This window comes from Telopea speciosissima, chromosome 10 (assembly GCF_018873765.1).
Source record: "Telopea speciosissima isolate NSW1024214 ecotype Mountain lineage chromosome 10, Tspe_v1, whole genome shotgun sequence".
In the NCBI taxonomy this organism is placed as follows: Eukaryota; Viridiplantae; Streptophyta; class Magnoliopsida; order Proteales; family Proteaceae; genus Telopea; species Telopea speciosissima.
This window is the reverse complement of record NC_057925.1, coordinates 13,392,835-13,461,175: the sequence shown is the minus strand read 5'-3', so window position 1 is coordinate 13,461,175 and position 68,341 is coordinate 13,392,835. Positions and strand designations below refer to the sequence as shown.

The 68,341-nt window shown below is 40.3% G+C and overlaps 7 protein-coding genes across 9 annotated transcripts in view; all 7 read left to right on the top strand.

Annotated features, from left to right (window-relative positions):
* The first annotated feature begins 8,610 nt into the window (after positions 1-8,610).
* LOC122643297 (secreted RxLR effector protein 78-like) lies at positions 8,611-9,087 on the top strand. The gene has a single exon (XM_043836933.1). The coding sequence runs from the start codon at positions 8,611-8,613 to the stop codon at positions 9,085-9,087; it is 477 nt and encodes a 158-aa protein (XP_043692868.1).
* Positions 9,088-9,375: 288 nt separating this feature from the next.
* Positions 9,376-10,041, top strand: LOC122643296 (uncharacterized mitochondrial protein AtMg00310-like). The gene has a single exon (XM_043836932.1). It carries the CDS (start codon positions 9,376-9,378, stop codon positions 10,039-10,041), a length of 666 nt encoding a protein of 221 aa, XP_043692867.1.
* Positions 10,042-10,093: 52 nt separating this feature from the next.
* Positions 10,094-10,963, top strand: LOC122643295. The gene has a single exon (XM_043836931.1). The coding sequence runs from the start codon at positions 10,094-10,096 to the stop codon at positions 10,961-10,963; it is 870 nt and encodes a 289-aa protein (XP_043692866.1).
* Positions 10,964-11,185: 222 nt separating this feature from the next.
* On the top strand, positions 11,186-12,584 carry LOC122641503 (non-functional pseudokinase ZED1-like). Its single transcript, XM_043834760.1, has one exon. It carries the CDS (start codon positions 11,425-11,427, stop codon positions 12,562-12,564), a length of 1,140 nt encoding a protein of 379 aa, XP_043690695.1. The 5' UTR covers positions 11,186-11,424; the 3' UTR covers positions 12,565-12,584.
* Positions 12,585-29,522: 16,938 nt separating this feature from the next.
* LOC122641926 (protein SMG7) lies at positions 29,523-45,446 on the top strand. 3 transcript variants are annotated; one of them, XM_043835265.1, is made up of 8 exons: positions 29,523-29,693; positions 31,596-31,698; positions 34,275-34,880; positions 35,024-35,146; positions 42,277-42,503; positions 42,637-44,567; positions 44,695-44,833; positions 45,022-45,446. In XM_043835265.1, exons 2-6 carry the CDS (start codon positions 31,627-31,629, stop codon positions 44,543-44,545), a joined length of 2,937 nt encoding a protein of 978 aa, XP_043691200.1. In that variant the 5' UTR covers positions 29,523-29,693; positions 31,596-31,626; the 3' UTR covers positions 44,546-44,567; positions 44,695-44,833; positions 45,022-45,446. The 3 variants fall into 3 exon arrangements, with proteins under 3 accessions (XP_043691200.1, XP_043691198.1, XP_043691199.1); XM_043835263.1 differs by having other exon boundaries at positions 44,686-44,833; XM_043835264.1 differs by having other exon boundaries at positions 29,523-29,698; positions 31,603-31,698; positions 44,686-44,833.
* Positions 45,447-51,093: 5,647 nt separating this feature from the next.
* On the top strand, positions 51,094-57,091 carry LOC122643293 (trans-resveratrol di-O-methyltransferase-like). Its single transcript, XM_043836930.1, has 2 exons — positions 51,094-51,870; positions 56,786-57,091. Exons 1-2 carry the CDS (start codon positions 51,094-51,096, stop codon positions 57,089-57,091), a joined length of 1,083 nt encoding a protein of 360 aa, XP_043692865.1.
* A 10,629-nt stretch (positions 57,092-67,720) lies between these two features.
* LOC122643292 (trans-resveratrol di-O-methyltransferase-like) overlaps positions 67,721-68,341 on the top strand; it is a 6,461-nt gene continuing 5,840 nt past the window's right edge. The window contains exon 1 of the mRNA XM_043836929.1: positions 67,721-68,266. Coding sequence (XP_043692864.1) covers positions 67,721-68,266 — 546 coding nt within the window. The remainder of the gene's footprint in view (positions 68,267-68,341) is intronic.

The following is a 68,341-nucleotide window of genomic DNA, read 5'->3' as shown; positions in this document are numbered from 1 at the left end:
TACCGTGAGTGTTCTCCATTCCTTCTCCTCTCTTTCCTCTCTTGCTGTTACTCTGTTTCTGGGCATTATTTGTAGCCATGGATATTGTGTTCGAACTCTCTGAATACTTACCCAATCAACCTAGGGTTTTGGGAATTAACTCACCCCCTTTGGGCAACCCAAACACCAGGTGTATGTTCCTTAAATCCTCCCCTCCACTGATATCAAAACCTGTAATAAAACTTAGTTTGATCTTCCTACCAGCCATGGTTTTAGTCGATTACCGTGGGTCCTTATGTTGCTGAATCGCTAAATGGTGTGATGCAGTTATTAGCTTAGAGAATGAAACAATCTACCTCTGATTTTTCAGGTCCATCCAAGCCTATTTGGTTGAATTAAATTTCAGGCTACAAATAATGCCCAGACCCACAGTAATCGATTGAAAAAAATTTCAGATTAACAAGATCAGAATCTCAATGATTTCCAGATGGGTTCAAACCCTAAGGAAAAAATTTACAGTTTCAACCTTGAACGATTTGGGGAAGATGAGGGCATTTTGGTCATTTTTTTTATTTTGGTGGGTTATTATCATAAGGGCATTTTGGCCATTAGATTCCTTAAAACTAACGTTCAACATCCAAAATTAACAGCAAGGACCAAATTGCTACAATGTTTTGAAAGTAGGGGGGAGTTTACAATTAAAAAAGTTGTAAGGGGGCATTTGGACAAATGGGCATTTGACAAAAACCCAAAAGAAATGGATCCCACCTTGGTATATTGAAACAGGGAGAAACAACGCCATTCGATCACGCCAAACACACGCCATCCTTGCACCTGACACTGGGGCGCAAAATGCTTGCTACCCTTGGAATCCCGAAAATGACTAGGGGTGCAGTGATCATTTCACGCGCCCCTGTGTCAGGCCAGGCGGCATGCACTGCTCAATTGGGTGGCGTTCTCTTTCTCAATAAAAAAACCATGACAGTGGGAACAACGTATGTGAAGAGGTTACTTACTTCACGTGAGTGAAGATTCATCAGACTCGCCCATTGGATTTTTATTTGCTCCATTTCTGTCCATTTCCCCCTTAGATTATCGACACATGACATGCTTAAATCCTACAGCCAGATTTGAATTATGGGATTCATCCATCCAACCCTAAACTAACTTGAGTTACCCACTCACTCACTCTCTCTCTATTTCAATTCTTGGAGACGGCAACTTGCTGGATTGAGATCCTCTCCAGCGCACTTGTGCGCCGGACGGTGTCCAGGGCACATCGTGCCGCTGGGGGGCTTTGATCCACACCACCGCACACATCCCGATGTAGTGGCATGTGGATCGAGGCCTCCCCAGCTGGACGATGTGCGCCGTGCGGGAGAGGATCTCAATCCCGACTTGCCGTGGTTCTTCATTTTCCCATCTTCTTCTTCTTCACAGAATAACACCTTGATGTTCGAATCTACAAGTTCTGGGGTTCTGTTTTTCTTTTATTTTCTTTAACAATGAACATGAATCTATTTTCTCTCGTAAAAAGAGAATGAAAGAAACAAAAAGTAAAACTAAGAGAAGAAGAGGACGAATTTGCAGATGCATTTGAAGATGTAAATGATATAGAAATAATAGACTACATCATTGTCCATAGCATAGATTTATTAATCACCATTAATTAATTTTAGTAGCCTCCACTGCTCTAACTTCTTTCCTCTCCTCAACTCTCACTGGAATCGTACCAAAACAAAAAAAAAAAAAACACTCACTGGAAAACCTCCTTTCATTTTGGCTGACAGGTAAGAAGTGAAAAACGGATCAAAGCCTCCGTCGGCACCACCCGGTACTTCTGCATTACCCTGCAACGACTCTCTGCATCTGCAAGAAAGCCATGTCCTTCCCTAAGCAAATCCTTGGCCCCGCTTGGAAAACCGGGTATGTATAGGGATCCCTCGCCTAGAATTTCCACTTTCCAGAAATCTCCTCCTACTCCAACTATCTCTCCGGCGGAAACACCGGCCAATCTTTGCCCCAAAGCGCCTTTGTTCTCCCCATTGCATAAGGTTTATATGTAACTCCCGTTTCTTTCTTTACAAAAGTCCCATCTGGTTTTACGTTGTCTGCAACTATAATTTGGTATCATGTGGGACTGGTGGGTAAAACCTCATACTGCAACTATAATGCTTATCCGTGTAGCATCTTCAAATGCCTCTACAAATTCTGATACAGGTTGTGTGAAGGAAGGCGGCAAGCATTCCAGATCTTCATTTTCCCATCTTCTTTTTGGGGGCATCTCTTTGCTGAGAAGAGATTCGATGTCAACATTGTTTTCAATGGCAAGAGTTGCCATCATTCCGCCGTTTCTGAGAGTTAAAGAGAGAGGAGAGAGAATGGGTAACTTGGGTTAAGTTAGTGTTGGATGGGTGAATGTCATAACTCAAATCTTAGAATTTAAACATGTCATATGCCAACAATCTAACGGGGAAATTGATAGATTTGGAGCAGATAAAAATTCCTCGTCTATAACTATAGGGTTTTTTTTTTTTTGAGGGAGACAAAATAGGGCCCGAAGACCCAAATCAATTGAAAAGACGAGACGTTCCTACCGATGAAGTCAGGATTTACAATGAACGCTGGAGGTTTAATCCACCAAACCATTGAAAGACCTAACATAGAGGCTCCTTGAGCTAGAATGTGGACATCCACATTCAAAATTCTAGGAACGTACAAAAACTCTAGGAAAACAAAAGAATCTAACAAAGAGAAACAATCTACAACAATCTGTTCAGTAGACCAGTCCAAAGATACAACTTCTTTGTTAAGAAAAGAAACCAACGGTTTTGAGTCTGAGAAGACAATGTTATGCCAAAGTTGCATGCTCTGAGCTAAAAGAAGACCGTCTCTAACAGCTTCTGCCTCCATGGATGCAGCTGATAAGCTTCTTCCCGTCTTGCATTTCGCTGCCACAAATCTGCCTCTATGGTTCCTAATGAGCACACCGCTGCCACTCAAAGAGGAATTAGCTTTCCATGCTCCATCAACAAAAATAGTAAATTTCTCTATATTGGTAGAAGGATAAAAACTATTTAAAGCCACAAGAGGGGCTTGATACTTATTCATGTCCCTACACAAACCCTTACGAGTTAACGACCATCTTCCGGATCCACAGCATGATGAAAAGCCTGAATAGTACCAAACATAGAAAGGTTAGAATGGTTAAAAACAAAATTGTTCCTAGCTTTTCAGATCTGCCATGTTAAGGCAATCCATTGAAGAATAGCATCTTTCTTATCATGGAAATTATTAGCCCAGCTAAGGAAGTGAGACAATATACTCTTAAAATCATAACCTTGAAACATATATTTAGTCTAAAAGGAGATCACACTCAGAAGCAAATGGACAGAAAAATAACGCATGTTCTATTGTTTCCTCATTGTTAGAACATACAAGGCATAATGAATCAACAGTAAGATGTTTTTTATAAAGCATTAATTTCACAGCCAGGGCATGCTTACAACACTTCCACACAAAAATGTTTTAAGTTTAGGTAAGATAGGGAGCTTCCAAATATGTTCCCAAATAGAGTCATGTGCATTTCTAGAATATTCAGGGGATTGGGATCTATGAGAATCAGCACAAGCTACATGATATGCAATTTTATCAGAGAATTTACCAATTTTTTAAGGTTCCCATAGCCATGAATCTGAAATGGAAGAAACACTTAAGGGAATACAAAGGATTTCTTTAGCTTCATCTGCAGAAAAAGGTGCAAATATTAGTGATTCATTCCATTGATATTTCAGAAGCTGCTCCATTCACCACATTTCTAGGGAGATTAACAGCGTAGCTGACTCCTTGGCTCGGAGGGCCATGTCTTGTATGTAACTCGGATACCTTGCATTCAACACGCTTCAATAAATGAGTTTTCTTTTCACCAAAAAAAAAAAATTCCATTGAAGATTTCCAGAAGAGAAAAGATCTGAAACCCATTGAATATTCCCTACTCTAGGACTGGTAATTTTGCCAGTTGGAAGGGAGGCGACCCTATACGCATCAATAGTAGTCCCGTTACCAGCCTTTTTGTAAGTCCTTCGATTAAAAGATCTCTTCCTTTAAGAAGACGGGGCCAAGCCCACGAGCAAGAGCTTGTAGCCTTAGCCTCAAGAAAGGAAGAAGATGCAAAATATTTTGCCTTAAAAACTAGGGATGTAAACTGATCGGATTTGGCTCGGATAGTGCTATATCTGCATCCGCATCCGATTAGCTTTCGGACGGATTCGGATAGTGCTAAATGGATACGGATTGGATATTTTATCCGTTTACATGTAAATATAGCTTTTCGGATAGCTATAGCCTATCCGCATCCGTAACTGTTTAGCTTTCGAACGGATTCGGATAGTGCTAAATGGATATGGACACGGATACGGAAACAGCTTTCGACTATTCATTTACACCCTATTAAAAACCTTGGTGAAGCATAGAATGAAGGGATAAAAAAAAGGGTGAATTTCACGGACACCCCCTGTAAGTATATGAAATATCACGGACATACCAAACTTTGGAAAAATATCACAGACTACCCTTACTTTATGTTTTTATTTCAACTTAGTCCACTCCGTTAGGTCTGTGCAGTCAAGTTGCTGTTAATTCTTTTATAATGGTGAAATTACCCTTACCACAAGGTAAACTTACCATAATACCCTTAAGCGTAAAACCCTAAATTACAAACTATTCTCTTCATCTGTCTTCAAATCATGGCTGATTCCCAATTACTAAGCCTCCTGTTCTGACTGAGAGAAGCCATGGAATCAACGCATGCAGCTGCCCCATTTGTAGGGGGAGTCTCTTGACAGAACCCAGCAGGGAATACCACTGATTCCAGCCAATTCGTCCTACCTATCTGATTCCCTTGCCTCTTTGTCGAGATCAGTTGTAACCTCATCGGAATGGGCTCCGCCGGTGTCACTGGCTTCCAGGATCCCTGAATATGGAAATCTTTCCTTTTCTCTTCAAGATCACTGGCTCCCTCTCTCTCTCTCTCTCTCTCTCTCTCTCTCTCTCTCTCTCTCTCTCTCTCTCTCTCTCTCTAATGAACACAACACAAACACACCCCTCGACCCTCGACCTTCGCCCAGTCGTCGGATGTCAAACCCTTAAAACTCCGGTCTCCTCTCTCTCACACATAAGCACAAACACATCACCGACTCTTTCTTCCCTACCCCCAAACGTCCCTTCAAGGTCCCTTTGCAATATTGCAGAGTTATTTCCCCTTCACTTATGCTCTCTTTATTTATTTTGAAAGCTGATTTAGTGTATAATATAGTCTATGTTTACTGTAAATTGAATGAATACTAGAAGACAAAAACTTCTATCAAAGCTTAGAGAGAGACCCACAGCGACCAACCATTCATCCTCTCCATCCGACCACCACCACCACCACTCAGAAAGTCAGAAGTACATTTACACACACAAAGATTACAGTACAGACAGATCCATACAAATAGATGCATACATTATATTAATGTGGGCTTCCCACGATAAACATGGTTTTTTCATTTCTTTCTCTTCCCATGAATATTTTACAAACAAATGCTAAGAACCACCGATCTCGCATATTTGACTTTACCGCCGGTGGGTTAACTAATGCCGGAGTTGCTGTCTGATTTTCTACAGCAAACGGAAATATTTTAAGAATTAAAAAAAGAAAAGAAAATTGAAGATGGGAGGATGGGATTTCATTCTTTAATTTATTTATTTAAATAACTACTTGGGGGTTAAAATGGACATTTCAACTTTGGGTGCTAACTGTGCTTAACGTTAGGGGGAAGGTTGATATTTTTCCAAAGTTTGGTATTTCAACTTTGGGTGCTAACTCCGCTTTTTGGCGTGTTTCCTCTCTCTCTCTCTATTGCTTTTCCTCAAATCCTTCTACTATCTTCTGCATTTTTTCTTCATTAATGGCGTCTCCACCGTCTTCATCACATCATTCCCAGGACCAAACTGGTGAACGCTCTCATACTTTGCCTCTCCATTCTGACTCCCTTCCATCATCTCTTCAACCTACTCATGCACCATCTCATGCATCATTTCCACAACCATCGCTTCCACCACTAATAATTTCCTCTCCTTCAATAACCCTACCAATTTCTTCATCTACAATTCCCACGTACTAATCCTTTGTCTTCTTCTGCCCCATTGCCTAACCCATTACCTCCATCATCGTCTACTGCTGCAGTTAATCTCACTGAAAATGAATCTGTATTATCTGATGATGATACCTTTTCTCTCGCTGATGATTTAGAAGATCGTTTGGTTGTTGCTGACTATGCCTATTGTCTGGTTGGAAAGATCATTGTTGATAAGCCATACCGTAAACAATCTGTTTCGGATGGTTAGTTGCGTGCCTGGAATGCTGTAAAGGATGTTCAAGTGCATCCGTTGGAGGCTGATCATTTTCTAATCAAGTTTGAACATGAAATAGATATGCAAAATGTTCTACTTGATGGCCCATGGAGTGTGAATGGTAACTTGTTAATCCTAGAGAAATGGCATGGCTGCTTGGATAATGCATTCACCCATTGTGATTTTTGGGTTCAATTTCTGGATGTTCCAATTGATCTACGCTCTACTGAGGTGTTGTTAGGTATTGCTCAGAGATTTGGTGAGCCACGACTATTAATGGAAACAACCTATTACATTAATGGTGTGCGATCTATGCTCTACAGATGTAGGATCAATATGGACATTCCTAAGAGTTTACGTTCAATGATTCATGTTAAGCGATGCGGCGTTCAATGACACATGTTGGGTGTAATTCTATCACTCTTCCTATGGATGTTTGTCCAGAGTCGCATAAACGCCCAAGACTGTCTTCTCCTGATGCTTCTTCTCCTAAGGAATGGGATGAGATTCCTACCCCCGTGGTGGCTGATATTCATCAACACCACGGGCAACAATGAAATTCTTAAGTTGGAACTGTCAAGGAATTGGCCGGGAGACCTTCGACAGTTCGGTTTTTATCACAGCTCTCCCGTGTTGATAGGCCAGATGTGGTTTTTCTTATGGAGAATAAATGTAAACGTCCACGCATGGAATATATAAGGCGGCGTTGGATCATTTATTTTGTGTTGACCCAATTGGTTTATCAGGTGGCCTTGCTCTATTGTGGCGTGATCCTATTATTATTATTCAATTAGTATCTTTTTCTCCAAGAATTCTGGATATGAATATTACTAATGAGGCTGGTTGTTCTTTTCTCTTGAGTTGCGTATATGGTGATCCTGTTAAAGCTTTAAGACATCAAGTTTGGGATTCTTTGATAATCAATTGGGGAGCAAAGAAGTTTGCCTTGGCTGTTATTTGGAGATTTCAATTCTCATCTTACTTGGGCAGGAGAAACAAGGAGGGAAGCGGAGTGATCCGGCCTAGAGATATGTCTCTATTTCAAAATATGCTTGATGTATGTGCTTTAATGGATTTGGGTTGTCATGGTCCCACCTTTACTTGGTGTAATAGATGGACAGGAGATGCTAATGTTAAGGTTCGTTTGGACCATGCATTATGTAACCAGGCCTTGAGATTGAAATTTGTAGATGTTTATGTTTATACTAAGTCTCAAATTGGTTTAGATCATGCACCACTTTTGATTAATATGGATGGACGGCGTTTTGGAGGGTAACGGCTCTTTCGTTTTGAATCAATTTGGTTCAAGCACCCTGATTGTAAAACAGTGGCACAACTAGCATGGTCTTCTTCTTCTATGGATTCTCCTTCTTCTATTTTGCATCAAAAGTTGAATGAATGTAGGTCTGATTATATTCGGTGGAATAACGAGGTATTTGGCCATGTTCAAATTGAAATCAAGAATCTTATTGATGAAATTGATAGGTTACAAAGTATGCCATTAACTGATTCCATTAATTCTGAAATTATGCATCTCAAGCGTTCGCTTGATGATGCCCTTGCTAATGAGGAGGAATTATGGAGGCAGAAATCAAGGACATCTTGGTTAAAGGAAGGAGATAGAAATACCAATTTTTTCCATGCCTCTACATTACAAAGAAGGAGTTTTAATAGGGTCGTACAACTTAAATTGCCCAATGGTCAATGGACTCAAACTGATCATGAGTTATATCAGGAGATTCTTGCTCATTTTAATTTGGCTTTTCAATCTGATGGTATTGATTCCACTTCCCTTCATGTTGGCTTGGATTCGGTTGTTCCATGTATATCTCAGCCTACAAATGAAATGCTTTGTGATGTACCTTCTATAGAAGAGATGAAGATGGCTTTATTTGCTATGAGTCCTCTTAAATCATCATAAATATTGGGATATTATTAAGGATGATTTGTATTTGTTTGTTACAAACTTCTTTGAGATGGGAGTCATGTCTTCTGTATTGAATGAAACTTTGGTTTGTCTTGTACCAAAAGTTTTACAACCAGAATTTACAGATCAATTCAGGCCAATAGCTCTTTGTATTGTTGTATGCAAAGTTATCACTAAGATTATTGCTAGCTACAAGATTGAAATCCATATTGGATGATATTATCTCTCCTTTTCAATCTACTTTTATTCCAAATAGAGCAATTTCTGATAATGTTTTAATTGCTCATGAACTTTTCCACTATATTAACAAAATGAAGAAAGGGAAGAAAAAATTGGTGGCGTTAAAGCTTGATATGAAGAAAGCATATGACGGATTGGAGTGGCAATTTATTGAGCATATTCTTCTCAAGATGGGTTTTGCATCACATTGGGTGAAAATGATTATGGCTTGTTTATTACCTGTTTCTTATCAAATTCTTATCAATGATGCACCTAGGGGCACTATTGTTCCTTCACGAGGTATTCGACAAGGAGATCCTTTATCACCAGCCTTGTTTATTCTTTGTTCTCATACTTTGAGTTGTTTATTACAAAAGGCTGAATCTGATGGTGACATTAAAGGTATAAGAGTTCGTAATCGTGCGCCACCAATTACACATCTCTTATTTGCAGATGATAGTCTCCTATTTGCTGAAGGAAAGTTGGAAGAATTATATGTAATTAAGTCATGTTTATCTACTTATTGTAAGGCATCTGGTCAGGAGATTAACTTGAAAAATCTTGTATGACTTTTTCACCAAATACTCATCCAAGGATCAAGAGATGGTTTTCCAGAATTATGAAAGTGCCATATGATTCTGGACCTAAAAAGTATTTGGGGCTTCCTAATGATTTTGGTGTTTCTTAATTCATTTTATCTCTCTGATAGGGTGCGACAGTAAGTACAAGGATGGAAGTCTAAACTTTTATCACATGCTGGTAAGGAGGTGTTGTTAAAGTCTGTGGTTTTTTCTATGTCAAATTATGCATGTATGCATTTTAAATTACCAGCATCATATCATAAATCTTTACGCCAAATGGCTTCAAATTTTTACTGGGGTGACATTGATGGCTGGCCAAAGATGCATTGGATTTCTTGGGAGCGCCTATGTTTATCAAAGGAGAATGGTGGTTTGGGCTTCCGTGATTCTTCTCTTCATAATAGTGCACTTCTTTCAAAGATGGCTTGGCGTTTATGGTCTGATCCCAATAGTCTTTTATTTCATTTTTTAAAGGCTATATACTTCCCACACAATGACTTTTTGGATGCTACTTGTGGACATCGGCCTAGTTGGGGATGGCGAAGTCTTATGGAAGGAAACCGGGTCTTGGCTGAAGGTTTATGTTGGAGAATTGGAACTGGTTTGAATGTCGATATATGGCAAGATGCTTGGGTTCCTACGTTGGCAGATTTTAAGGTTACCACACCTTATACACCGCTAATATGGCCTTCAAAGGTTTCAAACCTTATTGATGAATCAAATAGGACTTGGAGCGATGATGTTCTATCTTCCTATTTTAATGATGCTGATATAGTAGCAATTAAGAAGATTAATTTGTCACTCTTTCCACAACCTGATAAGTTGGAATGGATGGGAAGTAGGAATGGAGTTTTCTCTATTCGAAGTACTTATCATCTTCTTTCTAATAAGGAACAAGCACGTACGTCATTTATCAGCAACGTCTGCCTCAAGGTTAAATGATTGGAGTACAATTCCTACTGATGTTTGGAAAATCATCTGGAATTGTAGCACTATGCCCAAGATTCAACGGTTTCTATGGCGAGCTTGTGCAAGTGGCTTAGCAATAGGAGATGCACTTAATCGGCGTAATATCAATGTTGATCCGTTGTGTGGTCATTGTGGTGAATGTGAAACGACTTCACATATTCTTTTGGGCTGTGCATATGCTAAAGTTGTTTGGTTTGGTTGTCCACTTGGTTCTATCTCTTCAATGAATGGAAATCCATCCATATCAGATTGGATTTATGGTTGGAAGTCATTCTCTAACCAGGGAAAGAAGGAAGCTCGATCGTTGATAACCTTATGCAGCTTTGTTTGTTGGTTTTTGTGGTTATCACGCATTGATCTGGTCTTTGGGCGTAGACTTTGGCATCCAAGTGAAATAATTTCTGCAGCTGTAAAGGCATTTCAGGAGTTTATGGATGTACAATCTATTGCTGCTACTATTTCTCCAACAACTCTAATCTTAACACAACGATGGATAGCACCTTCTGCAGATTTTATCAAGTGCAACTGTGATGCCAGTCTGTCTTTGGATTTATGCAGATCTGGGATTGGTTTCATTTGTAGAGATCACAGGGGAATGCCTTTGATAGTTGTATCCGATCCAATTTCTTTTTCGGATGTTATGGTTGGTGAGGCTCATGCTATTCGTATGGCACTGTTGGAGATGATCAAGACTGGATTTGCGCAAGTTATGGTTGAATCAGATAATATAAATCTCATTACACATATCCAGGATGGTGGTGGGACTTCACCATTGCTGATTCGAGTGATCATTGATGACATTATCCACCTTTCTTCCTTCTTTGTATGTTGTAGCTTCACTTATATTCCACGGGGAGCGTGGTTGACTCCTTGGCTAGGAAAGCTTTGTCGTTAACATGCACAACTTACTGGCCCATTTCCACCCCATGGCTGCGTGCCTGCGTGAGATGTGTCATTCTTCGCTACCGTGAGCTTTGCATGTCTTTTTTTTTTCTTAATAAAGACTTGTTTACCAAAAAAAAACACAAACACAAATTTTCCGCTTGTCAGGGTTTGATTGGCCTGTCGTTTCGACCAGACGTAGTTTTTTGACTTTTTTCCATTCAGTCAACTATCGTTCTTCTTCATCTTCAAAAATAAGATCTAATCTATGAGCATTCAGATCCAGAGCAGTACTCATGTTCTCTCAGTATTGGTTTGTGTTGATTTTCTTCTTTTTATTGTTGTTGATCTTCAAATCTGCCCTGCAAACACGTTTTTGAACATACGACCTTCATTGCTCCATTTTTCTTTCTTCAGTTTAGGAGTATTTTGACAGGGGTTGCAGGTTTACAGTAGTCTCCACCACTAGCAAGCATGTGGTCATGTTTTAAATTACCCAACAATGGAAGAAACCCAACAGAAAAGGAATCCAGATCTCTCGAGAAGAAAAACCCAGAACAGGAGCAATTCAGATTCTTAAAGGGAAGAACAGACGAGGAATCATTCATGTTAGAGAATGGAGGTCGGATATTAGAAGAGCTAATTTCTTCCTTCGGTGGCAAATCAACTCCCTTCCGTAACTTCTCCAAGCAAGAACTCCAGATTGCAACCAACAATTATGCTCAAGATGGAGTTCTTCATAGTGATTTGACCTATAAATTGTATAAAGGAACCCTAGAAAATCGTGAAATTTCGGTCAAGTGGTTTACTAAAAATGATGCTGAGAGTTTTATCCACTGGTACATAAATGAACTCGCAGTCGCATCGCAGATGAATCATCAGAAGCATGTTTTGAAACTTTTGGGTTGTTGCTTAGAGACCCAAGTTCCTACACTGGTGTATGAATTTGCAGAGAACGGAGATCTCTCTGATCATATTTACGAGAAGTTGGAAGCTCCTTCGAAGCACCATCCACTATTAACGTGGGATAACAGGTTAAGGATTGCGACTGAGGTAGCAGATGCAATAACCTATCTCCACAAAGGTACTTCCAAGCCCATCATCCATAGGGAAATCAAACCCAGAAATATTTTCTTAGGTAAAAACTTTGTTGCCAAACTATTCGAGTTTGGGCTTTCCATATCGATTCCTTTGGGTGAAACATATGTAGAATCAGAGGTTGTTGGGTCAATTGGGTTCATTGCTCCTGAAGCCTTCTCCACTGGGAGGTTTACAGAGAAGACCGATGTTTATAGCTTTGGATGTGTATTGCTTGAGATTTTGACAGGTAGGAGGGTTAATCATATATTCGAGGAGGTGTTTGATGGTGAAAACGATACTGAACTGTTGGTTGAGCAGAATGGAAAGGATTGCGATACTGTTATGAAAACTGAAAATGATCTTGAAAGGTACTTAAAAGCAAATATCTTGAGGGAAAGAAACAGAGAGCAGTCAATGGCATGTGCAGAGCTTGCTCTGAAATGTGTCAAAGTGAATCCTGAGGGAAGGCCTACTATGATGAAAGTGGCATATGAGCTCAGAAGAATCAAAGGTATTCAACCCACTTCACAATGATAGCCTGTGAGAACAGATTGCAAAGAAAAATTTGTGGTTTTTCCATTCATGTTCATGTACAAAGCAAGGGAAAAAGATTTTGTAATCTCCGTTCCCTGCAGGAACTTTCTTAGGATACATGTGCTGATGTTTCTTGTTTTACTTGCAGTTAGGTTCTTACCTCTATTGTTAATGGTATGTGTCCCTGTTGATTGTATTGTATAGCGGTATCTGAAAACATATCTTGGGGACACCCTAAAGCGCTCATGGTATCATTATGAATATACAAACCAAAACTATGAAAGCCTAGAAATATTCATGCCCAGTTGAGATGTGATATGATTGCGCCCTTGCGTTTGTGATAGATATTTATCATGTAGAAACTATCTTGGCAAGATAAGTATTTCATGATCGGACATGATAGTTTTCCGATCTCCTTCCTGCTAAGCATTAGTATTGCTTAGAAATAATGTTCTGTTCCTTCTTCACATGTTGAAAGGAGTTATCTATATGATTGGCCACCTTTAATTTGATGCCAAAAATATTTAAATAATTTACAAATGGTAGATCAATCAAAATATGCTTTTACTAAGTAGTTGGTTAACATTAGTGTGGTCTAAAAGTTAACTTCCTAACAAGCTGAACAATGCACCTTCATCATTGCAGACCCATTTGTTAATGGCTGTTGATCCATTGATATGGATAATAAAGGACATAATTTTGTCATTCAAATGTTACATTGTACTTTCTGAAAAAGAAAAAGAAATAATCATTGGTGAAAAGATCCATTTTCTTACTAAAAGCCGTTAGCATCATACTTAATCAGATAGAATCGATATGCATAAGATATTTGTTACTTTCTGAAAAAGAAAAAGAAAAAGCCATTAGCATCATACTTAAACAGATAGAATCAATATGCATAAGATATTTCTAATTCTTATTGCTACATCCAAGTTCTTATGTTGCATAAGATAATAAGTTTGGTATTGATAGCATCCAGCTCTTACAAACGGATTCATATCAAACATTTTCACCATTGTGGTCTACTCAAAGCAAACCAAGATGGGTCCTCCGTACTAATTGTCTACTACAACTAAGATAAAAATGATGATGAAAATAAAATAATCACCAGTTATTAGAAGAATATTCTATTGAGCGGGACAGAGTCAATTTGCTAATCATGTAAGAGAAATGCTCTAGAATGACATATAGCATTTTACAAAGCTGTCATTTCCTAATCTGAGGTGAGATTTGATGAGACCCATCCTTGGTCCTATGTTTTCTTAAAGAAGAATGAACTATGCATGACTTGCTTTTTAGTTTCTTCATGATTACATTCAAATGGACATCACCTTAAGCTTACCTTAAGCAAGAAAAAATGGGAAATGGTAAAAAACTCTTAGTTCATTGTACCGGAATCATCCAAGCACATATTATACTCTGATAGCTTTCTTCTTTATCTTACATCTCCGTGATGTTTTTCAGACTTTGTTCATTTTAGACATCATTGTGGAAAATATTGTGTTCTTGTTCTGACTTCTGAGACCATTTGTTTCATCATCTGTAATAGAAATTATCTTTGAAGGTCTCCTTTCAGCTTTTTCTCTGTTGGTTAAATTGATTTTCCCCCCTTCTTGTAATAAACAAGTTAGTTACTCCAAAACTGGACATATTACATTCTCCCTTCCCCACTCCCACCCGAAAACAAAGAGGATGTCATTTTCAGAAGAATATTATGGTTCATCTCAAAGAAGTGGGATGCCATGAACAGAGATCATGAGCTTGTCAACAAGTTCTTCGTTTGACACTTCATCAGAGAGACCTCAAAGTGGAAGTTGCTATTTGGGCCAGAGTACCACAGGTCAGATGTTTCTGGGTTAAAATTTATGGTGTGCTAAAAAGAAAATTAAAAATAAAAATAAATAAATAAATCAATTTGAGATTTAGGAGGGATGGCAATCTAACAAATTGAACAATGGAACTGGAACTAATTTGTGATTTATTTGATCCTTTTGTTGTTCATAGTACATTGCATATAATTCTCGCCTAATGGATTGAAGTCTTCAAGAAAATTTTATTTGAACAGAAGCATGGAACTGCCCTTTGACTAGATGGTCAATCCATATACTGATGCTTATTGGGGGAGAAATTACAAAGAATGGAATTGCTTTTTCAGTAAGAAGTCCATGTATGATGTATAATTGGGAATAAATTGTCTGCTTCTTAGTCTACTTCAAGCTAACGCATTAGTCAGGCGAGATGTTAGATTTTCTTTTGTTCTTCTATCCTTTCTCACCAAAGCAATCTTGTTTTGGTCTCACTTTTAGTAAGAACTCAGTGGCAAAATCGTTTCATTAAGGTCTGGGTTTTCTTTTTTCTGCACTCCCCATGTAACAAGAAGTATTGTTTTGCATTTTACCTTTCCATAGCAGTTCTGGAAGGCTAAATATGAAAGGACCTTGAAAACATTGAATTGAACAGTCATGGTGATTCAATCGGATAAAGCACAAAAGTGATGAATATACTCCTTCCTCAACTTCCACACATCCAGCTAGTGACCAAGAACAGGCCTCATTCCCCCTTCCTCCCCCACATACCTTGTCCAAGTACTTAATAGATCAATGCAGGTGGGAGAAAATCCACCATCTTGATGCTTGCAGTATTGTTTTGCATGATGAAATGGATCACTTTGTTACTGCTTCAGTTCTGCTTCTTCAGTAACATATTGTTTTGATATTGAGGTCACTGCCTTCAATGAGGGAGTAATATCCCCATAGAAAAGCTTCTTCTACTTCCCAACTTTCAGATTGAAGGAGACACCCTTAAAGGGTCTAGTTACCCAAGAAGGTATTTGAAATTTCAAGGTGATTCTTATGTATGGTGAAGGGGGATTCCTGTACTGCACTGAGGGTTTAGTGAGCTACACTCCAAATGGTGCAAATAAAGCTGTTTATAAGTCTTAAATTTGCACATTAACAGTTATTTAAAAAAACTTTTGCCTTAAATTTGTGAGTCTTAAGAAGTTTCACTTTACTTGTACAAGTCATATGAGCCTTTTCCTTTGTTTCCTCTGAAATTATAACGCAAAGAAAGTCCAAAAGGAAAAAAATTGGAAGGTTACAGTGAAATGCAACATAAAATTTGGGAAAGTTACAATGATCTACCTCATTCTGATGATTCTTCCTATAAACTTCCTTGGAGTTGAAACAATGATGGCTCATATCTGCTTCCATTTTGGAAGTCAAATGTCAAACTTTACTTTTGTTTAAGTAAGCTCCAAATTATGCTCATGTTAATAATAAGGGAAATTTATGAAACACCCCTTGAAAATGGGTCGATACTCAGATCACCCCCTCATATTTGAAAATACTCAGATCACCCCCTACATTAGAGCTCTATACCCAAATTAGACCCTACCGTTAGTTAACTGATGAAGTCAGTTAGTTAAATGTTTTGAAAACCCTAAACTACCCTTGAGAAGAGTATAATTACTATTTTACCCTTAGGTCTAAGAACCCAACATGTACTATTAAATTTACAATACTACCCTTCATCTTCAACCTAAAATACCCCACCCTTTTCTTGCAACTCTGCTCGTAGCACCGTCGCCGCCGCCGTTGTCGACGTACCTCGTCGAGAAAGGTGAAGATTCAATGAACCAGCTTGAAGGAAAAAACCCGTACAGCCAAATCTCTTATTTTTTTTAATCTCGTTTCTTACCTTCTTCTTCCAAGAGACTGGTCCTCGTTAATGGCGACAAGGACCACACCACAGACTGGATAAAATTTCAGTTCCTTCCTTGACCATGATACCCTCCACTCCAAATTCAAATCACACCTCCATTTCTACATTTCTACCACTGTTCTTTGAATCCCTCATTTGTGCAGTTTTGGAAATGCACCTCACCTCAAGCTGTCAATTCTCAAACTTTTCTCATTGCAATGACTCCAAACATCCCTAAACAATGAAGAGTGAAGAAATTACAGCTGCAAAAGGTAACCATCGTTGTCAACATCACTTCCAATGTCTTTAAAGATCAAATATTTCTTATTATCAGTTGCAGAAATAATGGAGACATGGGTCTTGAAGGGAAAGGAATGAAAGAGAGGAGAAGAGGAAGAAGATCAAGTTGCAGACTTGATTCAACTAAGGCTACAGGGACAGGGTTTTATTTTGACAACCTCATGACCTGAAAGTATTCCTGAAAATAAAACCTGCAAGTCCATCCATTTATGTAATGGATTTAAAGAAAAGAAGAACAAAAAGAAGAGTAAAGATATGGAATCTAATAAAAAAGAAGTGGAGAAAGAATAACAGTTGAAAAGAAAAGTTAAACCTGAAAAATTAAAAAAAGGGGAAAAAAAAGAAGAAATTCATGGATTAGAAGGGGTGGGTTGTTCTTTTTCTCTCTCTGCTCAAAACCACATTTATCATCAAAAGACAGAGATCATCTTCATTCCAAGTTTCAGAGAGAGAAGCTCGTACTAATTCAAAATACCCATTTTACATTATCAAAAGAGTAGGTATAAACAAGGGGAAGGGGGAAAAAATAAAGGGTTTTTTATAATTATCATCCCAAAATCTTTCATATTTACTATTATCTCTTCAAAAAATGTAAAACTAACTGTTACCCTCCCCTGTTGCATACTAATAACTAACTGGTCCTTACTATTACAGACCTGTAACGAAGGGGGTTAATCGTGACAGTGTGCCATTGTCACGAATTTTTTAAGACCAAAATGCCCTTTTGGGATGGTAATTATAAAAAACTCTCACCCCATCACCGTCCCTTCTCCTCCTCCTTCTTCTTCTCCTTCTCCTTCTTCCTGCTCACATTAACCGTACCAAATCCCAACGTACCTGTACCTAGAATTTCAAGGGCTGAAGAAACCTAAAGCAAAATTGCTTCCAGTGGAGACAACGATTTGGCAGCATGAAAATAGTCCAGATTCCATGCTGTATAGCATCTCTCAGTGGTTTCTAGTGGCTTCAAAGGGCTTGAAATGATGCTGGTTTCAGCCACATAACTGCGCGCCTGCGAAAAGTAAAAGGGGACGAGTGCAGGCCGAACAGTTTTACGGTGGAGCTTCGAACAGTCTCGAGGACAAACGGGTTTAAAAGCCAGAGCAGGTTATCCAGGCTTAATTATGCTCTGAATGGTTCAACCATCTGTGTCTGCTCTGCATTTTATAGTATATTCCATTAGCTTTTGTTTTCTGTCTACCAACACCTAAGAATTGAGAGAAGTAAATTCTGTTCACATACATTCATGAATGTGAGTATTCACCCACCTCAGTTGCAGGAATGTTCCTGCTGGACTTGCAATCAAAGAAATGGAATAATTCATTTCTTCATACGGTTCACAAATCCCTTCCTAAATTATAATATTTTTTAAAAATATTTTTTTTATTCCATTTCTTTTGCTGTAAAACGGGTCGTATGAATATTTCTGCAACCTAAAATTTCTTCCTCTTTGAATGTCGCCCCGATCAATTTTTTTTTTTAGGGAATCATATACCTACAAGGTTCTACGATACGGAATTGATTTATAAAGTTGTTCTCCGATGATTTCGATTTGATTATGGTTTCGAGCGAATAAAATTGGCTTAGATCAGTTGATTTTGATACAAATTTATCTTTTTCTTCTTTTTCTTCTCCTTCTCAGTTGATTATGATTTCGATTTGATTATGCGTTTTTTTTCTTTCATTGATAAACTGCTTGTGTGATTCAATGATTGTGAATGAGAAGAAAACAACGATCAGATCTCATGTTCTCTCCAACATGGTTATGGTTATGCTTCCTACTCTTCCATTTCAACGCCTCCGCCGTTGTCCCCAACCCTTCTCCTATCGATACCCTAAACCCAACTGAATCAATCACCGATGATGCTGGCCAAATCGTTGTCTCCACTGGAAGCAATTTTGCTTTGGGTTTCTTCAGCCCTTGAAATTCTAGTTACAGGCACGTTGGGATTTGATACGGTTAATGTGAGCAGGAAGAAGATGCAAGAGAAGGAGGAGAAGATGGGGTGGGAGTTTTTTACAATTACCATCCCAAAAGGGCATTTTGGTTTTAAAAAATTCGTGATAACGGCACACTGTCACGACTAACTCCCTCCGTTACAAGTCTGTAACGGTTGGGGCCAGTTAGTTATTACTATGCAACAGGGGAGGGTCACAGTTGTTTCAAAGTTTTTTGGAGGGATAATAGTAAATATGAAAGATTTTGGGATGGCGATTGTAAAAAAACCCATAAAAATAAGGGTGAAATATTTACAAGGGTAAAATAATCCTTTTACACCAATAACTAATAGCAGACTAACACCGTTAGTGTAGAGGGAGTGATCTGAGTATTTTTAAATATGAGGGGGTGATCTGAGTATCGGCCCATTTTCAGGAGATGTTTCATAAATTTCCCTAATAATAATAAAAAAGGCAAATTTCACAGACAACACCCTAAATTTTGCAAAAATATCAAAGATTATCCTTATTTTATGATTATATTTCAACTAAATCCAATCCGTTAGTCTTTTGCAGTTAAGTTGTTGTTAATATTTTTATAATGGCAAAATTACCCTTTCAATAGGGTGAACTCCCCATAATACCCTTAAGGGTAAAACCCTAAATCTCATTATCTCTGTTCATCGTTTTCATCGGGTGGCGTAAGAAACAAGAGCAGCGTCGTCGTCCCAAGCCCAAAACCACGGCCGATAACCTGGTGGAGGTGGAGGGTATGGGTACGCCCCTTGGGTAGGGTGCCGTAGAGAATCACGACCCATTTGGAATGCAAAAACTCAACCCATTTGCAGGCTTCATGGTCTTTTTGATTCAGTTAGTCAGAAAGTTTATAGTGGCTTAGAGCCATACTGGAATGCCATTGTTGAAGCTCTGTTTCGTTATTATTTGAAATTGGGGAGAATAGATTATACAGATCTTTTTTCCCCTCCCTCTTTTAATGTGTGTGAAGGAGCTAACCTGGCAAATCCCATCGATCGTGCTTGCAGATATCGACCTCAGAGATGATTGAAGCGGGCAATGGGGAAGAAAACACCTTACGCTTCAAATCCTGGTGTGCTGAAATTGGTTCACCTGGGTATGTTGAGCTGTATTGGGAACCCATTACTGCCCATGAAGTCTTGGAGAAGTATCCAAATCACAGTGTCACTCGTCCAGATTTTTGGAGGTATCCGTGGATCGTCATCCAGCCTGATTCTGTTCTGAAACCAGGAAGAGTCTTCTACATCATCCCGAACCATGTAATATTTGATTTGGTCAAAGCTTATAGACTTCGAAATTAGCTTTCTTCATTGAAACATCGATATCAGTCTCTTAGATCTCCTAAATCTCCTAAACAATCTCCTCAACAATCTTCACTGATTGGATCAGGGGCTTAGGTGAATCAAATTTACAGGGATTATGGTCACTATGAGGCTTCTTATCCGGCTAGAATGACTACCACCAAACAGGTTGCAGATCGACGAGTTGAGACGAATGTAGAGCAACAACTCCCAATTGGATAAAACCAAATACTCTCTAAATTAAAGATTGCAGACTCACTCACCCACCCTAGAGAACTGGACCTCTCAATTCAGCTCAGTTTGGGCGGTGGAGTCAGTTGATTTCTTACAATTTTAACATAATCAGATTCAGAGAAACACAGAAGCAGAGAGACACACAGAGAGAAGAATAATAAATGATAAGAACAAGAAGAATGTAGAGCAACAACCCCCAATTAGATAAAACCAAATACTCTCTAAGTTAAAGATTGCAGACTCACTCACCCACCCTAGAGAACTGGACCTCTCAATTCAGCTCAGTTTGGGCGGTGGAGTCAGTTGATTTCTTACAATTTTAACATAATCAGATTCAGAGAAACACAGAAGCAGAGAGACACACAGAGAGAAGAATAATAAATGATAAGAACAAGAAGAATGTAGAGCAACAACCCCCAATTAGATAAAACCAAATACTCTCTAAATTAAAGATTGCAGACTCACTCACCCACCCTAGAGAACTGGACCTCTCAATTCAATTCAGTTTGGGCGGTGGAGTCAGTTGATTTCTTACAATCTTAACATAATCAGATTCAGAGAAACACAGAAGCAGAGAGACACACAGAGAGAAGAATAATAAATGATAAGAGCAAGAAGGTGGGGAAAAGGGGAGAGACAGAGAGTGAGAGAAAGAAAGGAGAGGTTGGGTTTAGAAGGAAAAGGGTTGATTAACACCGAATCCATGCTTTTAGGTTCAGTTCGTTTGCTTTCCCCAGATTCTTCAAAACCCGCTTCGTCTCTCACATCACCACAACCCAAATCGTTTTTCCTGGAAACCGATTGTTCACTGCTCGAATCCGACCAAAACTCCCCTGAATTCTTATGCACGAGAGAGAGAAAGAAATCCACGAAAGTTCGCTTGTGAGCTGCCATGGATTCTTCGCTGATGTCCATTTTTGCCTTTTTCCTGCTTCACAGAGAGAGAGAAAGAAACCCACAGAGACAGCAGAGAGACGACGAGCCGAGGAGGGCTGGAAGGGGTGGCGGGGTTGCAGGGGAGCAAGAGAAGGAGGGCTGGAAGGGGTGGCGGTGCTGGTGGTGGCGGTGGCGGAAGAAACAACAGCAGGGGAGCAAGATGAGGAGGGTTGGAGGCGGTGGTAGTGGCGGCGGCGGCGGCGGAAGAAACAGCTGCAAGGGAGCAAGAGATGGAAGGATTTAAATTACTAAGAGGGTAAAATTGACATTTTAATTTTGGGGGTAACTTTACTTAACGTCAGGGGGAAGATTGATATTTTTGCAAAATTTTGAGTGTACTTGTCTTTTCAAATAGTTATAGAGGGTGTCCATGAAATTTGGCCTAATAAAAACAGGGTGTCCTTGAAAAATGTGAGACTTGAGTATACTAATAGATTTAGTAAAGCTATCTTAATATATGGGCAGCTATTAGCCATTTTTATCTTTTGAGGCAGTGCTTAGGAAATTTTAAAAAATTATTAAAGCCCATATAAGATTTCCTTACTGAACCAAGTGGTAATAAATACCATAATTGATAACTTTTTGACCGCCAGTTCCTATCCTCCATGACCCTGTTTTAATTCACAATCTCACAGAGACCTTCGTGCAGACCCTCTTTCCCTCCTCCCAACCCATCAATTGCCGCTGCCTCTCTCAGTTAGTTCTATCCCTCTCTTCAGCCACTTCCACAACCTCAGCATCCATTTCTGAACCTTCTCCCTCCTTTGTAGATTCTCGAATCCTTCAATCATTCTCTTATTTAATGGCTCATTTCAAAAGAAATATGGAAATATCTCATTGGATTAATATAATCCTTCAACCCTTTCTATCTCTGAATCCCCATCCCTTCTGGTTTAGAGTTGATTTGAGAAAGAAGATGAGTGATGGGAGATTTTTTTCACCTATCACTAAAATATATATGGGCTTTAGGCCAATTTCTCTAAAAAAAACGTAATTTCAATATTGGATTTCCATGACTTTGGCCCATTTGTTTAAAAATGTTATAAAAATTATTTACACATAGGTAGTTACCAAACTTATTTTTCATTCTACAATCTATTGTGTTTAGTAGTTACCAAGTAATTTTTATTTTTTGATCAAAAAATAGTTTTCAATAATGATTTTTTTTTTAAAAATAGGCCAAACACAAAATGGAAAATGATACCAAAAAGACCCTTATAAAAATGGGAGCTTAAAGATTAATGAAATCATATAATTTTGTCTCTTATGAATATGGATTAACAAAATTGTTTTATCGTTTGCATTCATAAGTTATTATTATCATTATTATATTAATTAGTTTTTTCTTTTTCTTTTTGGGCAAGAGATCGCTGCCTTGTCACATGGCCCTCGCACCAGCATAGGGGTCAATGAAAACAATGCAAAGGCATCAACATGGATTAAATTTTTTTTATTTCACAGGGGCAGAATAGTAATTTTGCATACTCCTGTCTTCGCAGGAGACACATGACCAATTAACATTCTTTTTTCCCTTTCTTTTTTTATTGATTTGTTTAGTTCTCTTGCAGATGAAACACCGAGTTTATATTTTTTCTACCACTTAAAGAACCATAAGGGCAACAGTTAACACAATATCTAATGACCACTATACACCTGACATATTAAAAGAATGTAAATAAATAAGGTGGTTCCATGCCTTAATCTGAAACCCCTTCCACCATGCTATTGGAAAATGATAAAAGTAAGTAACGACAGAGAGGGATCATTAAAAACACCATGCGACTAATCAGACATTTTTTTTTTCTGGGTACGAACTAATTAGACATTTTGAATCTATGAAATCTGAATTCTATTATTTAATTGGAATCTAAAATCATAAAATTGAAAATCAAAACCATGAAACATGAAAATATATATTGAACCATGAATCTAATTATGTGAGATCAGATTTTCCTCCTCCACGTGAGTTTTCTCTTCTCCTCCAAGTGAGTGTTGTATCATGGACACCATCCAACACCAGTAGCAGCAGAGGATGACGATGATGATGATGAGTTTATGATTGGGGATGACTTTGAGGATAGTGTCGCAATAGCCTAGAGTAATACCTTTTGGCACTCCTCCGTCCATGCAAAGTCTTTAGGATTTCGGAGGTTCTTCAACATCCTGAAGAATGGTAGGCACTTGTCTCCCGACCATGGCACGAACTTGAAAAGGGCAGCAACCCTTCCATTCAACCTCTGTACTTCTCTGACTGTCCGGGGTGGTGCCATCTCCTAGATGGCCTTGATCTTGGATGGGTTGGCTTCTATTCCCCATACTGAGACCATGAACCCCAGGAATTTCCCTGATGTAACTTCGAAGGCATACTTTGCAAGGTTTAGTTTCATCTGGTTCTTTCTCAGCACGGCGAACACTTCTTCTAGGTCGGCCAAGTGTTGATGGGCTTGAACGCTTTTCACGAGCATGTCATCCACGTACACCTCCATATTGCACCCAATCTGTTCCTCGAACATCTTGTTGACCATCCTCTGATAGGTGGTTCCTGCATTCTTTAGTCCGAACGGCATGACACAGTAGCAGTAGTTCTCTTTGTCTGTTCGGAAGGCGTTGTAAGACCTGCCATCCTCATGCATGAGGATCTGATTGTAACCGGAGTAGGCGTCCATGAAACTCAACATCTCATGTTCGGCGGTGGCGTCAATCAGCAGATCAATCCTGGGTAGTGGGTACTCATCTTTTGGGCACGCCTTGTTCAAGTCAGTGTAGCCGACGCATATTCTCCACTTCCCATTAGGCTTGGGTACCATGACCACGTTCGCGAGCCAGGTAGGGAACTTTTCTTCTCTGATGAACCCTGCTCGGCTCAACTTCTCAACCTCTTCCTTGATGGCTGCCTGTTGGTTGAGGGCAAAATTTCTTCTCTTCTACTGGACGAGCTTCCTGGTTGGGTCTACATGCAATCTGTGCTCTGCTATGGATTTGGGTATGCTTGGCATGTCTGCAGTTGACCATGCGAAGACATCCATGTTAGCTTGGAGGAGGTGCCCCAGTTCTTCTTTCTGCTCATCGCTCAATAATGAGCCAACCTATACGACCTTGGAAGGGTCGTCTTTGTTGAGTGGCCAGGAGATGAGGTCCTCCACCGGCCTTCCTCTCTTCTCTGTTAGTTCATCTCTCTGGTCGCTGACCAGGTTCTCCATGCACAGTGCCATCCCCCATGTGTTGCCATTATTTTTCTTCATGAAGGTGGCATAGCATTCTCTGGCCTTCTTCTGATCGCCTCGGACTTCACCCACTCCGTTGTCAGTGGGGAACTTCATCTTCAGGTGGAGTGGTGATACGACACCTCTAAGGGCTAACAGAGACGATCATCCTAAGAGGCCATTGAATGGCACCACAGACCTGACGACCATAAAGTTCACCATGATGGTTACCTGTCGAGGATGCTCTCCAAAGGTGACGGGTAGCTCTATAGTACCCCTGACGGAGGCGGTGGCACTCGAGAAACCATGGAGGTAAGTGGGCTCTGGCTTGAGTTGATCGTCTCCAAATCCGAACTTGCGGTAGGCTTCCAGTGAGAGCACATCCACGGACGCCCTTGTATCTATCAGCACCCTGTGTACGGGTTGGTTGGCTACCTCCACCTATACTACCAGGGCATCCTCATGTGGAAAGCTCACACCTTCCAAGTCCTCATCCGAGAAGGAGATCGTCGTCTCAGTCTTTGCTATCTTACTTGGCTTCTCTGCCACTCCCACGAACCTGGCATAGGCTTTGACCTTCCTGGTTGATTCCTGCCCTGGTCCTCCAAGTATGGTGAGGATGGGGGCTCCCTTGGTACCGCTGGGCTCCCGCGTATCTCTTCTTTCGTCAGTGCGGTCTTTCTCCCTATCTCGGTCCACTCTCCTTTCTTCCCTTCTTAGTTCTTCTCTTTCTCGATCACAACCTCTATCTCCCTGGCCCGAACGACCATCACGTCTCCCCTTCACGTACTTGTTCAAACTCCCTGCCCTCACAAGGCCTTCTATCTCCCTCTTCAGTTGGTAGCAGTCTTCTGTATCATGTCCATTCTCTTTGTGGAAGAGACAGTACTTGTTGGGGTTACACTTCTCAGGTCCTGCTAGTATGGGTTGTGGCCAACGGAGTAGGTCACGGTCTTGAATCTACATAAGGATTTGGGACCTGGTGGTGTTCAACGGTGTGAACTCTGGACTGCTTGCTCTCTCACTCCTCTCTGGGCGACAATCACTTCTCCTAGATGGGCGGTCGCCCTTCTCTTATCGGCTCTCGGTCTTTGACCTCTTATTATCTTTACGGTCATTTGGCGCTGACCTCTTGTTGTCCTGTGGTTTGGCTTCAATTGCCTTCTTCCGAGCTTGTACTATCTCTGCTATATTGGCGAACTCGTTGTATTGCTCCAGGAGCTCCTTTATAGTCCTGATCTCATAACATGCCAGGTCCTTGATCAACTCTATGTCTTGGATGCCCCTAGCCAAGGTAGCATGCTGGGTTTGATCGTCTAGGTCTCTGACTTCTAAGGACTCCTTGGTGAACCTGTTGACATACTCCCTGAGGGACTCCCCAAGGTTTTGTATCACGTGCAGTAGATTGACCATGGTCTTCTTTTACTTGACGTTGCTCTGGAAGCTGGTCACGAACTATTCGCATAGCTCTGCAAACGACCCAATCGACCGCGAGCGCAGTTTGGAAAACCATGAGGTCGCTGCACCCTCGAGGGATGCAGGGAATGCTCGACAGGATACCACGTCTGATCCACCGTATAGGGTCATCATCTCGTTGAAATAATTGATATGGTCATTAGGGTCGGTGGTACCACTGTAGAGTTCAAAGGTGGGTAGCCTGAACCTGGATGGGAGTGAGGCTGACATGATCTCTTCTGAGAAGAGGTGTTGTCCAGGGATTGAGTGTGTCTCACCCTTGGTCTGTTTCTTCAATCCTTCCAGCTTCTTGTCCAACTCTCAGAGTCTCTTGTCAAACTCTTCATCCCGTGCTTGTCCTTCACGTCTGACTGGTAGTTCGTTGCGAGCTCGTTCTCGTCCTCTCCTGGAAGTCCTTTCCCGTCTTGACTGTTGGCGAGATGGTGAAGGGTCACATCGTGATGAATCTTGTCTTGATCGCAAGGGGCTTGCTTCATGGTAAGTTTCGGCTTTGCCCTTGTACATAACTTCCTCTTAGTCGACCATCAAACACCGACCTCCGGATGGACCCTTCAGGGTTAGGTACCATGGATCGGTGTGATGGTGTTCTCCCCTGATTTGACCGTGCTGGAGGATCTGCTAATCTCCCCCTAGGTTGGGAAGGCTCTCCCCGCTGCTTGGTGTGCCTCGCTGATCTGTCACCCCTGGGAGGGGACCTCTTAGGGCTCTGTTCCCACCGAGGATCCGTCCTACGACAGTGTGATGTTGCACGCTGCCTCAGGTAGTCGCGTAAGAGTCGTTGATCCTCGAGGATCTGTCGCTGTAGGTCATTGATCTGACCCATAGTTGCTGGGGCATTGGGGTCAGGTACCACCTCCACCACCACTTCGTTGTTGGGTTCAACTACGGCAACTAGATCATCGTCTGGGATCTCCCTCTCCAGAGAGACATGGTCATGGTCATTGGCTCTGCGACGAGAGCTCTCTGGAGGAGGTGATCCATTCCTTGGGGCATTGTTGGTGGAGGGAACAATCTTCTTACCCCGTGGTGCCATGATTGAACAGTTATGGAAACAAGCTAGTAGATACGATGGCTAGTGTCGTTCCCACAGACGGCGCCAATCTATTGCGCCAAGAAATCACTCAGCGAGTGCCGTAACCTACAAAAGACCCTGGGTGACAAAGGAGAACTGGTGTGGTTCCAGCCTAGGACTCTCCGATGCCTAAGTTAGATCTCTTTGACCAAACAGATGAATAGTAGTATTCAAGATGAGTGAAGATGTCCCTTGATGGGGTTGAGTACGTTTCCTTTTATAGTAGAGTATGGCGGTGTGGAGAGTCCCAGTTTGATGGCGAGTGAGCCGTAGAGTGGATAGAGACCCTGGGTAGCAGGGCTCTTCCATGGTTGGTCGACTCCTTGTGGGAGGGAGTATCCCAGTGGGGTTGGGATCCTTAATAGATAGATATCCGTGTGTGCGGTGATAGCTCCTTTGGTGTTTGAGTCTGTCTGGGCGACGTGACTTCTAGGCGGTGGCCTAGAGTCCTGGAGGTGGTGTATGTTTATAGTGATGACTGGATCATAGGCTAGGTGTCTCGACGTCCGCTTAGGTCATGTCAGGGGGTCGCGACTATGAGGCCGCACCCGTGGAGAGGTCACGCCTGTGGTGAGGAAGCCGCACCCGAGGAGTGAGGCCGCGCCCGAGGAGTGAGGCCGCGCCCGTGATTTTCCTTGAGGCCTGCTTTCGAGTTGGTTCTCCCTTGCTTCTGGAATGGGTTACTTCGTGGACCGGGACACGTGGCAGCCTCTGATTGGTTTGTATAATCTTGGATGTATAAAAAATAATAAAAATTGATGGCTAAGATTTGTTTTGTAATTTTTGAAAGGGAAGTAGTTTCCTGTCTGGGAGTGTGTTACGTGCAAGGTAATCTCAAAATAAAATAACAAAAATGGAGAATTAATAGGGATAGAAAGAGAGGAAGAGATAAATTTGGGATAGAGTTTTGCTCTACAAACAAAGCAATGACGTCTGGGTTGTTGGGAGGTAGCCGACCTCTCTCCAGATTAGTTTTAATTTTCCAAAATCTTCTTTCTATTTCACCATTCACAAATAAATACACGTAAAATAATTGGTTATCACAACTACCCACTTTTCACTCCTACAACTTCTACATTTTCTCTTTAATTCATTTGATTGCTAATAATTAATTATACACTTACTACTAACTAACTACTTAATATTAAATAAACTTACTACTACTAATTAACTGCTTAATATTAATTAATTATTAAATAAGATATACGTAACAGAGTGTGACCTACGCCAGTATTCCGATGAGTGTGGCCGACGCCAAAACTCTCATGAGTGATGAGTCTATCTCTGTCCTCATCAAAACAAGGGTATAATGTATTTTCATATGGGGAGCAGAGAGCTAGATTTGTGAGACAACTGGCGTAGGCCAATCTCCCAGACAGTTTTTTTTTTTCCTTTTCTTAAACGTCACCTTCCATTGTTACATGAAAAATTACCTAAAAAAAAAAACCAAATCCAAAATACCAATGAAAAAAGCAAAAGGCTATTTGAGTGGGAACAACTTCCCTACACTGTTTGTGTTAAAAGCCTATGTCATCAATATAGACCCTTTCCTATTATGTCAAAGCACACCAGCTAGGTTTTGATGTGGCTCCACGTTGAACCCTTTGGAATCACGTTCCAAGTTGCTATATTTATGGATGGTCATGTCATCTATCGTCCTTGCCTGCTAAACCTATTATTTATCTCAATCCTAATAAGAGTTTCTATGGTTACTCCTCCAAAATTAGAGGTACCAAAACCCAAAAAAAACCCAAAATTAGCACAAGTGAAACAACAGGTACTCCTATACTTAGTTCCAATTAATCTTAATCTCGTTTAAAAAAAAGAAAAAAAAGAAAAAAAAAAAAACCCGAAAGTCTTCCTTTCGTGGGTCCATTTTCGGGTTTTAAGTATCTGATGAATATGGAATGAAGTATCGGTATTGATCGAGCCCTATACAGATACTTAGTCGATTCTAAATTGGGTATCAGTATCAAGGGTAAAATCATCAAAAACTCAATGCTTAAAGAAAAGTAAAGATGAAATTATCCGATCCACACTGATACTGGATGATTCGAATCAATATCAGTTTGTCAATCAGCCGATCCCAATACCTATATCTCTTATTGTTCATAGAGTTTTAATGACACATTATTGTGAGACCCCCAAGATTATGTCATTTTTTTTTTATTTGTTTTCCTTTTTCTTTTTATGATTCGACGGCCCGTTCTTTGCATGAGAGTGTAGGGTCACACACATTCGTCAGCCAATGAGAGCACACTGTGATACATTAGAGAAGGAATTTCAGCCATTCATGGGGACGAGGCAATCATTACGACCTCCACTGTGTTTGGGCGTGGCCCCTGCGTTCCACATATGGAACTTTTCTTCTATTTTTTAAAGACAAATTGCGAACCATATAATCTTCTGGAAGCAACTTGTTCCAATCCTGGGGTTGTCCTTGAGAAAGATGGCTGACGATGATCTTATGTGTTATATTGGTCCCACAAGTTGGGCATTGTAAATTTACCCTTGAGTCCCTGACTGTGTTAGCGGATTTCAAAAGGTTCAAATTTCTTCGACCAGTGGAATTACGAAGATACCCTTGCATTGCCATCCATCGTATATATTCCCGTGTTAAGAGGTCCGACTTACTGCCCCGAACCGACTCTTATCGTCTTATAAATCAAGAGAGAAAGAAAAGAGAAAAAAATAAAAAAATAAAAAAAAAATGAAAAAAAGAGATTAAATATAGATAAGTCAGGTTCGTGTGGAAAAAGATTGTTGTTCAATGGACAAAGCACCCTGAAACCCTAGATTTCTTCCCCAAATTCAATCTCTCCCTCGGGGATTTTGGGTCTTGGAGGAACTTAAAAAAGGGTTTTCGATCGGCAGAGGAATCGATCGACCTTTGCAGCGGAGAATCAAATCTCCGTAGATCTGACTCAGAAGGTGAATTTTCTTCCACAATTTCCCTTATCTATCGTCTAAAGCTATAAGATTACTTATCAATTTACAAATAAAGGCTGCAGCGGATCCGATCACGTGTTTACTGCGTTTTAGGATTTTCTGTTTTGAAGGAAATTTGTTGTATTATTGATTTTCTCTTCTCCCTCCCCATGTCAGTGTTTAGGAACTTTGGGGGAAAACAAGATCGCCTGGGAAGGAAGGGGAAAAAGAATAAAAAAGAAAAAGTCGAATTATTAAATTTAATTTTGTTTAATTTCATCGAGCCGTAAATATTTGACCTTGCCTTTTGTATTCTGCTAGAAGTTTACTATTTGTATAAATTTGTTGTTGACTACTGGTTTTTGTTCAGTATTTTTCCGATTGGTTCCTTCTGCTGGGATGGATTTTGTTGTTTGACCAGGGCAGTCTTTCCGATAGGCTTTGAATGCTGATAGTTATTCGTTTCCTCGATCGAAACCATTCCACAACTAAAATAAAAAGACGTACCATTATTCCCTTGATCATAATCTGAACCTCATACAGACTATTATCATTGGCTGAATCTTATTCAAATTATGTTTGCTTGGGAAGCTGGTCCTGCTTGTGTGTATGATAGGAAATCATTGTACAATTTTAATGCCATAGGTTTGATATAAATAATCTAGTCGAAACTCTTATTTTTGATAGAGTTTAATTTCAAAAGAGGAGTTTGCCATGTAGTATATATGTAAATCTTACTAGTCTTACTAGAATAAAAGACAATTTTACCTCGTCAGAGCATAGTTCAAAATCTTGCCAAAATTTCTCCGAAAATTCGGAAATTTTGGCTAAGCCGAGACGAGATGCTATGTCGAAACGAAAAAATGCAATATTTTGTAAATTACAGTCATCTTGTTTCGGAAATTTCAGTCTAAAAATGCACCATTCCGTCGAAATTTCGGCATTTTACACCCCAAAATGGCCAAGCAAAACTCATAGAAAAAATTACAATATTTCGGCTAAATTTTGCCGAAATTCCGGTCTGGCCGAAATGGCCTTTCGAGATGAGATTTAATACTATGCTTCAAAGTAATCCCTTTTAAAATGGAAAGCTAGCAGTGGGAGCCATTATCTGAATATTGACTTCTTGTAATCATTACAGATACTACAAAAATGTAGGGATTTTTCTTTCTTTTAGGGGTTTTCAGGGACGGAAAAAATTCCTTTTAGGTGGTTTATTGGAAGCTGAGTTTAGCTCACTCATAAGTTATGTTATCTCTTTCTTGCTAATTTAAGATTAATAGAAAGGTACTTATGATTGGTTCCACAAAATAGAAGACTATATTCATTGAAGAAGTAAATCTGAGTGGTTTTTTTATTTTTTTTTATTTATTGGGGAAAAAAGTTCTCTTAGTGCCGTCTTCCTTCTATTGTAACTTAGAAAATAGCCTATAAGCAAGCAATTCCTACTTGCTTTTATGGCAGAAATTACTTTATAAATAGGTTGTCAAGCTATATGATCTTATGTAAGTGGTGCATTTTTGTTAACACATTGGCCAACTACCATGATCTGCTGCTCCAAACACATTCCATGTCATCAGCAGTTCTCTTTCAGTTCTTGGTGCAAATTTCTCAAAAATCTTTCATGTTTGTAGTCATCATCAGTTGTCCCCCCCAATAAGATTAGGGTAATCTTTATTATATTATAGTGGCAGAGAAGGGTATATTTTCTTAGTTTTAAGATACAATTGAATAATATTTGTTTAATTATCAGATGAAATTGAATTTACTTGACTCAATGTTGCCATCTATTTGCCCACAGAACTTTGCTCCCTTACCCCTCTGTTGATTTTAGCTTTTGTGATGAATGCATGCTTTGTGTAGATTTAATGGTATTTGCTGGTGTTAAAGTTGTGTTGTTTGCAGGTAAAAGGTGCATTGTGCATATATTTGATGGATGATGACTGTTCGGATGGATAACTTGGCTGCTCCTTCATCACGGGAGCTTGTCCAACGTCTTCACAAGAAGGTATATTATTGCTTTTGTGGTACATGTTGCATCTTTTAATTTTTTAATTTTGTTTTACAATGTATTGCATGAATAAGAAATTTGTTTCCTTCCAGTAGGTCAAGCATGTGGTTTTTGTGCTATGTAAAGCCAGATCTTGGATCACAAGGATAGTCTTGTGATCTGGCAGCTAATTACCAATACATCCCCTACCCATTCCTTTCCTGTTCACTTGAAATGTTGGAAAACCCTTGTTATTGCATTGTTACTTTCTGAGAATTGGGCAATAGTCTGTTGGATTACCAGTTCACTAATTATTAATATACGTTTATGTATGTTGGTGTCTGTATTTGACTGCTAGGGATTTCTGTGACCAGAAATTTTAAATCAATTGAATATATTATGAATTGGGGGGGGGGGGATAGTCGGTGCTGAGTGTGGTGTTTATGTTGATTGAGAAATAAAGAAGGTTTGGTAGCGATCCCAGGTTCAATAACCTTGATTATGGAATTCAAGTGCTAAACTTTAACATTTAAAGATAATGGCGATTTTGTAAATATGATGAACAGTTTTGATGACTAACGAGTACGTAGAATAGAGTAGGAATCTAATTGGAAACAATTATTTTAATGGGGGTAACTCTGTAAATTCAAAGACTAAAATGAAGATCTTGCAACAAAATCAGAATCCTTAATAGACGCGATCGTAGGGAGATGAGAACACATCCAAAAGTGAGCAATTTTAATAACAAAGGAAGAAGTAAGAAACATAGAAGATGTGACTTGAAGAGTCTCACTGCAAACCTAGGCTAGAATCTCACTAACCAGTAACCACCCTAGCATCTCACTAGTAACAAACATCTCACTGCAGTCTTGTCTTTCACAGAAGAATGGTAAAAACCAAATTTCATTCAAATTCTTAACCTTTTTTAATTCAAAGTTCTTACATGCTGCCCTTTTTTAGAGTGGTTGGGAGAGTTTTAGACTCATTGAGACTTTCTCCTATATTGACCTATACATTTACAAGGACTTACATTGGGACTCTTTTCAAGATATTTAATGAACTTTTCATTTTCAAGGTCTTTCACAACTAACAATGAAACTAACCTATTGACATCCCCAAGACTTCAAAATTTTAGAGGACTAGATATAACTAATTAGAAAAATTCGTATGAGCCATTTATCACTCATATATGGGCTTTCAAAATAGGCCCATTACAATAGAAAACATAAAAATTACCAGCCCATATAACCTATTAGGCTCTTTATTTAACCCATTAGACTAGGATTTGGGCTTGTTCCGGCGTGAATACTTGTATTGGAACTTCTCTTGATCTACATCTAGGTCTTATATGATATTTCGAAGAAGGCCCATCTTCTTTGACCCATGATACTTACTAGTGGCAGTAAACCGCAAGGCAAGAATGGAGGAAACTCGTTCAGTGTAATACCAATTGCCTTTTTGAATGCAAGCCAAAAAAAAAAAAAAAATGAGAATTGCAAAGTAAAGTTGAACAAAAAAATCCCTGATATCAGATAGGGAGGTAGTTATAGGTTCAGGTTTGAGGTCAAGAAGATATTCCACAACTTCCTTTGAGTTTTAACCTGGGACTCAGTATAATGGGTCGCCTCCATGAGAGGTACTGGTACCCTAGGCCGCAGGACAGAAGAGGATGCAACTAACAAGATGAACTCGATTCTGTAGATCGACTGTTACCCCTAGAAACATCGCATAAGTAAATAATGTGAAATACTCCAAAAATTCACATAAAAATAAGGGGTGAAGATGATAATATCAGATGTAACAGAGAATTAATGGAGAGAATCAGAATTGGAGATTGAAGAATTTGAAACAGTACTAGAAAGAGACATTAGATAGAACAGTGTGATGGTCTCCAACGAGAGCAACCATCACCTTTTTATTAAAATTCCAATCTCTTGAACCAATGGTTACATGTATATTTAAAGAAATCAAAACTAATCTCTATCATCTTTATCATACTCTATTTTGGCGATAGAGCTTGAATCAAATTCAACTCGTCGACTCAACCCAATGGTGCTAACTGTGGGGTAGGGTGGGGGAATTACAATATGAATAAATAGCAAATGACAAAATAGCCCTAAATTAAAAAGGAAATTCCTAACTATCCCTATGTCTAGTTGCAGCATGGTCATTTCTCTGTTGGGGTTGGGGTAGTTGGTTGGCATTAGGAGATGTTGGAAATTGTATACTTTCCGATCCTTTTGGTTCCTCCTTTTTATCCAGGGAGTGATATTTCTTATTCTTAGAAAAATAATTGATGGGTGGTTGGCATCTTTATTACTCTGGATTTGGAAATATGTGCTTTATTTTTGTTTGAGTTCTCTTTATTTTAGAACTTTGAGTTACTGTTTATGGGTGGACATAATTTTGTTCTCGTTAGTATGTTTTGGCCCTTTTAATGCCCAATACTTGTTTCAGTTCTTTCTTCTGTATGTAGACTGGGAGTCATGGTGATTCCTTGATATAAGAAGTGAACGGTCTTTAACAATAAATTCTTTTTCATGTTAAAAGTGATAAGTTTAGCAGTGTATTTGATTGAATTGTTCTTTGCACAGAATATCGAGTTGGAGAATAAGCACCGGAAGTCAGTGCAGGCAAGAATTCCCTCAGATCCCAATGCATGGCAACATATGCGTGAGAACTATGAAGCCATAATTCTTGAGGATCATGATTTTTCTGAACAACATGATATAGAATATGCGCTATGGCAGTTGCACTACAGGAGAATTGAGGAGCTGAGATCACATCTCAGTGCTGCTCTAGCTTCTACAGGGTCGACCACTTCTCCAGGTGTGAAAGGACCCGCTCGTCCTGATCGTGTTGCTAAAATCCGTTCTCAGTTTAAAACTTTTCTTTCAGAAGCAACTGGATTTTATCATGATCTAATATTGAAAATTAGAGCAAAATATGGGCTGCCTCTGGGTAATTTCTCCGATGATCCGGAGAACCAAACCATTATGGCAAAGGATGCAAAGAAGTCTGCTGAGATAAAGAAAGGCTTTCTGTCCTGTCATCGTTGTCTGATATATTTGGGTGACCTTGCACGTTACAAAGGATTATATGGGGAGGGTGATTCTAAAGCTCGTGATTATGCAGCGGCTTCAAGTTACTACATGCAAGCTGCCTCACTGTGGCCTTCGAGCGGCAACCCCCATCATCAGGTTTTCTTTCGTTGGGTTCTCTTGTCATGCTGTATTTAGATTTGAACAAATTTTTCTGTGGGCATATCAATTTCAATTTCTAATTCTTGGTTCGGTTATGATTCTAATCTTTTGCATGGGATGTATCCTTTACCGGTTCTCAGCTTGCAATACTGGCTTCTTATTCTGGAGATGAGCTGGTGGCAATTTACCGCTACTTTAGGAGTCTGGCAGTGGATAATCCTTTTACTACTGCAAGGGACAACTTGATTATCGCATTTGAGAAGGTATTACTTTGTGCATGAGAACTGGTGAGATGAGAAATATTTGTTATGTATGTATTGTGTGTCGTGCCCTTTGGTTGGCCTTTTCTTTTGGCTAAGCTTCACGAGTCTATCATGTAGTTGAAAGTCATGCTAGACTCATAAATTTTTTTAACAGTAGATGGCTATAGTTTTGGGCACTGCTTATATATATGAGTGTAGATAAATATATATGTTTAAATGTTGATAGTCTTCGTTTTTTCCTTTCGTTTTTATTTTCTTTTTGATTATGTACATACGCTGTATCAATAGTTTGTGTCCATAGACAATAATGATCCATCTTCCTCTCTCTAGGTATAGATCTTTTACTTGATTTGCTTTTTCTATATTCTTTAGTTCTAATTTATAATTAGACTGTATTACAATAATTGGTATTATGCATGAGAATGAATTTGTCAGTTGAGCTTAGGAATATGGAGAACCTTGGAATTTTACTTGTGGAAGTTGAGACGGCAGGCTGCTAGACATTGTATCCATAGTTGTCAAAGCGTCATCAAGGAGGCTCCTAGGCGATCAGGCTCTTTCTTGGGTCCAAGACGACAGCATGCTTGTTGATACTTCTTGAGTTTACGTTGATTTATGTCTATTGTTTTGTTTTTTGATGAATATTCTTATATTATAGCCTATGCTTTGTTTATTATATGTTATCACTGCTATTTTACATAATAGGGTTCCTAGGCGATGCGTAAGTGTACGCTTTGTCGCCTAGGTGCCCCTCCAACGTCTTTCCCTAGTTGCAGCGACAACTATGATTGTATCCATATTATCTGTTTTTCTGTTAATTGATGGGTTTCAGGTCACTCCGTATATGATGACAGCAATCTTTGCTTAGAAGTTTCAAACTTCAACAGTGAGGATTATCAGGAGAAGTCTAGTATGTAGTGAAATACAGAGTTGTTGTGGACCTGGACACTAATGACACACCCATCCAGACTCTAGAGGTTCCCACGTCAGATGAGTGGTTTGGATTTGCCACGTCAATTTCAAAATGTCTTAGTGATGTTTAGCTGTTTGGAAAATGTGAATCTCATTTTGGATTTCCAAGAGGGAAAGGGGGAATAAGCTTTAAGTGGCTTTTATGGGTAGGTTGTATAGTTATGAAATGGAGATCCATAGTGCTTTTGGAATGAGAAAAGACATGAAACCCTCAGGTATATAAACTATTGTAGTGTTACTATGTGGATTTCTGCTGAGCATTTTTGACCATTTGGTAGCCTCTTCTAATTTCGATGTTAGGAGTTAGCAGAGTAGATAATAGCGATCATATTCTCTTGAGCCTAAGCATAGTTGTCAAGGCATCGCCTTGGCGTCCAGGCAGATTTTTTGGGGTCTAGGCGACTATCGGCTAGTGGTATTGAACCAGGTTTGGCCCTTATTTATGCTACGTAAGGTATTATTCATAAATTAACAAATACCCCCTATTTGAATTCAATAAAAATAGTTACAAATTCAGATTCCAAAAGGATAAAAAGTCAAACCCCTAGTTCAGGAACAACAATTGAATTTTTGGCAGTAGGTAAAATTTTGAACTTTTGTAATGTTGGGGTTTTTCTTAAATTTAAATATTCCATAAATTTTAATATGGTAAAACATTGCTAAAAACCAAAAGAGCAGTAAAATATTCATTTGTTTTGACATCTAAAAAAATTATTTTCATTTAGAGCGATTTTGACAGCATTTGCGCACACCAAATAAGGTTTGAACCGAACATAACTCCTTCAATATAAGTCAGATTTAAACAATCTTGTATTTGTTGAAATGCTGGTTTTGTGCTCTACCTAATATGAAAAATCTCATGTAAAAATAAAATTATTTGACCATTCAAATTTCTTAGAAAACAAGAACATTTATCTAAGTTGAGAGCAGTTTAATTACTTATAGATAAAATCATATTTTCGAAGAATAGTATAAACCAAATGTGAGACTAGGTATACCAGGACAATGTTCAATTCCAAGAACAGTATAAAAGCAAATGTATGTTTTGATTGTTTCGAACTATCAATAGCTTGCTTCTTCAGTTCTGCTGTTTTCTAGTTATATGTTGATTTTTGATGACGATGTGATGTAATGTTGATTTTTAATCACTTGATGTGACTTAATGTTGATTTTTGATGACTTGATGTGGCGTAATGTTGATTTTTGATGACTTGATGTGGCTTAATATTGATTTTTAATGATATAAGGTATATATTGTAGCATACTAAATAATGTTAGAAAAGAGGGGACATAAAAAATAACACTTGGGTGCCTTGACATCCTAGGCAACGCCTAGGCGGGCACCTTGTCGCCTAAGCGCTTAGGCACCCCTCCACCGCCTTGGGTCACCTTTCCGCCTTGGCAACTATGAGCTAAGGGAATATAGATCAGCCAAGGATCTCCAACAACCAGAAAGTAAATTGAACAGAATAGCACTCTAAAAGGAAATCCAGACTAGGATTAAAGGATTAAATCTGTAACCATTCAAAGGCAGGTCAGACGGGCTTGAAAATTCAGTTGAGTAGTCTTAAGCGGAATTCATGCTGACAAAAGGTCTCATTGATCTGAGATCAGTTTGGGTGGGGGGTGGGGGTGGGGGTGGGGGGGGGACACAAACTCCTAATGGCACTAGGAAAACAGGGCAGAGAAATATAACCTGATTTCTAGCTATACTCAACTCCGAACAAAATTCAAGAGATCAGATAGTTAGAAACTAAGGGACCATATTTGTTGCAATTCAGTTGAGATACTAGGGAGTTATTACAGATTGTAACTTATCAAAAGTAAAGCCAAAACAGGGTTTGGTGCAATCCGGGTTGGGTTAACTTTTATTGGATCGCTTGCAGGCCCGCCCAAGCAAGGAATCACTCAAATCCCAGTTTTTATGGCGGAATAGTAAATAATTCAATGTCCAAAGGAGGATGGCAGTTTTGTAAATAAGTTGAAGTTCATAAAGGGATGACAGAGTTAAAAGTATTCAGAACTCCCAAACAAAAGCAATGGATTTGTAAAGTGCTAGTGGAAAGGGTAAACTAGGAAATAAAATAAAAATAAGGACAAAGGAAAATAAGGGAGAAAGAGAGGGGTATTAAGGAAAACTACAAATAATAAAATAAAGGAACAAAGAATCGTGGAAAAAGGGGGATTAGAGAGGTCGTCTTCTACCTGAGGCAGAAACCAGGATTGATCGAAAGAGGAAAACTCATTCGATAGGGATCCATTTGACCTGGAAGTACTGAGGCAAGATCCTTTCTACTGGCCCTCCTAATGAGATCCATATCGAGTTGGAATAAGAGGCAGTATATTGGTTGGACCAGTTTGAAACCACACCAGGCGATCTTCACAGTTGCAGGTTTCTACAAGTGCTCGAATGTCACAGTTAGGGAAGCTTCTGGGCATGAGTTTCTAAAGTATGAATCACCTTAGGGTGATGATTTAACTCTTGAAATATGAGGCTGAAGGAATAGCGTTTAAGGGGGAAGTAAAACAGAACCTTGGATCATAGATGTCAAGGCGTCGCTTAGGCGTCCAGGTGGATTTCTAAGTGTCTAGGTGGCTGCCGCCTTATTGTAGGGCCCCTTGCATTGGTTAAATAAATGTTTTTATATTTGTTAATTATTTACTAAAGATATTATTCATAAATAAGCAAATACCCCCTATTTGAATCCAATAAAAATAGTTAAAAAATCAAAGAGTAAACATCTTGTACACCCCCTGAGGTTTGTTCACCTGTCATGTAGCCCCCAAGATTCTTAAACCTTACTTACAGCCCCCTTGGGACTGACGGAATACCCATTCCATTAGGGTGAACCTGTTAAGTGATGATGTCAGCAGGCCATAAATTCGTAAAAGGCCAAAATACCCTTATGGCGATAGGAGTTTACCATAATACCCTTTTGGATAAATTAGAATCTATTGGAAGAAAAAATCAAGTTTGAGTGTGTTTGGCAGAGAATGGTTGCAGAGACGCCGGAAAAGAGGGTGGCGACGCCTTTAGTCTGGACGATCTTGACGCCGAGGGCAATGGAGCCCATTCTTGATGGTGAAGGTGGCGACGCCTGGAGCACTGAACCCTGCCGCTGCCGACAGTGTAGCAGGGAAGCGAACGGACAGGAGAACCAGCTGAGAACAAGAAGAATCAGAAAGGTAGTGGTATCTTGGAAACCCATCAGAGAAATTGAGCAGAGCTGGAAAAAGGATTAAAATAGAGAACAACAAATAAAGACCAGGTGGTAACCAACAAGATTAGTTTTTTCTTGGGTTTTACTGAATAACTTCATTTTCTCTGAGAAAAACAAATAAAGACCAGGTGTAAACGGCAAGATTAGGTTTTTTTTTTTTTCTTCCAGGTTTTAGTGAAAAACCTCTCTTTGAACGAAATAGGTTGCTCTTTATAACCTGCAATTTTTTTCTCTCTCTTTGAACGAAATAGGTTGCTCTTTATGACCTGCAAGAGATGTTTTTGACAAATCGATAGCTCTTGGCTATTCATCATTGAAGGAAAATGAGAAAGTACAGTTTCTCTCAGCAAATGAGGCGTTGAGGATTTATTTTAAAAATGAAAATAAAAATGAGAAGAAGAAGAAGAAGGAAAAATCGGTTTTGGTTCTTCTAGAGGTCAGTGGCCATGGGCTGGAATAAGGGAGAAATGGGTTTTTTTGTTTTTTGGGTTCAGAAATGGAGATGGGTTTCGGTGGTTTGGGTGGTGCTGGTGTCTCGGTGGAAATTGGGGGCTTGGGATGATGTTCTCATGGCACTGCGATGCGCGGGAGAAGGGGAGATAGGGCCATGCGTCCCAGTGACAAACAATATGGACGCTTGCAGATTGGTCCAGAGTTTAGTGGTGGGAGAGGGCGAGGGATGGGGAATGGGTATCGGAGACGAAGAAGAAGGGGACAAAGGGGAATGGGGAGGAGGGGAGGAAATTACAAAATAAATCCTTGTTTTAAGTAATTTGTAAGTAATGTGAGAGGGTAAATAAGTCCGGTTACAAGTAACTGTATTGGTTACAAACAGATTATGGAAGAAGATGTACAAAGGTTATTTTGGTCTTTTACATTGTTACACTAACACCTAACTAACACTGTGAGGTTAATGGGTCTGTAAGTAAGGTTTTAAAAATCTTGGGGCCTACATGGCAGGTGAACAAACCTCAGGGGGTGTACAAGAGGTTTACTCAAAATCAAATTACAAAAGGATCAAAATTCAACCCCCTAGTTCAAGAACAAAAATTCCATAAATCTTAATATGGTAAAACATCGCTAAAAACTGAAAGTACGGTATAATATTCATTTGTTTTGATATGTAAAAAAATATTTTCATTCAGAGCGATTTTGACAGCATTCGCGAACACGAAATAAGGTTTGACCGGAACATAACTCTTTCAATATAAATCAGATTTAAGCAATCTTGGATTTGTTGGGAAGTTGGTTTTGAGCTCTACTTATTACAAAAAGTCTCATGTAAAAATAAAATAATTTGATTAATCAAATTTCTTAGAGAACAAGAACATTTCTCTAAATCGAGAGCAGGTTAATTACTTATTGAGAACATCATATATTCTAAGAACAGTATAAACCAAATGTGAGACTAGGTATACTTGAAAATGACCAATTCCAAGAACATATAAACCAAATTTGTGTTTTGATTGTTTCACACATATAATTGATATATTAAAAAAATAATACTGGAACGCAATTTAGGCCGCTTAGGCGTATAGTTGTCAAGGTATCGCCTAGGCGCCTTGGTCGACTTGGGCGCCTTGGTGCCGCCTTGATTTTTGCCCCTCTCTAGTGCTTTGGGTTGCCTAGATGCCGTGACAACTATGCCGTCGGTGCCTAAGTGCTTTGGAAGGACCTCAAACGCATTGGATCGCCTAGCGCCTTGACAACTATGCCTTGGATAACCTTGGTTACCGCTAGAACAGGACGGAGGAGGAAGAAGAGAAAAAAGAGAATCTCAGAGGAGAGAGAAGAGAAGACCAGGGGAGGGGAGGGGAGAGAGAAGGTCGCGCAACGTTGCTACGCCATTGTACCTCACCGGTAACAATAAACAAAGCTTGTTCATCCAATCTGAAATTTGCGTGGGTTACAACCTTGTATTTAAAGACCCAACAAATAAAGACTCCTAACTAGGACTGATAACTGAAATAAAATCCTAAATAAAACTCTAAATAGACTTAAACCAGCTACACGCTATCTTTAATTCAACCCTATCTAAGACTCTATCAATAGCAATAAAAGGAGATTATAAATTACTCAAACTTCTAATCGACCCAGTTTCAGATAAACCCGACTAATAAAACAAAGATATCCTACTAAACCCAAAACTTAATTGGGCTTGGTTCATCTCCCTCTGGATACCCAGATGGGTTTGGATCGGTCCAAGGCAGTACACCTGCATCAGGGTTGCCGCAAGCTTCGGTGAGAAATAGACTGACCTGGTGAACTTAAAGTAATGAATATAAAATTTGATTCAGATGAGATACCAAGAAGTTATAACAGATTGTAACTTACCTAAAGTAATAGCCTTAACAGGGACCTATTTGATGCAATTCAGATGAAATACTAGGGAGTTATAACAGATTGTAACTTACCAAAAGTAATAGCCAAAACTGGGTTGCCACAAGCTTCAGTGAGGAGTAGACTGACCTGGTGAAATTAAAGGGATGAATATAAAATTAGGAGGGATAGAGAAGCAGAAATACGACGCTACTGGACTCTCACCAGTCAGCCACCTGAGAATCTCACCAAGCAATACTGCAAAATTTTTACAGCACTTGATCAATGCTCTACTCCTAAAATATTGGTTGCCATGTTTTTTTTTTTTTGGGGGGGGTGGGTGTGTGTTGTCTCTGGTCTCACAACATATACATAGGATCCAATCAAATACTAACATGGAATTCTCAATTACTAAAACCAAAGTTAAAACAAACCCCCTGAGCTAGCCCTTCCTCCTCTTCTTTTCTGCTGTATCAATTGATTAGTGAAGTGAAAGATTGAGCTGTTTTACTGCTTTTCATGTATTATCAAAGGGTTTAATGTATGCAGTGTAGTTTTGCTTTAGTGACCCTATAAATTCTTTGAGGTAGTCTTCGATTTACATTTTATCTGTTGCAGAACCGTCAGAGCTACTCACAGCTACCTGGGGAGACAAAGAATTCTGTCAAGGTTGTTCCTGTGCGAATGACTGGGAAAGGAAGAGGAAAAGGGGAAGCAAAAGTTTCATCAAAAGATACCAAACCTGAAGTCACTTCCAAGGAGAGAACAGCTACTACACATGAGACTTTTAAAGCATTTTGCATTCGATTTGTCCGGCTAAATGGCATTCTTTTCACACGGACTAGGTCTTTAATCTCAAACCTGAAAACTCTGCTTCTACTTACATGTTAGAATGATGTGGCTTACAAGCTAATTATGTCTGCAAATGCTTAAGTAACACAGTCTTTTCTTTTCATTTTCATTGTTGTGTTTCTTCAGCTTGGAGACCTTTGGAGAAGTCTTCTCTTCAGTCACCAGCGATCTGCAAGAGCTTCTTTCTTCTGGGCCAGAGGAGCTAAATTTTGGTTCAGATACTGTTGAAAATGGTCTTGTCATTGTTAGGCTTGTAGCGATTCTTATATTCACAGTACATAATGTAAATAGGGATGTTGAAGGGCAATCATATGCTGAGATATTACAGCGTTCATTTCTACTTCAGAATGCATTCACTGCTGCATTTGAGTTTATGGGACACATCCTAAAGAGATGCATACATTTGCAGGATCCTTCATCAAGTTATCTCCTGCCTGGTATTTTGGTTTTTGTTGAATGGTTAGCTTGTCGACCAGATATTGCAGCTGGCAATGACTCCGAGGAAAAACAAGCTGCTGCTAGATCATTCTTTTGGAATGAGTGCATATCCTTCCTAAACAAGCTCATGTTGAACAGTTTAGTCTCTGTTGATGATGACAAAGATGAGACTTGCTTTTTCAATATGAGCAGGTACGATGAGGGGGAAACTGGCAACCGACTTGCATTGTGGGAAGATTTTGAGTTAAGGGGGTTCTTGCCTATTCTTCCAGCGCAGCTAATATTGGATTTCTCGAGAAAGCATTCCATCGGCAGTGAAGGTGGGAACGAGGAGAAAAAAGCTCGTGTTCAAAGGATTATAGCAGCCGGAAGGGCCCTTGCAAATGTAGTACGGATTGATCAGCAAGGAGTATATTTTGACCAGAAGCTGAAGAAATTTGCTATTGGTGTTGAGCCTCAAATGGCTGATGATTTCATGCTTTCTAGTTCAGATATAACCATGTCAAATGGAATGTCACCAGATTTTCCTGTGGATAAAAAAATGAGTTTGGGTATTGTGCAATCAAAAGCACAGTATGTGGAAGGAGAGGAAGAGGATGAAGTGATTGTGTTTAAGCCAACGGTTGCTGAGAAACCTGCCAGCATGGTTGCTCCAAAGTGGCAGATGCTTGAGACTACTGAAAATGCTTCACGAGGTGAATGGAGTAGTTATATGAGTACTCATTCGGCCCCTCTGAATAATCTTTCATTGCAGAATGCTTTGGATACCAGTTCTCAACCACCTGCTTCTTTTGCTAATATTATCCCTCAGCATCTGCAACCGATTAATATAAGTGCTTCAAAGTGGCTTGCAGAAGAACATGATTCTCTTGCTAATGGGATTATGAATCTCGGCTTCGCTGGCAATGGGCCAGTTCCCAAACATGACATGCAGGGTACCTTTGGTGTTGTACAGTCTCATGCGCCTACACTTGCCCTTCCTCCTGTGAATACAACTAATAGAAATATGTTATCTGGTCTAACAAAAGTCCCAGAGGCTGAGATACCATCAAAATTTGATTCGATCATGTCTTCAGGAGCAATTGCTGATAATTTAATGGTGAAGCTCTCGTCAGCCTTGCCACCAAATTCAAGGAAGAACCCTGTGAGTCGACCAGTTAGGCATTTTGGGCCTCCACCAGGTTTTAGTCCTTTTCCTCCCAAGCATTTCGATGAACCCATGGCCGGTTCAGATTTGAAGAATGAAAATTTACCAATGGATGATTATAGCTGGTTGGACGGATATCAGTTGTCATCTTCGACCAACGGCATCGCACAGAACTCTATGAGTCATATGACAAATTTGACCCCACATCTCATGAGCAGCAGTGGCTTGACTGGGGCAATCAACTTCCCTTTTCCTGGAAAGCAAGCTCCTAATGTGCAGGTGCAAGTGGAAAATCAGAAAATCTGGCAGGAGTACCAGCTTCAGGAGCAACTGAAACTATACCAAGGACAGCAGCATCAGCAGCAGCTCCAGCATGGGAATCAGCAATTTACTCCGCTGCCGGAGCAATACCAGGGACAGTCTTTGTGGGCTGGTCGTTTCTTTGTGTGAGGTCCTTGTCAGAGCATAGCTGGTAAGATATTGCTTGTTCCTGCATTGCTTGAGATTCATGGTGTTTTTCCCCTCTTTTCCCAAGCTTCTAGATTATTGATTGTATATTTGCTGATTAGATTTTTTCCTTTGTTCGTGAGGTTGCCAAGAATCTGTAATGGTGATTGCCCTGCAGCCTGGTGCTACTGGATTCGGCCTCCGCCTTTCCTGCAGCCCTTTCAATGTTACTAAGTTTCTGTTGGAGCATGGATGGTCTTGGAGTGCTGCGGGCACTTGCTTCTGATACAGGTGAGTCGCACCTATGCTAATTTACTTCTGGTCGGTGTTAAAATATCAGTTTAGTTTTAGTAAATATATTCCCAAATTGAATCAAAAGTATGTCCAAGCATAAAGCTACTTCATCTGTTTTGACGGGAACCATGGAGCCCCATAAGCATGTAGTTAGACTGAATTCAATTATTTTATTTTGTTTGCAGCGTGTGCCATGCGTTCCAGACCGGAGGAACCCAGATTGTTAAAGGGATAATAATGATTGGATATTCCTAAGAGTAAGTAAATGCCTTGTCAATGGGTTGGAGATTCTTAATGTTCATCAACATCTTGGACGGGTTTGGCGCCATATGTTCCAGGAAGTGTGGTGAAGTGAGAAGAATATTAAATGCTATTCTACTAATGCTGTGGAACTGGTCTTGCTATTGGAGCAATGTTAATTAGTCATTGTCATCATCACTGTCAGCAGCAGTAGTAGGTGGCTGATATCAAGTTAGATATACCATATATAGGGTTAGAGCTGCCTGCCTTTGAGAGGAGCATCAAGTGCTTGATATTTGCAGGGGAGGGGGGGGTTGGGTTTGGTTATGGAGAAGTCCAATGGGACTTTGAATGATAAATAAGTAATGAATTACATCATAGGTAAGTACTGCATTCTAGTTATGGTGTTGGCTTTCTGGATGAAGTACTGTTTATGGTTTTTCTTAATACAAGAACTCGATGGTAAGTCGATGCAATTAGTTTCCCTTCAAATCAGTTTGATTTGGAACTTGGATTATTCAGAGTGCCATCTTCTTTAAATCTCCTCTCTTTGTTGTTTTTTTTTTTGTATAAATAATTTTATTCTATTCATATCTTTCTGCTTATCCTAGATATCCAGTTTGGTACCTTTTAGATTTTACTTCTCTTTACCACTGGGATTATTGTGATAGATTTCTTACCCATAATCTCTTTATATATGAAAAGAAGGCGATTGTGGCCATTGGTAATCCACGAATAAGATTTATTTTTTGTTATTTTTAATCTAAAACTCAAGTCATTCATGCTCTCATAGTCATCTAATGACATCCCCTTATGGTTCTCTGCATCTTATCGACCCTTGGATTTTCTTTGTAGCTTTCATCCCGTGTGGTTGTCTTGGTGTCTTTAGTCTAGGAATCTGGGCAATAAAAAACCAAGCCATTCCTAGTCTTCAGAAGAGGATTCTGATAATTGAGAAGACGACAATGGTTCTAGGGTTATTCCTAGGTTTAAACATAGGATAATAGATTTTTTCAAATTTTGATCTGCAATCCTTGCTTTGAATGTGGTTGTTGATCAGCCTCCAATGGTGAACAAAGACAAGCTCTCTCTTTCGGGTTGTCGTGGTTGGGAATTAAGTTGCGGTGCCTGCAAGTGATAACCTGCCTGTTCTTGTTAAGGATGGGGAGTTAACCAGGATCAAGAAACAGCGCAGATGGTGTATGAATCTCTAATGGAGAAACATCGTTGATTTTTCTCTCTTTGATAGGGAGATTGAATCTGAAAATTCTTCCTTAGCATAGCATTTGCAAGTTTGCCAAAGATTCTTGGCACTTGTCTGGTAACTTGGATCTTTTTTCTCCATCAAATTGTTTGGAGGCTTGAAAGTGGATATTAAAAACAGCAAGTGTAAGATAACCTTCAAGAGTATAATCAAACAGAAATCTCCCAAAAAAGTTATATGTTTAGTTGAGCCTCTGGTAAGTCTTTTTGTTGGTTCCCAAAGCTTTTATGTCAATCTCTTGGTTACAACTTAATTGGATCCGATTCATAGTCATTGGGAACGATGCTAAGAATCCTAACATTTAGGTTATCTTGAGGGATTTGCACAAGCTGATTATTATCAGTTCTTCAGATCAGCAACTCACCATATTTAATTTTTTGATGTCAAAGGAGAATTTTTTTTTTTCATTACGGCCATTCAATCAAGATGTTTCAAAGCTCTTCGTGGAAATCTTTGGATTGACCTTTGTGCTATGTCCATCTCTGCTTCTCTTCTTTGACTGTTTGTAGGAGATATTTATGTCTGGCCTATTCAAAATGGGTTTTGCACAAGAGTTTGCAGCTATGGTGGACTCTTGCTCATTACTTAGCCTATCCTCCCCATAGAAAATGGGTAACGTCACTTTTGTGCTTGATTTAAGTTTTTGCAATGAAGCTTGGATAAAAACTTTTTCCATGATTCTTACCAGAGGGTTCTTCCCTGGGTTTCATTGGATCATGCTCTATTGAGACCTTTGGCATGATGGATTTCTTATTTGACTGTGAGGTACTTGAAGCTAATAATGCGCATCAGAAGGCTCTTCAATTGCAAGAAAAATTATGGGGTGAAAATTCTTGAGTGGGGTGGTTAAAATGTGGGGTTAGGAATACTAAAATTTCCCACCTTTCAACAAAGCTCGGGAGCTTCAAAAACACTATCTGGGAATTGAAATGTGAGGATGGCTTCTTATTCAGATTACAACCTCATATCATAGGTCAGTACATTGCTGATTATTATGAATTTTTTCTTAAGAAGGCTGACTGCTCCGAGCAACTGAACCAGCTTTCTTGCATCCCAAATCTTGTTGATCAGTCGGATAATGTTTCTCTTACTGGTTTTCCCTCTTCTAATGAGATTAAAGCGGTAGCCCGATAGATTCCTAGGTGCCTTCTTTCAAAAATGCTAACATATCATTGGGCAAGATACCTGCAAGGCTTTTAAGAATTTATTTTCTGAAGACTTCATTACTAAGGGGGTGAACAATAACTTTTTAACCATGATCCCAAAGGTTGAAGGAGCAATTACTTTGAATGGATAAATTCATACCAATATGCTTGGGGAACTTTTTCTACAAATTGATTTAAAAATTTTTGGCATCTAGAGTTAATTTTTAAAGAGCAAAGGGTATTTCAAAGAGGTAAAGTAATTTTTACAAGGGAATTATCAACGCCATCCCTTGATGTTTGCCCATATTTTGAAGCACACCCACTAACTACTATAATATCAGCGCCACCTCCTGTTTTACCAAATTAATTTCACATAAACTTCCTACCGTTAGTTAAGAACTGTTAAGTGCTGATGTCAGCTATATAATATTTTTTAAAAGACAATTCTATCCTTCTTAGTGGATGAAGTACCTAACTTACCCTTTCAATTAAACCACCCACAAACCCTTCTTCTTCCTTAAAATAAATTTAATGGGAACCACCCTATCACCGTCCCTTCTTCCCCTCCTGCCCCTCCTTCTTCCTCCTCCTCTGCAACCCACTGGCCCCACCACCTGCTGCAACCCAATCCCACCCCACCCGCCACTACCCCGCTGCAACCCAACCGCACCACCATATCCCACCCGTCTCCCTCTCCGTCTATTCCTTCCCCAACCCCTGCTTCCCCGCAACCCCAGCTGCGCAAATTAAAGCCATATATCTCTCTGTTCCTCTCGCAGTTTTTCTTGAGCTGAATACCGGGCTTCAATTGCAATTGCTTCTCTAGGGTCAGAAATTTAAAAAATTTATAAACTGCATCTTGGGTTCTACCACCACCCAATATTTTCCTGTCTTTTAATTTCTCATCCCAACAGATCTCACTTTCAATTTCTCACACAATCTTTCAATACTGATCTTTTATTTTTGATTTGATTTTTTCTAATGAAGAAAACGAAAGGTATCTTTAACAGTTTCTTCTGTCTTTTCCCAAATTATCCTAATCTATCACTTGAATTTTTATATGGTTTCCCCTAAAAAACGTTAACTTGTTGACTTAATAATGTCTTCTTGTTTTTTTCTCCATAGATTGTTGTATCAACGAGGGTTTGAATTGGATTTGATTTTGGGATCTGGATGGAACAACATATCTCATCAAAGACCTTGTGGATGTTCTTGGAGGGGGATCTATAAAGCGGGGTAGTAGGTGACGCCGTGACGGTAGTGGCCAATAGCAACTAGAAGGTGACGGGGATGGATGCAGAGAGGAGAGAGGATGTGGGGTGATGTTGAGGATTGTAGAGGATGAGGAAGAAGAAGAACGAGGAGGAGCAGAGGCAGTGATGGGGTGGGTTTATTTTAAGGGTAAAATTGAAAAAAAAAATGGAAAAAAGAAAAAGAAAAAAAAAAATTTGAGTAATTAGGTTACTTATAATCTGATTTTGACACCTCAAACACAATATATGAAACGTCAAATACCTAAATTACAATTTGTTAAGACAATATTAGGTATTCTGGTTGCTATTTATCCTTATGTTTTAGTGTAAAAGGTATTTTGGTCAAAAGAATTTTAAAAGTTAACACCGTCCAATAATGGGTAACGATTGATATTATGATAGTTAATGGATATGCTCTAAAATATAGGCAAATGTCAGGGGGTGGCGTTGATAATTTCACTTTTTACAAACATCAACATGGCTTCGCGGGGCTTACCAATATTTTACACAAAAAGCTTTTTGGGGCAGTATTGGGTTAAAGTTAGACATTCAGAAGACCTATAATACTCTTGAATGAGATTTTTTGTTTGATGTGATGAGAAAGTTTGGTTTATGTGAATTATGAATAAAATGGGTCCACAAATTACTCTTCTGCAAATTTATCTATTTTATTTAATGATGGCCCAGTGGGTGTTTTTTTGACATAGAATGTGGATTGTGTGAGGGTGATCTCCTTGTTCCGTTTCTTTTTTATTTTATCAAAAGAAGTTCTTTGTAGAGGAATTTTGACACTACGGCTTAAGGGGAAGCTAAAGGCTCTTCAAGATCCGAGAGGTGCTATGGTCCACACTTATCTGCCTTTTGCAGCTACTGTTTTCATTTTCATGAATGCAGTACAAGATATGTGAGCAATTTAAAAAATTTCCTTCAAGGGTATCAATTTACTTAAAATAACAGTAAAAAAAACCAACATTTTTGCACTTCTTTTGGAATTGAGTTTTAATGATAAAATACACCTAATTGTGATGTTTGGGCCAATTCGACGTTGTTCAAGTAAAACCGTATCATGGGAATTTCGGTCATGTTATGGATAGTTTTTCAAAATTTTTTGTAGGGTGATTCTACTTGTTAGATTCAAGGTCAGAAGAGACTTCTCCAGCCAAGATTGAGCCTCACACCACATTCCAAAACATTTTTCATCGTCGTTCTGTGCATCCTGAAGGTGACAAATGGGGTGTCTATGAAGAGCAAACACTTGAACATGAGAGTAAGGAACATCAAACGAATAGATGAGTTCCAAGGAGGGTGGCAAAACCATTCGTTTAGAGAAATGAGTGGACGAGCTCCAAAGAGGGAGGATAGGAGGGAGGCAAGAACTATACTTTCAAAGCAACAGGGACAATGGCCAAGGAGTGAAAAAGAGGGAGGCAAGAACCATGATTTCCATCTTATTCCCCTATCGATCTTCTTGTTTCTTTGTAGTCCTCTGGGTATGCCTGGACGTTAAACACTTGTATTCTTCTTTTTTTTTGATTTAGTATAATTCTTGCAAACCTTTTAGCAAAAAACTAAAAAAATCATAATTTCCAAGAAACGAATGGACAAGCTCCAAAGGAGGAGAGAGGGAGGCAAGAACCATGCTTTCAAAGAAACAAGTGGACAAACTCTAAGGAGGGAGGAAAGAGGGAGATGCAAGAATCATGCTTTCAGAGAAACGACTTTGTGGGGTAGTGGCTGGGGGGAAAGTCGCATGAAACGAATTACAAAATTTTATATAATTGGGCTAACAAAAAAGCACACGAGGGTTTGTTAGAAAGGTATTTGATTTTATATTTGAAGTGCCACAAACTTGGTCCCACAGATGATATGATATCGTCTGTTTTGGACCGAGCCCCGCATAGTTTTAAACCGCATCATACCAAATATGGAAGTTACAACATATACGAGTCTAGCTAACGTTCACGTATGTGAGCGTACGAGAATGACTCCCAGTTGTTCAAATGGAATCCATTTTGTGGGACCCACATGGATGGATTCTATCTGAACAGCTGGGAGCCGTTCTTGTACGCCCACGTACGTGAACGTGAGCCCAACTCACATATATCCGCATTCCATAGTAAATCCCCAAATGATGTGAAACTATTTCATGATTCCGTGGTTTTATAAATTAGACTATAAAATTTAATATGTAGGCCAAAGTAATATTTTTCGATATGACCAAAGTAAAGCATCCATCAAGAAAAAAAAATACATCATAGTGCACTTTGCTCCACTATAAATACTTAAATTTGTAGGAGATTTGACAGAGCCTTTATATCAATTGGTGTTATTTAGAAGTCTTAAAATTTTGTATTAATGGATCTAATTGCCATGGAGGAGGAAGGAATGGAGATGTTCCAAGCTCAAGCTCACATATGGAACCATATATTTAGCTTCATAAGGTCCATGTCCCTTAGATGTGTAGTCCAACTAGGTATAATTAACATTGTTAACAACCATAGCCAACCCATAACACTCTCAGAGTTGGTCACCAAGCTTGCAATTCCTCATCAGAAAACTGATAACCTTTATCGCCTCATGTGCTTAATGGTGCACTCTGGCTTCTTTGCTCTACGAAAAGTTCATGAAGATGAGCAGGAAGAAGGTTACGTTCTCACACCAAGCTCAAAGTTCCTCTTAAAGGATAATCCCACAAGTGTGTTGCCCTTCCTGTTGGTACAACTAGATCAAGTTCTCATGGAACCATTTAATTTAATGAGTGAGTGGTTCAAAGGGAGCGATGTGACACCGTTTGAAACCACCCACAAGTGTTCTATGTGGAACTACGCTAATGAAAATCCCAACTTCAATGTTGCCTTCAATGAAGCTATGTCTAGTGACTCTATAATGGTGACAAGATTACTTGTCACAGAGTGTAAGGTGGCCTTCCAAGGGTTAGGGTCACTAGTAGACGTGGGGGGTGGCACAGGAACTACAACCAAGGCCATTGCCGAGACATTTCCAGACTTGAAGTGCACAGTTTTTGATCTGCCACATGTAGTTGCTGACTTGGAAGGGAATACTAAGAACTTGAAGTACGTTGAAGGAGACATGTTTGATGGCATTCCTAAAGCACATGCAATTTTGCTCAAGGTATGATGCTAGTTCTATTTGTGTCCTTTTCCCCCCTGGTTATACTTAACTAGGCATCACTATGCCTAGTGAAGTATAACACTTCACTATTTCACATGGGTTACTTAATGAGATACGATACTCTTCATACATCTCATTGACAAAATTCTAATTCGAAGTAAGCAAGGTAATTTTTTTGAATTACCAAAATGCCATCAAATGGGGATGAATATAAAATACAAAAGACATCTTTTGTAATTTTAATTACTCCCCCTACTGATTTTAAACAGAAATTGTACCAATGAGATGCTCGCCTGGTCTTCTATCCTATGATTAACTCATGTACTATCAAGTGGCTAATAGTTAAGCATTGTACTTCACTAGACATAGTGATGAGGAAAGAAAATCCTTTCTTTTTTATTATTTTTTGGATTGGAATGAATCCTTTCTTTCCACCTAGCAAGATTTATGATAACTCTTGACCAACCCTATGAACCCACCAACCTTCATCCGTTATGGCCTTATGGGTACAATCATTCAAACTAGAATAGGTGACAATTCCTATGGTTGACTCACTTCATCACCTGATACATAATTAGACTAGGACCTGCCATCCCTCAATTTTAATTTCCTCATAATGTGTTCAATAACAAGATAATATATTTAGGGCAGAAAAGGAGTAGCAGAAGGGGGATGGAGTCAAGGGAGGGTAGGGGAGGGGTGTAGCAATGGGGGTGGTGGAGGGGGAAATCAAGAGGGGGTGTGGATAAGCTGGTAAGGTAGGGAGGACGGGGGAAGAGAATGGGGACGGGGGTGATGGGGTTCGGAGTCTTAAGGAGCAGTGGAAGGGGCAGGATGGAAAAGGTAGGAGAATTGTATGGGGAGGTGGAGGGGAGATGAAAACGGGGTGGGGGCAAGCTGGCATGGAGCATGGGGTAACGGTTGGGGTTGGCGGTAATGAGGGTGGCGTTTTAGGGAAAAGTAGTGATGGGGTTGGGAGTTTCAGGGTGCAATGGTAGGAAAATGTGCAAGGAGGGGAGTTATACTGGGGGCGATGGATGGGGAGATGAAGGGGGGGGGGGGGCGCTAAGCTGACAAGGAGCACAAGGTAGGGGATGGGAACAGGCAGTGATGGGGGTGGGCATTTTAGGGAGTAGGGGTGGGGGGGATGATGGCGGGGTGGGGACAAGATGGGCAGGGGAAGGGAATTGCAGTGGAGGCTAGGTTGGGGTGGCCAAGGCAGAGAATAGGGGTAGGATGGGGGCATGGCAGGGCAGTTTTTTTTTTTTAAATAAATACACTTAGTGTTGGTTTATTTATGGCAATGATTATATTACTTTTAGTGGCAATAAACATGCTGCCCCGGAGAAGAAGAATTGGAGAGAATACACATTCCTTATTTGTACGAGAATTTGAGGGATGGAGAGTGCTGTGTGAGAGGTGTGTGGAAGGGAGGCATTGGAGGAGGAGGACTCTAATTCCTGGTGCAGAGAATCTCTGGGACGGGGTGTAGCTTTGCAAGGAGCAGGTCACTTGCCTTCTGCAGCTAGAGTCGATGGTAGCCCACCACCACCACCGGTAAATAGAAAATCCTATGTGGCTGCGATGGGAACTTCTGCTTTTCTCAATCTTGAGGTCTTACCTGAACCTATACAGTGGGGTAATGTCACCAGAATCATTATCCCACAAAAAGCTTATGAAGAAGATGATGTTTTTATTTTCATGAATGGTTCGTTGAGGTATGTGCATAATCTGAAGGTTTTCTTATCTAAATATCAACAGTTCTTAGGGTAGTAGGTTAATTTGGAGAAGAGTAAAATATTTGCTGGGAAGGTTTCTCCTCACCACAAACATAGTATTTCAAAGATTCTGGATATTCCAGCATGCTCTCTCCCCATCCGATACCTAGGAGTGCAGATTTTCAGAGGTAGAGTTAAAAAAGATCATCTCCTTCCCTTATTGAATAAGATGAAAAATTAGTTGATAGGATGGAAGGGCAAGCTGCTTACGATGGCGGATAGAGTTGAGTTGGTCAGGTCAGTTCATAATTTTCTATTTACTGGTGGCCTGAATCTCTTGATGGATGAGAAATTTTATTCAGAGTGGAGATATGGAAACTATCAAAAAAATTTCTGTTAAATGGGTTGATGTGTGCAGACCCAAGCTTGAAGGGGGGCTGGGCATTAGATGGTTGAGGGATGTTAATAAGTCTCTGCTTTCTAAACTTGTGTGGCAAATCAAGCACGGGGCGTCAGGTATGAGTAATTTTTTTCGTGCTAGATTTGTTAGCAAAGATGGTTCTCTCAAGAGAGGTTATAAATCATCTTCAATTTGGCCTGCGTGAGAACACTTGAGAATTTTGTGGCAGAGCATGAACGTTGGACAGTAGGTGATGGAAAAAAAATTCTAATGTGGAAAGATAGATGGTTGGGTTTGTTTCTATTGAAGAACTCTCTGGCCTGGATTGTCTTTTTTCCAAGGGATGGTTTCACATCTTAATGATTTTATAGAGAATTCAGAGTGGCGTTTACCAGATTTTGAATCCCATTGTCTTTCTAATATTTTTTCCTTGGCATACTCTGTGAAGCTTCCAAACCTGGCTGTGGAGGATGTAGTTTCTTGGTGTTTAACATCTTTGGGGAGTTTCTCTGTAAAATCAGCTTGGAATGCTTTGCATGAGGTTAAGCCAAAGGTCTCATGGTCTAAGGTTGTTTGGGGTAAAGCTCTCCTTCCACGCCACTCGGTCTTTGCTGGGAGACTTCTTCATAGTAAATTGCCGACCGATGGCAAGGTGAGGAATAGAGGAATTTCTCTCTCTTCCCGTTGTGAGTTTTGTCACAAGGAGGAGTCTCTAAATTTTTCTAAATTGTGAATTTGTGTAAGCCCTCTGGTGCTCTTTTCTTGGACTTTTCGGAGTGGCTTGGCAGCAACAATCGTCTATTGGGGATATTTTTGCATGGTGGAAAAGAAAAGCTCATATCTTTTCTCTCAAAGAACCTTGGTTGGTGGGGTCCGTTCTGATCCCATTTTTCATTTGGTTGGAACGCAATGCAAGGAGCTTTGAAGGGAAAAAGCATTCCCACACCCTGGTTTGGGATTTTGTGAAGCATGAATTATTTCTCCTATCTATCAATTTTAAGAGCCAGATTGCTTCAGTTGAAGATCTGATTTTATCTAGGTGCCTGGGTATCCCGTTTTTCCCAAGACCTCATCGAGATCCGCTGGAAATTTTTTGGTGCCCCCCATGTTGGCTGAGTGAAGTTGAACGTTGAGGTTTGCTCTTTGGAAAATCCAGGAAGGGCTAGAGCGGGAGGAGTTTTTTCTTGATGAGTAGGCCAATGTTGTTTTCTCCTTTAGAAAGTTTCTAGGGGTGAAAATAAAACTTTGAAGCTGAATTCTATGCCGTTATTCATGGATTGGAATGGGCTAACGACCTTGGCTATCAAAAGATTTGGGTGGAGTGTGACTCGGTTTCAGTACTCCTTTTGATTTCATCGAAAGTTGTTCCGTGGTTTGTTCACCAAGCGTGACTCTCTCTTCAGTCATTCATTTCTTCTATTGAGTGGAAAATCTCCCACTGCTTTAGAGAAGCCAACCCCCCCTTGCAGATTTTTTAGCAAAGTCAGCAGAGTGCTTGGAAGTTTCTTCTTCGATGGTGACCCTGCCCCTTCTATGCATGGTGAACTTTTGATTGAAGCACAGAGACCGTCTTAGATATAGTATTTTATGATATTTTCCCATCTTTTGTTATGTCTAGTGCTGCGAGCTTTCCTTTCCCGCTAATGGCAATGCCATAGGTGGTAGGGGTTTCCTTGCTTTTCTGTTGGTGTATTTTTTTCTGGCTAGCTAAGTCCAGATTGTATTTTTTTCGTTCTTTTCTTCTTTCTTTAATTCAAATGATCCTTTAGCAAAAAAAAATACTGACCCTAACCACTCTAATCATAATGGATTTATTAATGTTTATCCAAATTTTTTTTTTATTGGGTTTAATAATAAAATATGAATATTTAGTAGTAGTAGTGACCGCCACTAAATTTACACCTTTTAATTACCGTGAAATTACAGTAGCTAAATCTACACACAGTAGCTAATACTGACCCAAGTCATTAACTGCAGCACAATTCATGGTGGATTTTTGACGTGGAAAAACCGATTGTAAATGATATAATAGTGGTTTTTGGGTCTTTAGCGACGGTAAATACTAGGGGTGTCAATTGGTCCGGTTCTGGGCTATTGGTCCGGATCCTTAGTGGTTCCGGCTCTGAGGTATCAAGATCATAATCGGACCAATAAGCTTACCGGATCCAAATCTGAGATCCAGGACTGTTAACTAATGGGTGGTCCGGTTCCAGTTCCTAATCAGTTCCAAACATTATTGAGCCCAAAACAAGGACAATGAGAGTTTCTTTAGGAAAACGGGTGCTTCATCATACATTAATATAGTCTTGTAGAGCTCAAAGTAAAGACATTGATGCATATAAAAATAAGGAGACAACTTTAAGAGTTCATGATTTCCATTTCAAACTCAACTCATATACTGATGACTTAAAGAGCAACAAAAGAGCGCCACTTAAAAGTCCCAAGCAATGTAATACTATTAATAAATAGGTTAGGGTTTAAAGCCTTTTAGGGTTTCAGATTTCTAATTTCCCATTCGATTTGTTTACATATCATCTGGTTCCAATGGGTCCGGTGCTACCTAGCCCTTAATGGGCTATCAGTTCTGGAAACGTTGGGAGACCCAGACCAGAACCGGCCTGGACCAATAGTATATCACTAGGATCAGATCCGTCCCAATAAGCTATTGGGTGGTCTAGTTCCAGTTTCTGTCAGTCCGGATCGGGTCCTAAATTGACACCCCTAGTAAATACCATTGCTAAATCCAAATTTAATTTTCTTGTAATAATTCAACTAAAATGTGTGTGCTTCACTACAGTGGATCTTGCATGATTGGAACGACGAAGAATGTATACAGATACTGAAAAGATGCAGAGAAGCCATTAGTTCTAGAGATGAGGGAGGTAAAGTGATGATCATAGACATGGTAGTGGATGACAAGCACAAAGGAGAAAACAAATCAATTGAAACACAACTTTTATTTGACATGCTGATTATGGTTCATGTCGGTGGAAAAGAGAGAACCCAAAAGGAATGGGAAGAACTATTCTTCCGATCTGGTTTTAGCCACTACAAGATAACTCATATTCTTGGTTTGAGATCCCTCATTGAAGTTTATCCTTAATTAGTTGTATGCCATCATTGCAATTGTGTGTGTATGATGTCATAGAATTGTGAGACTTTTGAGCTTGTGTTGATTTTTTTCTTGATTCGAGGGAGGGAAGTGAGTTTGGATTGTTGTTTATTGTAGTTTTTGGCATTTTTCTCTTTTATTTTAGTTAATGTAAGCTTTTTTTTAAGGTATGATGAGTATGATGCAAGTGAAAGAATCAAAGTATATATAGACTTTTGTTTTTTTTTTTGGTGAAAAGAGTCATGTATTAAAATAAGGAAGACGGATTACAAACTGTCACCCATAACAGGAGTTACAGAGTGATACATCCAATATTCATCGGGCCAATCAGTGGCCACCACGTGTCACAGGGCGACCCGCTCCAGAACCAAGGGGAACGAACAGGGGTCCCAGCACCCAGGCGCGGCCTCACCCAGGAGCGGCCACCACTAGGGCGCAGCCTCACCTAGGCGCGGCCACACCCAGGCGGCCTCTCACCCAGGAGCGGCCCCACCCAGGCACGGCCACACCCAGGCACGGCCTCACCCAGGCGTGGCCTGCACCCAGGCGCGACCACCACTCAGGCGCGGCCTCACCAAGGCGTGGTCACACCCAGGCGCGGCCTGCACCCAGGCACGGCATCGTGGGCACAGACGTGAGGGGCACGAACATCGGGGCTACTCACCTATGACCCGATCGTATCGCTACAGACTCATGTCACCACCAGGACTCTAGGCCACCGCTTAGAAGTCACGTCACCCAGACGGATTCAAGCACCAATGACGTTATCACCACACGCGGGTATCTATCCACCAAGGATCTTGATACCACTAGGACACTCCCTCCTACGGGGAGATGGTCAATCAGGATAGAGCCCCATTACCCAGGGCCTCTATCCACTGAACGGCACAATCGCCATCAAACTGGGACTCTCCACACCACCATACACTACTATAAAAGGCAAGGTACACAACACCATCAGGGGACATCTAAACTCATACTAAATAATCATTATTCATCTGTTTGCACCAGGAGATCTAACTTTGGCATCAGAGAGCCCTAGGCCGGAACCACACCGGTTCTCTCTGTTGACCCCTTGGTCCACTTGCAGGTGACGGCACTCGCAGGACCGCTCGATGATTTCTTGACGTAACAAAGAGAAACAGGGATTGGAATTGGGCTAGATAGTCCTACCCGTAATAGACTGAACCCTCCTGACTAGGGGTATCTGCTAACTGATTCACAGCCCTAGGAATACAAATAAACTAACACATATTAAAAGGGTTGGCCGAATAGACAGGGGTGATGATTTGGAGTAGTTTTGCAAACATGAAATCACCTCCGGATTGTCACTTTCCACCATTATATTCCTCACATCCTCAGCCAAAGCTGCTACATTCCCTTCTCCACCAGTATATATAAACTAGGGAAATCAAATTGTTAAAAGGGTTGTACCACTACACATCTGATGTGTTGCCACTTGCCACAACTTTTACTTTAAAATCTCTGTCCACTCCTCTGTCACAAAATGGACTTGGATGTCTTCTCCATTTTTTTTGGGGTTCTGGATTAACTACAAGTGAAAAGGATTATGCAGACAGCATTTAGGAATTAACTTTTGTGGAGTGCTTTAATTTAGGGTAGCACTGTTTGACCCTAAATGAAATTTTGTGGGTTAATTTAATAGTGAGATCAGGAGACAAATGTTTGAAAAGGAAAGATATTGAGTCAATTTTGAACATTGGACTCAATGCTGAATTCCTCTAGCAAGGAAAGATTTGGTAGGCCTGTAAACGGATCGGATTTGGCTCAGATACGGATCGGATGTAATCAGATTCGGATATTTCTTGGTCGAATACGGATACCTCTAAACGGATTCGGATGGATTCGGATGCTGATCGAATTCGGGTTTCTAACCATTCGTTTACACCTCTGCCTTGTGTAACCCGAACCTTCCTCCCCCTAGTGGATACAATTCACTCTCAATCCATAGTTTTAGATCATGTTTCTCTTCTCCCCATATTCTAGAACCTGTTGATTCTTCAAAAACCCTCAAGATCATTATTTACTTAATTTTTTATAATTAAGTATTCGGATTCGGATTTTTATCAGAGTATTAGGATTTTTTTTTCGGATATCTCTAATCGAATACGGATGCCCCTAAACGGATACAGATGCGAATCGAATTCGAATTTTCGGTTATCCATTTACAACCCTAAGATTTGGGAGGTTAGAGATTGATTCCACCCACCCCTGCCATTAGGGGTGCAAGTTTGGCCTTGTCAGCCTGAACCCGCCTTGGCCCGCCCTGAGCCCGAATAGGGCCTAGGCTGACATACCTGACCCTGAGGGCGGGTCAGGGCTGGAAATTGCTGGCCCTAAGTCAGGGTCGGGTCGGGTTATGGTTGAGGCCTCGGGCTGAGCTCGACCTGACCCAACCCGACCTTGTTTTAAGTTATACTTTAATATATATATTGATATACTATATATATTATAAACTTTAAATGTCACACATATTTTGTTATATAATATATTATATATGAAGATAATAAGTGATAATATATTTTATTATAGTGTTATTTTACGTAAAATGGATAATTTTCTCCCAGACCCTGCCCAACTCTGTATAATCCATGCATCTCTACCTTCCTCTACTCCATGATTAGGGATAAGCAGGGACAGCCTGGCCCGACCCTGAGGGCGGGTTAGGGTTGGATTTTCCAGGCTCTGAGTCAGGGTCGGGTAGGGTCAGGCCTGGGCCCAACTAAGGGGAGTCAGGATTGGGCTGGGGCTTTGAAAAGCCCGGTCCAACACAACCCTGTTGCAGCCCTACCTGCCATGCAACTCCTCCTTCCCAACCCCACCGTCCACCCCCTCATGTCCACTCAAACCCCATGCCCTCGCCCTTGTGCTCTTCCCCTCCTCCCAACTCCCACCACTCAACCCCCGAATCCTGCAATCAACAACCTCTTTATTGTGTTATCTATAAAAGTCCTTCTTTTGACCAACATAACCCTTGTTCAAAGTTCAAACGATTGAAGTTAACTTCAATGAAAAATACTTTAAACTCGAATGAGTCATGGATAGTACTGGTCCAAGACGACCTCATTGTAGTCTTTGTGAATGCAAAAGGTCAAAATCTTTGAACCTTCCAATTTATAACTTCGCGAGAACCCACACGAAAGGGGGAAAACCCCGTCTCTATTTCTATAACTGTGGCAATATATTCATTTTTTTATTAGGAGATAGAATGCCATAGAAAGAAAAGATGGATCTCCCATTCTGTTGGTTCCTATTTTTAACCAAGGGCCAGCCAAGGAAGGAGGCCATGTGGCAGGGCGCCATGCGAAAGAACCACGTTTGGAGCCGGGGGCACGTGTCGATGGCAAGTTGTGGGGGCTTTAGTGGGAGCAGTTATGGAACCGTTGAAAGGGGCATTTTGCGATGGTAATGATCCCTATTTCCTAGCCTGGGGATAAGCCAAGTATCCACGTGCTAGAAGGACTTGGACGCAACCTAGGTTCGATAGAGGGCGCTCGGTTGGCTGGGGCCCAACAGATTCAGAGGTGGCGTGAGAAAGGGAAGAATACTGCTAGTGGGATGTCTCGACAGAAAATCAGAAGAGGACACGTGGCAACAAGGACTAGGTCATGGAATCATGGAAAAGATGGCAGCTGTGATAACCCCCAGGCAAGGACCCATGATGGGCTCCATATATAAGAGCCAACAGACTTTCACGGCCAAAGACACACAACAATACAACAGCAACTCAACACTTTACTTTCCAGTTTTTCTGTCTTTCATTTAGCTTTGTTTTTGTACTTTTGGGAGATGTTTTCTTCAAACATTGAATCGTCTATGGTGAGGAGTCAGGAGTACATCCGCATCTAAGAGATCATGTAGCTCTTCTATACAATCATTTTGTCGTCTCAAGAAAGATGTGGTCAACCAATTTAAGGTGAAGGAAGACACTCCAAGTGTTGTGAAGAAAGCACTCGTCCTGATTGTGACCACAACCTACCAAAGCATGGTCACTCCTTTCAATCAACTTTATAAGGATTTGGTCTCCGACTACGACGGCACCAACACGAACACGACCACGACCGCGACCACCAACATGACCACGACCATCAGCATAAACGAGATGCTCCTTAGAGTGGCCGCGGCATTAAACTATGCAACGTTTATGCTGTCCTGCATACTAATTTATAACCTCACAGATGGTTTTTTCTTGCGCAAGTCAGTACGAGTAGCCTTATTATTTATGTTGGCCACTTATTTGATTTCAGCATTGGTTGGTGGATTTTATTTTGGTCTTTATGGTGTTGTTGGTGTTGATCTGTTATTCCTAGTGGTGATGTTTAACTCTATTGACCAATATAGCCGTTCCAAGAAAGCCTTCCTATTCTTGGAACGGTTATATTGGGTTTCCTAATGTATACCAATCTCAATCGCTTGTAATCTAATCTAATATAATCTCCTACCTTTGTAATCCACATGTGATATGGAAACTCTATCTATTATCACATGTGGAATTCTATTCTGTTTTAGATTCTTCCATCTCTTATATACCTCATATAACCGATTAATTCTATGAATGAAAACCTAAACACTTTACACAATGTGGTAGCCAGAGCAACCTAGGCTCCAACGAGCACTCTCTTCATTTTCTCTTCTCCTTTTTTATTCTTCTCTTCTCCCTACCGCCATGGGAGATGAAACTGCTGCTGATTTTGGGATCACTGGTTCACCCGCTACACCATTGCTTGGCGCCCCTACCCTTCATCATGCTCACCATTATATCTCGGTGAAAGTTACCTCGAAGAATTTTCTGTTTTGGCGCACACAACTTGAACCCTTTCTCGATGGCCAGGGTTTATTAGGCCATCTCGATGATAGTACTCCTTGCCCTACAGACCCTACCACTGCCCTCACTTGGCACAGATAGGATGCTATGATCCGTAGTCTTCTCATTGCCTCTCTCTCTGATGAGGTCTTCCCCTTGATTCTTGGGAAGAACACTAGCCGTGAGATATGGGATACACTTCACACAGCCTTCTCCTCTCCTTCTGAGAGCTGTCTCATTTCTCTTACTATGGCTATGCAAGATCTCCAGTAGAAAGTTGACGAACCTGTTGGTCAATTCCTTCAACGAGCAAAGTCTATCTCTAAAAAACTTAGTGCTGCCGGTCAACCACTTCGCCCTAGTGCTTTCAATATGCACATCAATCGTGGTTTGAGGGGTGATTTTAATGACATAATTTCCTTGCTGATCAGACATACCACGCCTATGGCCTATGATGATCTCCTCTCCATGCTTCTTAGTCATGAGTTTCTTCATGGCTCCAGGCTCTCCAAACTATCTCTGACCGATTCAAGCAGCACCACCGGTTCTCCTTTAGCCAACAACGTTCAACGCAGCCCTGCCCCTTCTAATTCATGGTCTCCTACTACTGGCCGTGGGGATGGTGCTCCTTACCGTAGCCGTGGTGGACATGGACGCTTTGGTCGTGGTGACCGTTACTCAGGCAATCGCCAATGGTGTCACTGGTGCAATCGTGACACCCATGACACTGCTCAGTGTTATTCCAAACCCAAACCCCTTGGTTCGGTGCCCTACCGTCCCCCTTCCAATTACCTTTATCACCCCTCCACCACCCCTACCATACACTACACCCAACACCCATCTAACCCTAACCCGCCTCTCCTTCCTATCCCACCCTATCCACCAAACCTTGCCCTTACCTGGTACCCGGATATTGGAGCCACTCATCACGTAACCCCTGACATTCATTCTCTCTCCTCTTATGATCCTTATACAGGTACCGACACTCTTCAAGTTGGCAATGGTAAGGGAATTCCAATTTCTAATGTTGGCTATACATCTGTTAATTCTTGTTCTTCTAACCGTAAATTTCTATTGTCTAATGTTCTTCATGTTCCTAACATCTCCAAACCATTACTGTCTATTCATCGTTATGCTAAGGATAATGATGTCTTCTTTGAATTTCACCCCTCTTGTTTTCTTGTGAAGGATCAGAGAACCAAGTCCACAATCCTGTCAGGACCGAGTGATGCTGGCCTCTACACATTGGCTCCTTCCTCACATGCTTCTCCAACTACCTTCATTACTTCTCAAACTTCTCTTGATGGCTGGCATGGTCGTCCCGGTCTTCCTTAGGCCCAACTGCTTCGTAGTGTCGTTTGTGACAATAATTTACCGTGTCAGTCTACACGGCTTAGTTCTCTATGTTCTGCCTGTCAGCTTGGCAAGTCCTGTCATCAGTCTTTAGGGGAAACCTTCTCTCATAGTTTGTTTCCTTTAGATTTAATTCATAGTGATATTTAGGGTCCTTCCCCCACCCATCCCCTGTCAGTCATCGTTATTTTGTAATATTTATGGATGGTTATTCAAAGTTTATTTGGTTTTATCCTATGGTTTGCAAATCTGAAGTTTTTCAATTATTTTTAAAATTTCAACAATTGGTCGAACGACAATTCTCCCGTAAAATAAAGTCCGTTCAAACCAATTGGGGAGGGGAATTTCATTCTCTTTCCCCAATCTTTTTGAAACTTGGCATCTCACTACATCTTTGCTCCCCACACTCATGAGTAATAGGGTGCGGTTGAGTGCCGTCATCATCACATTGTTGAGACCGGTAGTTCCGTACTTGCACATGGTTCGATACCTCATTTATACTGGAATTTTACCTTTGAAACTACTATTTTTTTTTAATTAATCGCCTCCCTTCCCATGTTTCTAGTGGTGTTTCTCCCTATCAACTCCTTTTCCATCGTGTAACTAAATATTCCTTCTTACGAATTTGTGGTTGTCTATTTTTTCCAGTCCTTCGCCCTTATAACTCTCACAAGCTTGATTATCGTTCTTCTTCTTGTGTGTTTTTGGGTTACATCCCTAACCATTTGGAGTATTATTGCCTTGATCGATCTATAGGTCGCATCTGGCTTGCCCACCATGTTCGATTTGTAGAGGATGTTTTTCCCTTTGCTGCATCTCCCACAACTCTACCCGTGCCCTCTACACCTTCCCCACCATGGGGCATTGCCCCTACTCGTATCTCCCCATTACCAGCTACCACGGTACCACCACCTTTCCTGCCTGCCTCACCGGTTCCCCCCTCCCTGTCATCATCGCCACTAGTGCACCCTCCATCACCGCCACTTTCCCCACCCATGGCTCCACCCTGGTTCCCTCCCACGCGCCACCAACCCACCACCAGCTAAAACTCGTTCTATCCTTAACATTTATCAAACCGGTGCCACTCTCCCATCTACAACCCCTACTCACCCAATGCGGCTTCACTCTCACACTCAACTTAGCCATGCCCTACTTACCACCATACCTTTATCTCCTGAACCTACTTATTTTTTGCAAGTGAACAAAATTCCTGAGTGGCACACCGCCATGGCCTATGAGTTTAACACTCTTCTACATAATGGTACTTGGAGACTAGTCCCTCGGTCGCCCACCATGAATCTCATAGGCTGCATGTGGGTTTATCATGTTAAACGTAAAGCGCATGGCTCTCTTGAGCGCTACAAGGCCCAATTGGTTGCCAAAGGGTTTCACCAATAGGAGGGTGTTGATTACAGTGAAACATTCAGTCCAGTTGTTAAACAGCCAACTATATATTGAAACAGTTATATCTCTTGCCGTTTCCAATGGTTAGTCTATTTGTCAACTCGATGTCCAGAATGCTTTCCTTCATGGAGAACTATCAGAAGAAGTTTATATGGTCCAACCACCTGGTTTTGAGGATCAGACAAAACCCTATTCTGTTTGTCACCTTCATCATTCGTTATATGGCCTTAAGCAGGCTCCTCAGGCATGGTTTCAACGATTGACCAAGTTTCTCCTTGATTATGGCTTCTCTGCATCAAAGACTGATACATCCCTATTTATTTTTTGCAAGGGTAGCACCATTATGTATGCTTTGATTTATGTTGATGGCATACTTGTTACTGGGAATTGTCCTTTACAGGTAACAGGTTTACTTTCCAGCCTGCTGAGTTCTCCATCAAACACTTTACACCATAAACTCTAAGGACTTTAGAGGAGAACATTAGGTTAATTTTCTGTTGGAGGCACAATGGCACATTTTTTTGTATATTAATTGGTTTCTTTATATATGGTTTCTTACATCACATGGCCTGAAAATTACTTACCTTTCTCATTTTATATTCCTTATTATGAATGGAACTTATTACAGATTGTAGAGATTGTTTCAGTCCCAAGCTCTGCACTAATCGTAGTTGATTTTTATCCTATGTATCCTGCCTATATTTTTAATATGGCAATTTACAACCTACCTCAAGTCTATTGCACCACACTTTGATACACATCTCTGGGATTATGAGGTGGAGTTCAAGAGCTTGATCAAAGGCATTCTGATTGCAAAGCACTTGGGGCATAATCTTTGGATTGAATCGGATTCGAGGGCAGTGTTGATTGAAATCTACAATGGTAGGATTCCTTGGTGTGTCATGCAAGATTTGCGGTTTTTGTAGCCTTATCTTGCTGAAATATGTTGGAAAATTACTCATTGCTACAAGAAGGAAAAGCCAATAGCCGTTTTTTTGGCTAATCAGGCTGCTCGCAATGGTGCTTCTTCTACTTCCCCAAGCTTTCCTTCACTGATTCAGGAAGAACTGTGGGTGGATGCTCAATGAAGACCAAGGTTTTGCTTTTTGTCGGAATGTTTTTTGAGGGCTTGTGAGTCCTCCCCGGTGTCTTGTGTTTCTGCCGTATTTGTAGCTGAGGAGATCCTCCTCCCTTTTATGCTATTTTTTTTTAGTAGAAATCACTGCCTACCATTAGATATTTCAGATTGGAGATCAAGGGCCAAGATTGGGCACTCAATTTCCTATAAAGGAAGCTCATTTCACAAGAAATCAACATTTTGCATGTGGTCTACTTAGGGAATCACTTGGACCGTGCAATGACCGCCTTACCCCTGTCCAAGCGCCTTGCCCGAGTGGGGGAAAGGCGGTCATTGCGTACCTCACTGTGTCTGGGCAGCACGATCTTGTCGAACAGCTCAGCAGTAGAGGATCTGGATCTAGTACCTAGGCTCCAGTAAGAGCCGCTACAAACCTCCCAAAAATGCGCTTAACTGGATTTTTCAATTTTTTATATTAAAATACAAAAAAAAACCTTTTCGAAAAAGTGCTTCAAGTAGAGAGGACTCAATTGAAAGTAATTTACTTAAAATAACGGCCAAAAAAAAAAACACCATTTTTGCACCGTCTTTTGGAATTGAGTTTTAATGATAAAATACACCTAATTGTGATGTTTGGGCCAATTCGACGTTGTACAAGTAAAATTGTATCATGGGAATTTCGGTCGTTTTATGGATAGTTTTTCAAAATTTTATTTGTAGGGTGATTCTAGTTGTTAGATTCAAGGTCAGGAGAGACTTCTCCAGCCAAAATTGGACCTCACACCTCATTCCAAAACATTTTTCAGCATCATTCTGTGCACCTTGAAGGTGGCAAATGGGGTGTCTACGAACAGCAAACACTTGAACATGAGAGTAAGGAACATCAAACGAATAGATGTGCTCCAAGGAGGGAGGCAAAACCATTCGTTTAGAGAAATGAGTGGACGAGCTCCACAGAGGGAGGATAGGAGGGAGGCAAGAACTATACTTTCAAAGCCACATGGACAATGGCCAAGGAGTGAAAAAGAGGGAGGCAAGAACCATGATTTCCATCTTATTCCCCTATCTTCTTGTTTCTTTGTAGTCGTTTGGGTATGCCTGGACGTTAAACACTTGTATTTTTTTTTATTTTTATTTAATATAATTCTTGCAAACCTTTTAGCAAAAAACTAAAAAAACCATAATTTCCAAGAAATGAATGGACAAGCTCCAAAGGAGGAGGAGAGAGGGAGGCAAGAACCATGCTTTCAAAGAAACAAGTGGACAAACTCTAAGGAGGGAGGAAAGACAGAGATGCAAGAATCATGCTTTTAGAGAAATGACTTTGTGGGGTAGTAGCTGAGGGGAAAGCCGCATGAAACGAATTACAAAATTTTATATAATTGGGCTAACAAAAAAGCACACGGGGGTTTGTTAGAAAGGTATTTGATTTTATATTTGAAGTGCCACAAATTTGGTCCCACAGATGACATGATATTGTCTGTTTTGGACCGAGGCCCACATAGTTTTAAACCGCATCATACCAAATATGGAGGTTACAACATATATTGAGTCTAGCTCATGTTCACGTATGTGAGCGTACGAGGATGGAATCCATTTTGTGGCACCCACATGGATGGAATCCATGCGTGAAGAATGCTTCCACTTATAAATACTTAAATTTGCTGGAGATTTAATAGAGCCTTTATATCAATTGGTGTTATTTAGAAGTCTTGAAATTTTGTATTAATGGATCTAATTGTAGTGGAGAAGGAAGGAATGGAGATGTTCCAAGCTCAAACTCACATATGGAACCGTATATTTAGCTTCATAAGGTCCATGTCCCTTAGATGTGTAGTTCAACTAGGTATAATTGACATTGTTAATAACCATAGCCAACCCATAACACTCTCAGAGTTGGGTCACCAAGCTTGCAATTCCTCATCAGAAAACTGAAAACCATTATCGCCTCATGCGCTTAATGGTGCACTCTGGCTTCTTTGCTCTACGAAAAGTTCATGAAGATGAGCAGGAAGAAGGTTACGTTCTCACACCAAGCTCAAAGTTCCTCTTAAAGGATAATCCCACAAGTGTGTTGCCCTTCCTGTTGGTACAACTAGATCAAGTTCTCATGGAACCATTTAATTTAATGAGTGAGTGGTTCAAAGGGAGCAATGTGACACCGTTTGAAACCACCCACAAGTGTTCTATGTGGAACTACGCTAATGAAAATCCCAACTTCAATGTTGCCTTCAATGAAGCTATGTCTAGTGACTCTATAATGGTGACAAGACTACTTGTCACAGAGTGTAAGGTGGCCTTCCAAGGGTTAGGGTCACTAGTAGACGTGGGGGGTGGCACAGAAACTACAACCAAGGCCATTGCTGAGACATTTCCCGACTTGAAGTGCACAGTTTTTTATCAGCCACATGTAATTGCGGACTTGGAAGGGAATACTAAGAACTTGAACTACATTGGAGGGGACATGTTTGATGGAATTCCTAAAGCACAGGCAATTTTGCTCAAGGTTTGATGCTAGTTCTATTTGTGTCCTTTTTCCCCCCCTCGTTATACTTAACTAGGCATCACTATGCCTAGTGAA

Bases quoted from the DNA above. Each gene is read 5' to 3' on its own strand.
- LOC122643297 (XM_043836933.1), top strand. From the start codon at position 8,611: ATGAAGAAAGGGAAGAAAAAATTGGTGGCGTTAAAGCTTGATATGAAG.
- LOC122643296 (XM_043836932.1), top strand. From the start codon at position 9,376: ATGGCTTCAAATTTTTACTGGGGTGACATTGATGGCTGGCCAAAGATG.
- LOC122643295 (XM_043836931.1), top strand. From the start codon at position 10,094: ATGCCCAAGATTCAACGGTTTCTATGGCGAGCTTGTGCAAGTGGCTTA.
- LOC122641503 (XM_043834760.1), top strand. From the start codon at position 11,425: ATGTGGTCATGTTTTAAATTACCCAACAATGGAAGAAACCCAACAGAA.
- LOC122641926 (XM_043835265.1), top strand. From the start codon at position 31,627: ATGATGACTGTTCGGATGGATAACTTGGCTGCTCCTTCATCACGGGAG. The intron at 31,699-34,274 runs GTATATTATTGC...TTCTTTGCACAG, and splicing joins TCCAACGTCTTCACAAGAAG to AATATCGAGTTGGAGAATAA. The intron at 42,504-42,636 runs GTCTTTAATCTC...GTGTTTCTTCAG, and splicing joins ATTCTTTTCACACGGACTAG to CTTGGAGACCTTTGGAGAAG.
- LOC122643293 (XM_043836930.1), top strand. From the start codon at position 51,094: ATGGATCTAATTGCCATGGAGGAGGAAGGAATGGAGATGTTCCAAGCT. The intron at 51,871-56,785 runs GTATGATGCTAG...GCTTCACTACAG, and splicing joins CACATGCAATTTTGCTCAAG to TGGATCTTGCATGATTGGAA.